At 36.3% G+C, this 72089-nt stretch overlaps 3 protein-coding genes, 1 long non-coding RNA gene and 2 pseudogenes across 10 annotated transcripts; 4 read left to right on the top strand and 2 right to left on the bottom strand.

Annotated features, from left to right (window-relative positions):
* The first annotated feature begins 11166 nt into the window (after window positions 1–11166).
* LOC133805502 (cytosolic sulfotransferase 15-like) lies at window positions 11167–12156 on the top strand. Its single transcript, XM_062243686.1, has one exon. The coding sequence runs from the start codon at window positions 11167–11169 to the stop codon at window positions 12154–12156; it is 990 nt and encodes a 329-aa protein (XP_062099670.1).
* Window positions 12157–13476: 1320 nt separating this feature from the next.
* Window positions 13477–17845, top strand: LOC133804577 (carboxypeptidase SOL1-like). 2 transcript variants are annotated; one of them, XM_062242726.1, is made up of 9 exons: window positions 13477–13594; window positions 13942–14046; window positions 15078–15124; window positions 15479–15604; window positions 15738–15840; window positions 16082–16144; window positions 16336–16419; window positions 16882–16945; window positions 17595–17845. In XM_062242726.1, exons 1-9 carry the CDS (start codon window positions 13517–13519, stop codon window positions 17801–17803), a joined length of 879 nt encoding a protein of 292 aa, XP_062098710.1. In that variant the 5' UTR covers window positions 13477–13516; the 3' UTR covers window positions 17804–17845. The 2 variants fall into 2 exon arrangements, with proteins under 2 accessions (XP_062098710.1, XP_062098712.1); XM_062242728.1 differs by lacking the exon at window positions 15479–15604.
* A 6006-nt stretch (window positions 17846–23851) lies between these two features.
* On the bottom strand, window positions 23852–31511 carry LOC133805503 (tryptophan aminotransferase-related protein 3-like; annotated as a pseudogene).
* A 5155-nt stretch (window positions 31512–36666) lies between these two features.
* LOC133804869 (uncharacterized) lies at window positions 36667–39372 on the top strand. Of its 6 annotated transcripts, XR_009878673.1 has the most exons (8): window positions 36667–36699; window positions 36979–37098; window positions 37238–37764; window positions 38287–38436; window positions 38574–38689; window positions 38776–38862; window positions 39002–39090; window positions 39205–39372. It is a non-coding gene; the product is annotated as an uncharacterized LOC133804869 (long non-coding RNA). The 6 variants fall into 6 exon arrangements; XR_009878672.1 differs by having other exon boundaries at window positions 36699–37098; XR_009878674.1 differs by lacking the exon at window positions 36667–36699 and having other exon boundaries at window positions 36708–37098; window positions 37562–37764.
* Window positions 39373–43637: 4265 nt separating this feature from the next.
* Window positions 43638–44099, top strand: LOC133805504 (uncharacterized mitochondrial protein AtMg00810-like). Its single transcript, XM_062243687.1, has one exon. The coding sequence runs from the start codon at window positions 43638–43640 to the stop codon at window positions 44097–44099; it is 462 nt and encodes a 153-aa protein (XP_062099671.1).
* An 8560-nt stretch (window positions 44100–52659) lies between these two features.
* Window positions 52660–56716, bottom strand: LOC133804476 (tryptophan aminotransferase-related protein 4-like; annotated as a pseudogene).
* Window positions 56717–72089: the final 15373 nt, after the last annotated feature.

Below are 72089 nucleotides of genomic sequence, written 5' to 3' on the forward strand. Positions count from 1 at the left end.
GCTCAGCTAAGAAATGTTGCATACCAATAGCGAGCTATCAGGTACTTTAACAAGAGAGTTCGGGATCGAAAGTTCGGTATGGGAGATTTGGTGCTAAGGCGCGTATTTTTGGCAACGCGAGATCCAGCAGCTGGCATGCTTGGGCCAAATTGGGAAGGACCCTATCAGATAGAGTCAAGTCATCCGACCCGGTGTTTACAACTTGACGAGATTGGATGGGAGTTTAATACCGCGAGCATGGAATGGTGAACATCTACGACCTTACTATCAATAGTATAGGAAGGATGTTGCCTGTAACCATGCCTATTTATCTGTACTGTTTTGTCTACTTTTGGATTTTATCAAATAAAGATTTATTTCGTTCAATATGTTATGTTTTTCTTTATTTTTGCAATCTCTCTTAATTTAATAACCTATGGTCACACTCATAGGATATTAAGGGGGCATCATTGGTATATATACCATCAGCTTGAAAAATAAAATAACATACACGAAATACATGCAAGTGTTTGGAGATAACCAAATGCGCCAGTTGGGATGGTTTGGATATAACCAAGCTATCAAAAACATACAAGTATTTGGACTAAACCAAATACGCGAACTGAGAAAGTTTGGACATAACCAAAATTTCAAAAGATAACAATGTTTGGATGTAACCAAATATGCAAACTAGATTAAAAATTTAAGTGTATGGATTACTAACCTAACACGACCTTAACAGGTTTGGAACAAACCAGCTAAAATGAATCGGCAATAGTTTCGAACATAAACCCCTTCGGATAAGCCGAGATCGAGGCTGGAGTATCTTACAAAACAATAGTTTCAATCTCATAACTTCAGAGAGATAACCGAGGATGAGAAAAAGTAACAAAAAAGTAAGATATAACTAAACCATTGGCATTACATACCATATAAGTACTTACGGGTGCATGGTTAAAGTAATATCTGACCTTGACAAATAACGAGATCGGAAGCGGATAATTTGAGCAAACTTTGCATGAATGCATTGAACCTCGAGCCTAAATCCAAATTATGTTTGTGCGAATAAACAAACATACGCGATTCTTTAATATAAAATGTGCAAAATATTTCGAATCAAGAAATGTAAAGCATATATATTAAAAGAAAAGAAAGAGAAATTGTATCAGCCCTACGGGCATAAATTAAAACAATTACGAAAATAAAGGGGCGCAGCCCCGAGGTGAGATTCAAGAAGGAGCAGTCTCCTTAGCCTTCTCAGCACCAGCAGCACTAGACTCTCCAAGACGAATAGCATGACTATCCTTGTGAGCAGCCTCTTGAGCAGCATCCTCCGCCTCAAGTCGAGCATTCCACTTGTCTACGAGCTTCGCCTCAAGAGGACCTAGGAAGCAGGTATCGAGGTCGTCATTGTTGGCCCATATTCGGTACATGGCCAGATCAACCGCTTGGTCCTTCTTCTCTTTGTACTCAGCTAGGAGGCGAGCCTTGTCACTCTAAATTATATCAAAAGTGGCGGCCTTGTCTTCTTCAAGCCTGGTATTAACCTCCGTGAGACGAGCGTTCTCCTTCTCAAGCACCGCGAGCCTAGCGTTTTCCTTCTCAAGCTCCGCGATCCTAGCATTCAGCTTCTCAAGCTCGGACGTCTTGGCCTTAAGCTCCTCGGCTCCCGCCTCAAACTTTTACTTTGTTGCCTTTAGTTCATCACTCAGTTTGAGCTGAAGATCCTTCGCCTCCTGAGCATAGGATTTGCTCGAATGGATCTCGTTATTCAACTTATAGTTGAGCTGAGCAAAGACAGCAAGAACCTGGCATATAAAGAAATCAACATTAGCATACGGACCGTCTATAAATATAGCTAGTAGCGAGAAAGAAAAGTTACCGCGGCGGTAAGCTCGACACTCTTCTCGTAGAGTGTGTTGCAGTCTCGAGCGTTGTTCAAAAATTGCCAGTGAGGAGCATCAAAACTGCTAAAGCTCTGGCCCACTCGGGACAAGATGTCCGAGCCCAGCGTAGCCCTATGGGACCCAGCAGCATTGTCAACTACATACTCCTCAACGTGAGTAGAAACCGACAACTTGTGGGTTAAGGAAGCAGAGGGTTTTTTAGGAGGTGGACTGAGCATCGAGTGGACCAGAATGGGAGGTTGGGGCTCGACCATAGTGGATGCCCCGACTTGTGGAGTCGAGGATGCCCCGACCTGTGGAGTCGACCCCCCAGCGAAGCTTGTAGCAGGCGGAGCTGGTGGAGGAGGTGTCTTTTCAGTCCTCTTAAGGACCTTGGCAGGCCGGTCAGTTTTTCGCGACCCCCTGCGGCGCTTGCTCCTTTTGGCTCCGCCACTCTGAAGAATATTGTCAAGATCGGAGTCCATCTCACCTACACAGTCACACCACAATATGAGTTATAAAAAAAAAAGAAAAAGTATATAAAGTAACTCGGCATCGCGCAAATATACAAAGTAATGAAAGGGCGAGTGGAGAGAAACCTAACTGGAACTCTCCTCCGAGCTTAAACTCGGAGACCATGAAATTCCCCCATCTTCAGAAGAGGCGGGGGGAGTACCTTCCCTATAGGTGGACGTCAACCTCGAAAGGTCCCTATAGTCATTGGTCCCATATTGGACGGCTATTCCGTCCCATACCTCGTTCAGGCTATACATAGTGTCATATTTCCCGAGCCAGCTATCGAACCTATGAACCCGTTCATCTACCCAAGTCCATATATAGAAATGGTCCCTATCGTCCTCGCACAATACTAACCTATCGGGTTTGTGTTTTAATAGGGTGGGGGACCACATTTTCGAGCTTAGGATGACTGTGCCTTGATTATCCGAGCCCAAGCTTGAGGCTTCATCGTTGGGCTCGTTCCCTGATTGCGGGCTCCGTCGGCGAACTGGAGGCGGGGGTCTCACCTCCTGTTGGCAAAGGCACGAGCTCCCAGCGGTCATATTTTTTGTTGGACCAATCAGAGGTGGACTGGCCATCTCCCAAGAGCTCGCAAGCTCGGAGCTTACCTTCATGCAAAAGGTATGAGAGGGACCTCCTGCCATAAGGGAGTTGGAGCAGAGTCTCTCTATGCTCCTTCATCACGTCAGTAGGAGTGGGACGATGATAGTTGGCTGGAAAATAAAATACATTTTAACTAAGTACGAGCCTACAGAAAAAAGTCCGAGCACAAAGATAAAGAAGGTTGGGGTACTTACGAATCCGTCTGAATGAATAGTATCGAGACGGAGTTAGGCCATCTATCCAGAAGAAGGCCTTCTTAAAGTCAGGAGGATGGTTGGGAAGATCCTCAAACATCTTTTTCTCCTTGGGGTAGCTCGAAAGATAGTAGAAGCCGTCTCCTCCCCCAGCTCGGGAGGGATTGCTTTTCAAACAGAAAAGATACAGGATCTCCTCTGGTGACGGTCCTTCCCACTTCAACTTGTGGTATAGCGACCTCAGGGCAGACAGAACCCTGTAAGAATTAGTGTTGAGCTAGAATGGAGCCAACCCAATGAAGTTTGTGAAATCCTTGAAGAAAGACTTCAAAGGCAGTATTGCTCCTGCCTACATATGCTCCTGGCTCCAAGCCACGTATCTCAGCTTATTGTCAGGATTTCCATCTCCCGGAGCGCGGTAGCTCGCTTGTGGGAGGTAGGGGCTCGACACCTTAGCGAGCCTGATAATATTATACCATGAAAGGCTAAGATATCGTTTATCTGACCTAGCGAGGTAACCAAGCTCCAGTAATGCTCGGCCTCGAAAATTTCCCTCCTCGACTGCGAGGTGGAGGGCTCCCCCATCAGTGAGAATCGAAGATCTCCCAGATTGTACGCGACTGTCACTTTTAGCCTGGGATCAAAGGGGATCGGTCTAGGCCCTGAGTCAGATTCCGGATAAAGAGCCTCTCGAAGGATTTTTCTCTTCTTCTCTATGAACTCGACGATTTGACGACGATAATGAGCCCGGGTTTCTTCTTGTTCGCGAGCTAGCTCGTGTTCACGAATCAGGCGCTGGTTCCGAGCAAACAACGACTCCGAGCTCGGAGTTTTTGGCGAATATGGGATGGCAAGCAGCGACCCCCACCGTCTTTCCAAATTTTGTGACATCTAGCAAGAAAGAAAAAATGGTGAGGGCCATGCAAGCAAGGAATTAAGAATACCGAGCATGGTGAAACAAGCTCGGAGTGCTTGGGTACGAGATGAGTTCGATCTTGGAGACCCGATTAAGTGTCAGGATGTGTATTTCACGAAAAAGGGAAGGAAGTGGATTTAATTTTTTAGAATCCCGAAATACCAGGGAAAAAGGTGGCGGTTATTTAAAAATGGTATTTTTAGGTATCGTGCATTCTTTAAAATCAAGATTTTGTACCTGATATCTTGGTGTACAAGATATGTCCTCCAAAATTTGAAAACCCAAAAAAGAAAAAAACCCATATTTGAGTCTTCCTAAATTTGAACTGGATTCAAAACCAGTAATGGGGAACCTAAACGAATAACTATCGATCAAACTATACTAGTACATCAAACTAAAGAATAAATCAGCACATTCCCAGAAATGCAGAAGCAACAAAGGCAGAAACTGGCGTAAAGAAAAAGAAGATATACATACAAGTTAAGATCAGACACTTACACACTGAAAATGGTGGTTGCAGAGAAACAGATGATTGAAGAGGCAGGTATGATCTCACGATCTCGAATAGGCTGGTGGTCCTTTGCTTCTTTGGCTGGGAAAACATGCAAAAGCAAAAACTTTATGGGCTGGTCTCTGGTTTTTTCTCTCCTCTTTTTTCTCTGATAAACGTAAAAGTAAGAGGAAGAGGATGACTGGAGCCCTATATATAGATAATCAAAAGTGGTAAAAAGGGATTAATCCGAGCCATTGGCCAAGATCCTTATCAAATCCAATGGCTAGGGATAAATGACAAGATGGTGCCGAAAAGGTGGCAGGTGAACGATCGTGGGCAGGTTTCCAAGGTACTCGAGTACTTTGAGTGAGCAATACCCAACTGACGCGTGTCCATAGTCGAGTGTGTGTAACGGTGCAGTTCCCAAAGAAAGTAGTTCAAAATTTTCCTTCTCATAGGATTTGAACAAATACTTTTGAGGGGGCAAAATGTTACACCCAGATTTCGAGCCTTGAGAATTATGATCTCGAAAGATGGATTCATCAGGTGTGAGCTCGCAATATCTAGAATACGTGTTCGCAACCTAGGCGCCAAATCTTCATAGTTGGTGGCAACCTCGAAGATGGGTGGCCTCGAAGTCCTTATAAGCTCAAAGACAGACATCGGAAGGCGTCCATTTTTGGGTGACCTCGGATCAAGAGGTCTGAGCTTGACATGAGTGTGAGCTCGAAACAAGGTGGTCTCAGTGATGTTTACTCACTCCGAGCTGGTCTTGGAGAAAATAATATAACTCGTAAGTTACTCAGGGACCTAGGCTGGCATGATGCTGATGATGCTAATTGCTGATCTCGAACAGCTTAATAGGTCACTTGAAGAGACACAGTCTACATTTATTGTTGTAACTTCCCTACAATAAAGGGATATTTATTAGTCAGTTATACGCCCCCTGGTCTTCAGGGGACGTTTCCTTGTATATAGGAGTTACAGGCTTTAAAGCCATTAAATTTATAAATATACAGGATAACTTCCCGGAAACGTGTGGGACAGTATTCTGAGACTTCCTCTATAAATAGAGAAGTTGTGCACCTTTGTAAAGGACCGAAATTTTGTGATCTGGTGAGAATCTCTGGAGAATTCATTCTTGAAAAATTTCCAGAGATTTCCTAAGTCTTAATAAAAAGGACTCGTGGACTAGGCAGTGTTAACTCCTGAACCACGTAAAAACTCTCTTTGTTTTACTGTGTTTTTTCTGGCCATAATTCTTTACTGTTTACGTGCTCTACATTTTAAGTTGATGAAAAACGGCGTCAACAATGCCAGATCCTGTTCTGGTAAGTCGACAGTAAAACCAGGAGCCAATACACCAACCTGCTTTAACAAAGCACTGAGCAGTACATCTTGACGACGTTGACGACTCTCAAGTTTAGTCATATACTTCTTTAGGTTCTGATTTTCCAGCATAATGTCCTAAGTTTGCTGCAAAATGGTGTGCACTTTAGGTGGCAATTGCCCAGACATTTGAGAATTTGACGAAGATGCTGCCCTCTTTGCGCCAATTGCCTTCAACCTAGGCAACCCCCCAAAACCCTTTCTTATAACGCGAGCGGGGTCCAAGGACATCTGTGACAATATCCATATCAGGCGGGAACTAACCGTCGACATTATCGCCGATATGAGAAGCAGCAGATGATACAGGGGTCGTACTCTGCGATGCTCGACGCTTGGTCATCTCAGTCTGCACAATAAAAAGAACGTATCTCGAATTCCAATATAACATTATTTGAAAACCTAACTTATAAATTTTTAATATAATAACATATAAAATATAACTTATTATCTATCTGCCAACATCCTATCATTGCATGTGGGGCACACCTAGTACCCTTTTGTGCTCCACCTAGACATCATAGCATAAGCTGGGTAGTCGTTAATGGTCCACAAGATTGTTGCACGCATATTGAACAAGGTACTATTGTATGCATCTCGTGTCTCGACACCATTCACCCATAACTCCTTCAACTCGTCAAGCAAAGGTCTCATATAGACATCGATATCTTTTCCAGGTGAAAAAGGACCTGGAATTAGAATAGACAACATTAATGATTGTGGTTTCATGCACTTCCACGGTGGCAAGTTGTATGGGACAAGTATCACAGGCCACATGTTATAAGAGTTGCTTGTGTTCCCAAAAGGATTGAAACCATCTGTAGCCAACCCAAGCCTAACATTTCGAGGTTCGGTTGCGAAAGATGGGTACAACTCATCAAGGTGCTTCCACGCCTTACTGTTAGCGGGGTGCCTCATCACACCATCTTCCTTTGGAATTTTAGAATAGTGCCATCTCATATCCTCTGAAGTATATCTCGAACTGTACAACCTTTTCAATCTCGGCGTCAACGGAAAGTACCGCATGACCTTATGAGCCACTTTCTTCCCGTTCCCCCGATTATCTTGCCAGCGACACTCACCACAAACCGGACATAATTCCAAATTCACATTCTCCTTCCAAAACAGTGCACAGTCATGCTTGATAGCATCGATGGACTCATATCCCAATCCAATACTCCGCAACTTTTCCTTCGCCTCATAGATAGACTTAGGTAAAATTGTTCCGTCAGGCATAGCGTCGACTAACAATTCCAGCAAACCATCAAAGTAATGATTGATGCACTTGTTAATAACTTTCATATGCATCAACTTCACCAAGAAGCTCAACATGGAATACTTTCGGCAACCCGGGTACAGTTCACTTGACATCTCCTTAAATAAATTGTCATACTTGTCGCGATGTTGAACATCATCTTGGGGAGGATCATTATAGTTTCCAGTGGGAACGTCATCTTCAGCGTAAACATCCTCCAGGATATCCGCTATCTCATCTCTATCCTGATCTCGTACCACATCTGGTGGCGGTGGCAATGCCTCTCCATGGTAATGCCACACTTTGTAGGACTGTATGATGCCATTGTTGAATAAATGCATCGAAATTGCATTTATAGGCTGGAACTTAACATTCCCACATTTCTTGCACGGGCAATGAACCAAACCCCGATCGTTCACCTGATTTTTAGCGATCTCGAAGAACTCCTTAACACCATTTCTATACACCAGAGACCAACGATTCCTCGCACTCATCCAGCTTCTGTCGTTTGCCATCTTTAAGCGAAATAATTAAGAAAATATTAATAATTGTCTTAAAATGAGGGAAATGATAGTCAAAATATTTCATGACTGTTTGTCTCCCTAATTATCACTAAGTGATAATAATATCTTATCTCTGGCAAAAATAATTATTTATATTTACCAAAGAAAATGTAGCTAATTATTAATTATTACAATTTTTTAAATCATTTACTTATTTATTACTTTTATTTTAAAATTAATTTAATTATACATTAATTTCATTTTGTAATTTTTTATTAAATTCTTCAATTTGAATTTGATTATTTACTTAATTAATAACAATTTTATTATATTTATATTTTATTAAATCATTTTTATTTTTAACTTTTTTCAATTAACAAAACATCTAATATTAATGTTAAAATTAATTGTTAATTATTATGATTGGTACTTTTATTTAAATTATAGTTAAAAATTAATTTTTTGATGTATTTTTTAATTATACTTAAACTTTTATTTAATTAATTATTAAACTTTCATTAATTTTATTAGCCCTAACAAAATTTGGGCAACATAACGACTATATTTCAAACTATTCCAAAAATTTTAAAACCTACAAATTAAACACATATATAACTAGAATATTCCTAGATCATGCAAAACATATATATGCATTAACAAATACATCAATTTATATATATACAAATATTTAACCACAAAAAAACATATACCAAAACTGATTTTTTTATTAATACAAAAAAATGATTAAATACATATTTACAAACATATCACATTTAATATAAAACAATTTAAAAATATAAACAAACATTATTAATCTGATTTTTTTTAAGTTCATACTTTAACTAAAATACATATATCACAAAATACAATATAATAAATATTAACAAGAAAAAATAAACAAATACATATAAAGCATTAAAATAAAAAAAATACATATTCAAATATGTTTTTTTAATTTTACAAAAAAAAATTAATAAATACAAAATATATATATTATAAAAGTAACTTAAAAATAGTTGTTATTAAGAGAAACAAATACATACAAAGAATTAAAATAAAAATTAATGTTAACGGCTATATTTTTTGTAATTAATGTTAATTTTCCTATGACTAACAAAATTTGGGCAGCACAACAGCTATATTTTAAACTATCCCAAAATTTTATAAAACTCGCAAACTACACACAAAAATATACATAATATTACTAGAGCAGTATACAGAATATTCTCAGAGCATGCACAACATAAACGTATATTTACTTAAAATTTCTAAAATATTTTAAAATTTGATTTTTAATTGCTAAAACATTTAACACGAATTATTTTTGCAAAAAACTAACACTAATTAAATCCAATTGAACCTACAATTTGATTTTTACTATTGTGGCAAAAAAAAACTTAATTTACATTTAACATGATAAAAGAAAGTATATATTCTAAAAAAAAAACTTACAACCATCTAATCTAATTTTTTATTTTATAAGAATCAAATGAAATATATGTATTTTACTTTAATTAAAATAAAAAATATTTTTTTATAAATAAAATATATATACATACACATTATATATCAACCACACATTATATATACATATATTTATAAAAAAAAAAAAACATAAACTAATAACATAGTCACCCCACACACAATAATATATATAGGCACATGTATATATATATATATATAAAAGTACATATATATACATAAATGGTAAACGAAAATAAAAAATAAAACCAGAAAAAAAAATTAAAATCGAAAAAAATATGTAAACAAAAATAAAAAATGAAAATAAATAAAAATAAGAAAACAAAACAGAGAAAAAATAAAAAACAAACATAAATATAAATATATATTTATATGCATGTCGACGTGGTGGTACAGTGTCCAACTGAGAGAAAGACATAATAGAGAGGAATGAGAGATTCAGAGAAATTGAGAGGGAAAATTTATGGGCAAAACAAACAAATAATAGAAAAAAAAAATAGCTTACCTTGAGAGGGAAATTGAGGGGGTGGTGTCGTTGAAGAAGGGAAGAAGAGTTGAAGAATGGAGAAAATTGATGAATTGAAAAAAATGGGGAAGAAGGGCTCGGGCGGCTGTGGTATATCGTTATGACGATGCAAGCACTCGCTGGCTATTAAAGGGAGTTCAAGTGGTTGAGCGTTTCAATCAAAATCAGATTGGTGAAGAGAAGTACAACAAAGTTGCGGCAAATCTCAAGAGGGATTCTTGTTTTGTTTAAGTCAATATTTTGTACTTGTGATTCTTTATTAATTGGTTTTATTCTCTGGGCGTGGCCTCAAGGAGTAGGTTATCCGAAAGGGTTTCTGAACCTTGTAAAAATTCGTTGTATTCTTTATTGTTTTTGCACTGTCTTTTACTGTATTCAATTTCTGTCGTGGTTTCTGTCTCGACAGAATTAAAATCTGTTTAAAAATTTAATTACCATTTCTTACTTTAATTAATTCACATTATTTAATTAATTTGATAATTACTAAAAACAGATTCTTTAGTGTTCTTGACTCATGAATAGTTTTCAGCGCGATTTTTTTGTGGCCATGTATATTGTAGTTGTTTAGAGCTTCCTGCAAATTTTTCAGAAAATTCCGAATAATTTAAAGTACCAAAAACTAGGTTCAAACATGTTGTTTTTCACGCGCATAAAAAAAATTAGTCACGCGTGCAACAACATGTTTGAACCTAGTTGTCGATGCTATAAACTATTCAGAATTTTCTAAAAATTGCGTCGAAGCTCTAAATAACTACAATATACACGGTCATAAAAAAAATCGCGCCAAAAACTATCAAAGGTCGAGAACACTGAGAACTCCACCGGTAGGACTTAAAGTAAAACCCTTGTAGGATAATTGTCCATATAAGAGAACACTATATATAGTTTGGTAGCTTTCTTTTCAGCTGCTAAAGTGTAGTAAAGTATAACATCTTTGGTATATAACTCGTACTGAATTTTTTTGTGTAAATAAGAATGAACATTCATACTCACCACTCAAATAATTGGAGGTAGTTCAAGTAAAACATGATGTTGTGAGACTTTCACTGATATTCAAGTAAAGAATGAGTTTTACCTTTTTTTGTTCAATTATTATTATTATTATTATTATTATACGCATTTTATACTAATTATATAGGAGCACGTTCCACGTGACACACTCCAATTATTGTGGCAGAAAATCTGGATATGATATTATGTATCACCGAAATCAGTAGCAGGTGGCACAGGTGCATCAAAAATAGTATTATTTATTATTGTTGTTGCTGTTGTCACATGAAAAGAAAATATACGATTGAATTGATTATATTTAATCGATACAATTTTTTTTTCTTTAGAGTTATATTTAAAGGATTGGAGGTGTACGTGTAGAGTCATTCACTATTCCTCTCTAGCATCTTCAAAACTTTTGTTGTGCCCTTATAATGGAAATATCGAATGTTACTAAGAAGAACAAGGATGAAGAAATGGAGAGAGATGAGACAGTTGATGAAACTTTGGCAAAGCTTGAAAAAGTTAAAGATCCAGTACGTGATATTTATCGCTGTTGTTATCAAGGATTTTGGACTCCAACATCTTCATTGAAAAGTATAATATCTTTTCAAACTCAATTTGAGGCACGAGATGATGATATTTTATTAGCTTCTTGTCCAAAATCAGGTACTACTTGGTTAAAATCTCTTGTATTTGCGATTGTGAGACGTAGTATTGATTTCGAACTATACTCGAATAATAGCAGCCTTTTTTCTACTACTAATGTACATGATCTTATACCTTTTGAGGTAAACAGAGAATTCACATCAATTATCGAAAACATGAAGCCAAGACTTTTGAGTACCCACATTCCTTACCCCTCGTTACCACCCTCCATCAAGTACTCTAATTGTAAAATTGTATACATTTGTAGGCATCCTTTGGATGTATTTATTTCTTATTGGCACTTTAATCATAAATTTGTGGGGGATAATGTGGAACCACATCATTTAGAAGAGTGCTTCAATATGTTTTGTGAAGGAATACATCCATTTGGACCATTTTGGGACCATATTTTGGGATTTTGGAAAGAAAGCTTAGAGAGTCCTCACAAAATATTGTTTTTGAAATATGAAGACCTTAAAAGAGACAATGCATTTTTTATCAAAAAGATCGCAGACTTTTTGGGATATCCATTTTCAACTGAGGAAGAAAATCAAGGAGTTCCACAACAAACAATGCAGTTATGTAGCTTTGAAAATTTGAAAAATTTGGATGTAAATAAGACTGGTAGACGTCAAATTGGGTTATCCAATAGTGCATTATTTAGGAAGGGTGAAGTTGGAGATTGGGTGAACTATTTAACACCCGAAATGGCAGAGCGTGGAAAGAAGCTCATCCAAGAAAAGCTTGGACAATCTAATTTAATGTTTGATTTCTAGCTCGCTATGATTTCAATTCTTTGTATTGTTTTTTCATTGTCTTATGGTTGCAATACTTATTAAGTAACATCAACTTGTTCTTGTGGGTGTATCTTATTTTATGAATAAATATTTGTGGTATAAGTAATTTTGTTTTTGTTAACTAATTGTTATGTATCAACTCAAATATTTTAACAACAATATAGTACCACTAATGGTGATAGGGAGGCCCAAGGTGGCCATGGACACCTTAGATTTTTTTTTTAGGGTATTTACATATTTGGTACTATGTGTTTTGTCGAAATACATATTTGTACCCTATGTTTTCAATAATATTAATCTGGTACCCTGTAGTTTGAAATCATACATATTTGATACCCTGGACTCAAATTTGAACAATAAAATTTTATCAATATGAACAAACTGTCATCAGTTATATGTAATTAAGTGTGCATGCCCTGAAGATCAACACATGTTTTTTAGGTAGCTCGGATACAGCTGGCTGGCCAAAGGTTATAATAGATGTTCCACGTGTTCGCCTTTCCTCTGTGAAGATAGTACGGTTCCCTAGGCAAATAGCACGAGTTGGTATATACAAAGCAATATCTACGACCTGGAACCACTTATGAAGTATAGCATCCGGGGCACGAGCTGATACTACGTTTAGCTCGGGGTACGCTAGAGATCTGACGTGTCCATGGATCTTTATAAATCAGAATACGCAATATAATCGTGCGTGAACAGACATCACATGTCCATTTATTCTCGAATTCTTGGACACGCAATATAAACGTGTGTGATCAGACATCACATGATGCTGTAACTATCAAGTTTCTTTGCATTTTTTTTACCTCCCCTTTTAGAGCAACTTGGCTTTAGCATAAATTAGATCATATTTTTTAGCAGTATAATTGATCAAAGAACTTTTTGTCTGTCTCAGTTTTTTGTTCTTGCATCACTCCGGAGTCACTTACCCAAATTAATTGATTAACTTTCTTTGCCGGATTAAATGTTTCACCAAAGTTTGCCCAGTGATAAAGTGAGGGGGAAAAAAGTTCCAGAATTTATATTTTCACTTGTCACTTAATTTTGAACTATTCTTTTTGTCTTGTGCTCTGCATATTTTATTGAACTTTGCTTCTTTTTTCTGTTCGGTTCACCTTCCTTTAGTGTATAAATTTTCAATAATATTTTGATAGAATTACTCAACCTAAGTCTTTTATACCCTTTTTTTATTTAGTTTATTTTACTTCTTTTTAATAGACACTTGTTATTTTGAATGATCTCAAGTATTAATATCACAGTATCCATCTTACTTGGTCCATTGTTTCTACAGGCTACTTTGATTGTAGAACGTACTCATCTTCATATACTCCCGTCAATGAATCCTGATGGATATTCCCTACGGCAGCGTGGCAATGCGAATAATGTTGATTTAAATCGAAACTTTCCAGATCAGGTATCCAAATCGAAACAATGCGAATAGTGTCATTGGTATCATTTTCCCATTATATGCCTATGTTTTTTAATCTAAAATGAACAATTGGGAAAGGGATAAGTCAATTGTTAATTTCTTATGTAAATAAATTATTTATTTCTTAAAATTGCTCTCCAAATTATTTACCTTTACAACCGTTTTCATTATGGATTATTTGACATGCCAAAATACTTTGTTCAAGGCTATTGATTTGTGATTGAGAAAGTAAATTCTAAAATTTATAACCCATCATCTCAATGTGCAAGATATTCAATCCAAATTTGTGTTTTTGATTTCTATTAATGAAAGACGTTGACATGATATGACAGTTTTTCTCTATGAATGAGGATGCATCTGCAAGAGAACCTGAAACAAGAGCAATAATGGAGTGGTCAAGCCAGATACATTTTACAGCTTCTGCCAGCTTGCACGGGGTAGCATTTTATATTTTGCCATCATCTTTGTAAAAGAAATAATTTTTGCTATCATGACCAGTTGTTAGTAGATGAAAAAGTTTAATAGTAGTTGTTAGTATAGGAATGAGAATCGAAATGGGATAGGAATAGGAATAGGATGAAATAAAATTTAATATGAGTAAAAAATATTTGATAAAAAATTAATAACAATAATTATTGTACATTACATTGAAATGGTATTTCTTTTTTTTTTCTTTTTTTTATGGAGGAATAGCTATTCAACCAAAAATGATGGAAAAACTAATTCATTGGAATGATATTTTAATATCTTAAAATAACCAAACAAAGGAATAAAAAGGAAATTGATTCTTTCCATTCCATTCCATTCCATTCCCCCAACTGATTGTCTATACCTCATTTTTATAAACATGCTCTAACTTATAAGAAACTAATATTGGTGTACACCCTTATTTTTTATGTTTGTTTATTTTTCTCCTCTCTGGAACAACACAGACATGTTTGTAGCCTATGCGATTGTCACCATGGTAGGGCTATAACATTGTCACTGTGATTGGAAAAATTAATTCAAAAAAATTCACCATGGAACAAGTTTCCACTGCATGTACCCAGGAGTCTTGATTCCTTGAAGACTTTGAAGAGTTTTTGAAAAGAAATGAAACTTTTATTAATGATCAAAAACTGAAATACAAAGGAGAAAAGAGTATTCTCATGGGAGAAAATAAAAAAGACAGTAACAATCGAAAGCATGAAAAAAAAGGCTAAACACCACCATTTTCTGATTAAGATTGATTAAATCAGAGTTCCATACTGTTTCTTTAAAACCAGAGGACATAGAAGTTTTTCTTTATCCTTCATCTGTGGTTAGGGTTACATGTGCTTTCACTAATTGGCTTATTCCTCCAAACTTACAGTCCAACATTAGAGATGCAAAGTTATTACGCACATTTTGTGGAATTTGTCTTTTCTAACATGAAGTGTGATTAAAATTACAGTGCATAGAAAAAGAATAATGCCTTACTTTTTCACAGGGTGCACTTGTTGCAAATTATCCATGGGATGGAAGTCAGGATAAAAGGTAACACTATGTCGACTTTTTCATTTTTTTTTGTAGCTTGTATATAAGAGCAAGCTCTCCATACTTACTGTGGGTCGGGTTTGGCTAATTAATTATTGTCTTCCGTTTCCTTGCACCAATTATCTCATGCTGCTCTGATTATGTTTCATGTTTTTACGACCATTTAATAAAGGGCTTTCTTTTCAATGTCTTTCTGATTTACAGACCAGAAAATTTTCGTGGGTTTGGAATTCTCTTACAAAATTTCAATATGGTTTTATCTCAAAACTTATTATTTCGTGTATCCTGAAGACTTTATTTTTTTTTATATATTCTCTTATGCTTGGCTTTGCCTTTAATGTGAATTACTTTCAGACAAATCTATTATGCGTGTCCTGATGATGAAACATTTCGGTTCTTGGCGAGTGTGTACAGTCGCTTTCACTATAACATGTCCTTGAGTAATGAATTTCCTGGTGGAATCACAAATGGTGCATTTTGGTAGGGTTGCCATTTTATTTTCTTTGGATAAGAAACCAAACCTCATTAATGAAGAAAAATTACACCCTCTTTATTATTTTTGGCATATATAATTTCTTTTTCAGGAATTGTTTCACAATAAACATTTGTCCAGGTATCCTATTTATGGAGGTATGCAAGACTGGAACTACATACATGGGGATTGTTTTGAATTGACTCTAGAGATTAGTGACAACAAATGGCCTCCTGCTCACGAGGTATAATATCTGCTTATATCATATTCTTTTATTGTGTAATCAATCTTGTTTTTGTTCTTCTCATTACTATTAGTCCCAAAATTGCAATATTGTGCGAGTACTTAGATTGGCCTCGGTAGCTCATGAGTAATCATTATATTGGCGGCATGTATACTTCTCTTTTCCTCTTTCTGCTTTATGCTCTTTAATTTTTATTGTTATTTTTAACACACTTGTCTCTTAATTGTGTGCCAACATGCAGCTTGCTACCCTTTGGAAATACAACAAAATGAGTATGCTCAATCTTGTTGTGAGCCTCGTACAGGTATTAGTAGTGCTATCAATTTGTCTTATTATATTGTACTCTTTGTTTCTCAAGCTAGTCTAAGATAATTTACATCATTTGAGAAATTTACTTTTAATATTTTTTTCTCAGGTTACTAGGTGTATTTTATATGCTTCTACTATGTAAAATCAATGTGTGAAATGTTGTTTTCATGTCTCAAATTCTTTTAGACAGGAGTGCATGGAAGGGTTTTTTCATCAGATAGTGGGAGGCCATTACCTGGTACTATTACCATTGAGGGAGTAAATCACACGGTATGTTTACAGTTATGAACACATGATTTATTCTGTGCTAAAAATCATCTGCTTTTGCTTGTACTCTATTGTTTTCCTTTTTAAGTGTGCTTTCTGTAAAATCATGGTGCTTAACTACTTATTATGGTTTGTGGTGTTGCTGATAATTACTGATTTGTGCGTGCATTATATTATCAGCCTTTTTAGGCTTAAACTATATAAAGTTGATCCAACTCTGATTTTATGCTTTAACACATTCTCTGGTGTTGGCTAACATTGGGTTTTACATTGCCAATAAGGACCTTGTTCAATGTTCTCAATGACTGTCACTGTAAATTCTAGTGATCAAATTGTTATACTACTTACAATATCTTTGACTTTTATTTTATCTGATTAAAGCTTCCTACATGCTTTTTGACATGACAAGCTGATGGAACTGATTTGTTGCTTCTTTCCATGACATGTACTTGTTATGTTTGACAGGTTAAAACAAATAGAGTATTTGCTGATTACCATCGATTGCTTACCCCTGGTGGGAGGTACAAAGGTACTTGTACTACTTAGAATATCTTAAAGTTCATCTCTATTAATTAAATTGATAATCTTTAGATGCATAAAATTCCTAAAGTATGAGGACTTCGAACTGAGAACGATGATATACTATGTGGAATAATGCTAAGAGGCACAAGTAGTGTTCATGTTCAGCACCACACTAATATAAATGGTCTTATGTGATAACTTAATGTTGTGAGGCCCACCTTGTATTGGTGTATGGTGCTGAACACCACCAGTTGTTCATAGTATTACTCTACTATTTGATGTATCAATGGGATTTGTGTTCATTGTTCATAATGTTAAACTGTTTTGCATACATTATTCTGTTGATAATATTTCTTTATGCTGCTAAAGTTGTTTTCAAGTAATAGTTGATGCTGCCACCATATATTCTTAAATAGTGAATCCAATATATATCTCTTATAGCTCAAATGGTTGGACGTGTGTTTGCTCCCTCAAAGTCTGCGATTTGAGTCCATTCTGTAAATCTAACATAGTAAATGTTAATAGTTTTCTACTCGGAACTATTGTGGGGTTAGCTATAACTCAAGTACTACTGAAAAAAATGTAATTACCACGTTTTTTTACCGTTGTTCTTCTAGACTATGTACTTGTGTGATTCGATTATAATAACGATGCAGTTATGGCCACTGTGCCTGGGTACAAATCAAAGACAACAAATATTTGGTTGGAAAAATCTGCCATGACAGTTGATTTTGTTCTGGATCCAGAAGTTACCCCCAACGGGAATCTTCTTCGTAGTGCATGTGAATGCAACTGTGGTAGGTTGAACAGGTATGAATTTGAGAGCTTTTTCGAGGTGCCCACTTTGAAGTGTACGCCCTTTTGATTCTAGTGTTAGGATTCCTTTGCTTGTTGTTTCAAAGGAGAATATAATGTTGGACGCCACAACACGTGAAAAGGTAACTACTTTATTGATACAAAAGTAATTACACCAAGACTTGATTACAATTCTTGACCACACACACTAAACACTCTAGCTTACACTCTTTGGAACACTTTTAGATGCACTTTGTGTACTCACTCTCTTTTACTCACTTTTGGGACACTCACTTTTCTACACCCTTGGACACACATTACATTTGTATTTATAGGCTACCAAGGAAACATCTACATCTTTCTAGAATTTTCTAACTTTATAATTTATTTAACTACTTTCTTTACTTTTCTAAATGTTTCTAGAACTTTCTATATTGTCTAATTAGTTCTAAGCTATTCAAGAACTTTCTAGAATGTTCTATGTTCTTCCTAGTATATTCTAGAACATTCTAGAATTCTAGAGCATTCTAGATACGGTAATGACTTTTAACACTCCCCCTCATTACCGAATCTCTAAGCTTCTTCTCTTTTGACGAGATTTAGTTGATTTCTGAATTTTGAAAACTTGATTGTGCTTAGTCCTTTGGTGAATATGTCAGCAACTTGATCATCTGTGTTGATTTGTTGCATCTCTATTTCTTCTTGAAGCACTTTTTCTTTCAGAAAATGATAATGCACTTCCACGTGCTTTGTCCTTGCATGAAATACTGGATTTTCTGCTAAGCGAATAGCAGACTGATTATCACAATAAAGCGGTATTGCATTGTCTGTAGATTGGTGTAGATCCTTTATCAGTTGCATTAACCACATACTTTCCTGAGCTGCCATTGCTGCTGCTCTATATTCTGCTTCAGTGGTTGACAAGGACACCGTTGGTTGCCTTTTGCTACACCAAGATATAGCTCCAGATCCAAGCTTGAATACATACCCAGTAGTTGATCGACGGGTATCATGATCTCCAGCATAATCAGCATCACAGTATCCAACTATCTTAACCTCTTCCCCTTTCTTATATAAGAGACCATAGTTAATGGTATCTTTGACATACCTCAACATTCGTCGCACTGCTTCCAAATGAGGTTTCTTTGGGTGTTGCATATACCGACTTGCTACACCAACTGCATACGAGATATCTGGTCGAGTCAATGTTAAATAAATTAGACTACCAACCAGCTGTCGGTACATTGCTCCGTCTTGCAAGTCCTGCCCTTCATGCGCGCATATCTTCGCATTAGTCTCCATAGGTGTTGAGATGGGCTTGCACTCGAGCATTCCAAACCTTTGCAACAATTCTTTAACATACTTTTTCTGACAGAGAAATAAACCTTCCTCAGTTCGGTCGACTTCTAATCCAAGAAAGTGTTTCAATTCTCCAAGCTCCTTCATTTGAAAGCGAACTGATAAGTTCTCTTTTGTTTGACGAATCTCTGCTTCATCATCACCATTAATGATGAGATCATCGACATATACTAGGACAACTGCGATCTTTGCATCCCTTACTTTGACGAATAAGCTTGAATCTGCATGCGCCATGGTATAACCGCTCTTTACTAAGAACTCAGCAATCTTGCCATACCATGCTCGTGGAGCTTGCTTCAATCCATAGAGCGCCTTTTTCAGTTTACAGACATACTCAGGATGAACTTTATCCTCAAATCCTCTTGGTTGGACCATGTATATTTCTCGATCTAGTTCTCCATGTAGAAAGGCGTTCTTCACATCCATCTGCCATAGTCTCCAGTCTTTACATGCTGCAAGCGCCAGCAGGACTCGTACTGTTGTAATCTTGGCAACTGGGCTGAACGTCTCATCATAATCTAGCCCATACTGTTGAGAGAATCCACGAGCTACTAACCGATCCTTGTATCTTTCAATTGAACCGTCAGGACGAGTTTTTACCTTATAGACCCATTTGCACGAAATGGGTTTTACTTCCTTTGGCTTTGGCACCAGCTCCCAAGTCTGATTCTTCTCTAAAGCAGATATCTCTTCTTTCATTGCTTCAAGCCACTTGGAGTTCTGGTATGCTTCTTCATATGACTCCGGCTCTCTGAACTTCTCTTCTTCAGCTACAGCAGCATTGGCGTATTTGGGATTTGGCTTCCGCGCTCTTGTTGATCTCCGAAGTTCTGGTTGGCCATTGTTTGCATCATCTTCTGTTCTTTGATGCACTCCTGTTTGCCATGGACTCTGTGTTGTGTCTTCGTTGTCTTCTTCACTTTGTTCTTCTTCATCTGTTTTTGGAGTTGAAGGTAACTCAACAATTTGCTCCCCCATCTTCTTCTGCAAATTGTCTTCTATTTCCTTAGAATCTGGTAACTCTTCCTTTTGTAGTGACCACCATGAAGAACCTTCATCGAACACCACATTTCTCGACGTATAGCATTTTCCTGTTGTTGGGTCGCAACATTTCCACCCTTTTTTTTTGGCTGTCGTATCCAATGAAGATACACCGTATTGCCTTCTTATCAAATTTGCTACGTAGATGACTTGGCACAAACACGTAGCACACACAGCCAAACACTCGAAAGTGACTTACTGTAGGTTTATAGCCCCACAGTTTCTCAAAGGGTGAGACGAACCCTAACTTTGCTTGAGGAAGTCTATTGATCACATGAGCTGCTGTTTTCATACCTTCTGCCCAAAATCTTCCTGGAACATTCTTCGCATGTAGCATGCTTCGACATGTCTCTACAAGGTGTCGATTCTTCCTCTCAGCTACTCCATTCTGTAGTGGTGTATTGGCACATGTGAATTGATGGCGTATGCGGCACTCTCGTAGGTACTGAGAAAATTCATCTGATGTGTATTGACCGCCATTGTCTGTTCGCAGACATTGAATTTTCTAGCCAACTTCTCCTTCGACTATTTCTTTGAATTCTTTAAATTTTGAAAAAGTTTCGGACTTTTCTTTTATAAAGAACACCCATACGTACCGTGAGAAGTCGTCAATGAATGTAACCATGTACCGCATGCCGCTGATCGATGGTTGCTTGACTCGCCCGAATACGTCAGAATGAACTAGCTCCAACGGTGCTTTGGCTTTGAAGTTTGAGTCTTCATACGGTAATTGATGTGCCTTACCGTATTGGCAGCCAGCACATATAGTCACTGTTCTAACTTCGAGTTGAGGAAGACCCTTCAGCATAGATTTCTTCATCATCACTTTGAGTTTATGATAGATGACATGTCCTAGCCTTGCATGCCACAAATCTGTTGTTTCGTTCTTTCGAGTCTTGTCTACATAAGCCGATTCTGCTGACATTACATAGACTGACTCTAAACGTTGTCCTCTCATCATCGGTGTTCCAGAGATTTCAAGATCTTGGTAGATCTTGACATCTTGAGGACCGAATACGACATGGTGGCCCGACGCCGTAAGTTGCGCTACTGATAATAAATTTTTCTTCATCCCAGGTACATGGTAGACATCCTGGAGTGAAACTTCTTTTGAGCTGAATCTCGGCATGATTGTTGTTTTACCGATGTGAGCAATCGGTAATCTTGAGTTGTTGGCTGTTACCACTACACGACCACCTTTATATTCTGTTATGTTCTGCAGCTTCTCTTCGTCTCCTGTCATATGATTTGAACAGCCAGAGTCGATTATCCAATCATTATTGTAGTCGATCTTTCCTGGAACAGTAGCTGCTAGAGCTAATTCTTCTTCCTCCACAGCGAAAGATGCTTCTGCCTCCCATTCTTCATCGCTTGTCTTTTCTGCATTTGACGTGGCTGCATTACCTTCTGCAGTTTTCTTCTTGAACCAGCAACTTTTAGCCATGTGGCCGTACTTTCCACAGTTGTAGCATTTCCCATCAAACTTATTGTTATTCTTTGACTGGCCACGCCGGTTGTCTTTCTTTTGAGCTCCCCCTGTTTGGGAGCTTCCATGATGACTATCCTTATCATCATTTTTCTTAAAATTTTTGCTAGCATTTGGTCGAGATCGACCTTTCTTATCACCACTAAAGAGTGCTTCTTCGTCACTCTTTAATGAGATTCCACATGTTTGCTTAGCTAACGCTTCTTGGTCAGCTAGCAAGTTTTCCAATTCAACAAGAGAAGGTTGGGTTGGCCAACCTTGTATTGCAGCAATAAAAGTTCTAAATTCTGGCCTTAATCCATGAATAATAATTCTTCTAATTCTAGCATCTGACATGCCAGCAGCAGAGTCTAATGCAGAGATTTCGCGACAAAGAGATTTTACCTTGGTGAAGTATTGGTTGATCGTCATGTCGCGCTGCCTGATTGAGAGAAGCTCATTCTCCAAAAGCTGCAATCTCGTATCATTCTTCTTGGTGAACAGTGATGCGAAAGTATCCCACGCTGCCTTCGGTGTCTTCGCTGGCCTGATGTGCTCCAACATTTCATCTTCAACTGTGGTCTGAATCGCAAACATGGCTTTGCCCGCTTTAATCTTCCATTTCTTCAAAGCGGTTGCATCTTCCGGTTGTGTGACTTCATTGCCACCAACGATCTCCCACAAGTCTTGGCCTTGGAGATATGCCTCCATGTGCATCGACCACGTGTTGTAATTTTGGTTGTTAAGTTTCTTAATTCCGCCGACCACTTGAAGGTCACCCATCGTGCAAACTCTGTAGTACTAAACCACACACGATCACTCTAAGAAACTCAACAAATGACTCTTTCGGTACGACCCTGATCCGGCTCTGATACCACTTGTTGGACGCCACAACACGTGGAAAGGTAACTACTTTATTGATACAAAAGTAATTACACCAAGACTTGATTACAATTCTTGACCACACACACTAAACACTCTAGCTTACACTCTTTGGAACACTTTTAGATGCACTTTGTGTACTCACTCTCTTTTACTCACTTTTGGGACACTCACTTTTCTACACCCTTGGACACACATTACATTTGTATTTATAGGCTACCAAGGAAACATCTACATCTTTCTAGAATTTTCTAACTTTATAATTTATTTAACTACTTTCTTTACTTTTCTAAATGTTTCTAGAACTTTCTATATTGTCTAATTAGTTCTAAGCTATTCAAGAACTTTCTAGAATGTTCTTGTTCTTCCTAGTATATTCTAGAACATTCTAGAATTCTAGAGCATTCTAGATACGGTAATGACTTTTAACATTAAATACAACCTTTCAAAACAGAGACAGTTAGGGCCAAAAAGGCCTGTTGCACTCTGAGGTTCTAATTTATACCAACATGAATTGTATATTTATTTGAAGAGGATAATTTATTTAAAAAAAATATTTTCTTGTCTCAAGACTAAGATATTTGGCTCCATTGTTGCTGAAATTCACCACCTGGTTGAGATAGCCTCAAGAATTGCCCTGCCTGTATATTTTATTTTGTATGCTGCGGACACCATCTCTCTGTATAAATATATATACCTCTATGTATAAGTATATATCAATCGAGGGAGCTTAATTTCTATTAATACTTTTGCTTTTATGGCCTGTTAATGACATTGATCTTACTTACCTTAACTATCACAGGAAATTCCTTGTGATTTAACAAGGAATTTTTGGCAAAATCACTTGTGTGTTCGAAGTTGATGGTTTTGCAAAATCATATTTTGATCATATGATTGCAAATGATGTGAGATAAATTCTTGAAAGATCCAAGAGTGCTTTGTTTGATAGTAAACACTATTGGTTAACTTTTGAAGAAAATGACTTAAAGCGAGGCCTGTCCTATAATTATGTATGATGAAATTCTTAAATCACTTTTGAACACCTTGCACACGTTTCAATTTAACACTGGCTATAAACTTGTACTTGGTTTAGGACTTTATAGTCAGTGGTTAGTACTTTGATTTTAACATGGTTTACAAATTTGTTCGAATTCTGAAAGCAATTAAAAGACTTGGATGATGAATAGAAGTTCAATTCTTTTCTTCTGACAAATTTTGAATTTTGAATTTTGAAATGTTAAAGTGGTTCATTAAGTATGAACCCTTTTATAAATGAAAATATCACAAGGTATGATCTTTTTTATTCTCTCCCATGATTGATATACTGTTTGTGAGACTCATTGTTGGCTTCTTTTAAGATAAATAGAAGAATCAAACAGATTTGGCACTGCCTTCTTCTGATATTAAAATCTTCAAGTGGTGGACTAGTTGATCAAAATCATCTTGGGTCCTTATGAGGCTAAGTCGTACGTACTGATCTTCAGCGCCGTAAGCGATACCTGTACGCGCTACCTGTACGACCAATTATATTTGCTGCTGTGAGAACTGCATAGCAGTCTTTTTCTTCTTTTCTCAGACACTTCAACCATGCATAAGCTGCCATGGAAAGTTCACTGTTAGTATCTATGCTTTGAAATTTTTAACATCTGTCTCAAATTCCATTATGTCTATACCACCATACAATGAAAAAAAAAGTTTTACCTGTAGGAGGAAGAAGGGTGAAAGTAGAGCACAACAACCCAAATTAGTATATAGAGTGCGTTTCTTAAACTAGTAGAACTCAAAAACCCCATAAAGACACTCTTAATTTTAGGGGTGAACATTTGACCTGAAAATTCAAAAACCCGCAACCTGAAAATCCGTTTTTTTTTTTGCAAAAGCCGTGGAATTAAGGTGAAATCCGATCCGAATCCAACATAGTTAGGTTCGGGTTTTGAAATTAAGGACACAGGTTCGGGTGTAATTTGAACTCGAACATAATTAAAAAAAAATTATTAATACCCAATTTGTAAAAAATTAACATTAACAAACTAACAACAAAGTTAAAAAAAATATGTGAAAAGTTAAAAAAAATTTATAAGTGTAAAAAAAAATAGTATTTTTGAATTTTTTTTAACAAAGCCCATTTTCGACCCAAAGCCTATTTTTTTTTTACCAATCCCACCCGAAACTCGACTAAACCCATTTAATTATGTGGCACTAGCCTATTTTTTGAAATAGGCTTATCCCCAAACTAAGTTTAATTTAACACACGTAGAAGGATGAGAAGGCATGGTAAGAATGAATGCTAGACTACAACCACTCGTTTTTCATTTTGATGAGGAAACAATGATGCATGTCAATGCTTGTAGTGCCATTTATTCCCTTAAGATATTTCATGTACATATGATGTAGGATTGAACTCAATTGAATGGAAGTCTTAAAATGACTGAAAGAGATTTCATGGCACGGTGAAAGTGTAACATCTTACCTGGTGAAGGTCTCTTAATTTTGTGGAAGAAATTACAGGATTGAGATTCTATTTTCTGAAGGGAAAAGCGTTTCGAGACTGATACGATCTCATTCAAAATTTTCCAACGATGGCTCAACGTTTTATATCCAAAGTCAAATAATGTCTCCCCTTCTTTTCCTTCTATAACCATCTTTATAAGCTTTATAGCTCTTAGCTGAGACTCGTGTGAAACTCCCATGGTATTCATAAATAAGTATCTATCCATTTTTGTGAACACACTCTTGTCCTTTACCATTGCCCATCTACACAACGCACAAGAATTTTGTTATAGTTTGAAATCAAAATAATTCTTAATCCTAACTCAAATTCGATACTCAACCAAATGGCCTACTTTTAAGTTCGTTACCCCATGTAAATGTATCTATAAACATAAATAGATAAAAAAAAAAAAAAAAAAAAAGAAGGTTGGTTTACCCAAATCTACTGCCTACATGGCCTGTGAGCTTCGAAAGTGAAAAGAGCATGATATCATCATCAGCCGGAGCTGAAATTGCCGTGAAATGTGGCCAATAATAGACTCAATCGTATACGGCTTTGGCATTTGGGTGTTGAAGACGTGCACGTTTGAGTTGCCCATCAGGATTGTTAGGTGAGGTGACTATTTCAATTAGATTGGTATTGTTATCATTAGAGTAGTTGTTCATCCTGTTCATCCACAAAGATGCATCATCTTCAAACTTGTAATCCACCTCTTGGAAAAACTCTGTTTGTTGTTTGTAAAGCTGCCAAAATTAATTCAAACCAAAACTAAAGTTTTTTGTATTTAAAATATTTATGACACTTCCCAAACATGAGGGATACTATCACACTACAAAAAACAGGGCCTATACCGAGAACAAATGTCCTCGGTATAAGCCCAAATGTCCTCAGTATAGCCTCTACCGAGACAATGTCGTCGGTATAAAGTTATCGGTACAGCCGCGTCGGTAAAACAAAACTTATACCGACGACATTAAAAATGTTCTCGGTATAAGGTTTACCGAGGATAATGTCCTCGGTAGAAAGTGACAAATGTCCTCGGTACAACAAACCCCAATTTGTCATCGTACTGGTATATACCGACATCTTGGTGGTATATACTGAGGACACCCCAATTTTTTTTTATATTTGTTATTCCCTTATTTTTTATTTTGAATTAAATATAAAAAAATAGAATAAAATTAAAACACTTATGTTAAAGATATAAATAAAAACATAAGAGTATATTCACTGAATCAAAATAAAGACTTGTCTTAAACATGATAATGTAATAGTCAATTGTAATAAAATTCATACATAAGTCCTACTGAGTCGGTGCTCCAACATCGGGATCATCGGGTGGTGGTGGGGCAGATTGAGATCCCGGGGTGATACAATGAGTCCGGACATGCTCCTCTAACTGTCGAAGACGCTCTCTCATCTCAGACAACTCTTCATCTCTAGTTTGTGAAGGACGAAAATCAAATGGAGTTCGGTCCCTTATGTTAAAGATACGTCCATATCTTTTCTAGTGGCCCCGTCGTTTTCCGAAGACATTTTGTACCAAAGATATGTCTTCATCTTCAGGCGCACTCGAAACTGGTGAGGAACTCTCAGTATCAGTTGCCTGTGTCTGCTGTGTGTCGCGGTATGCACGCAATTCCTCCTGTGATACAATGTATAATGTAATTAAAATTTTGAAACAATTAAAAATTTGAAAAATGTTTAAAAAAAACTTAACATACCCAAGTATTTTTTGCTTTCTCTGTCACCCACCATGTGCCTGATTTATGGTGAGTATCCATCCAGCTATCCGGGATGGACTCAAGTTGCCTAGTCTCTAAATTGCGCTGTCACGTACATATATTTTTATAAAATTAATAATTAAACGTAAATAAGAAAAATAAACTAAAAAATAATTAATTAACTAACCTTTTTATAGCGTAAGGCTGGGATTGACTGAGAACCTCCATAGCTAAGCTCTTTCAGTTTCCTTCTATTTTCCTTGTTGACCACAGAACGTTTCTGCAAAAAGTTATCGTTAGTAATATATTTAATTAAGATAGTTAAGTTTAGCAAGAAATTAATACCGTAATTTCTGGGCGTCGAAAAAAATCAATTGCTTTTTGCCACTGCGTATCCGTGCAACCACCATAACGATTTTGTGGCCCATTAATCGTTAAATGCTCTTTAATATCGTACTTCCAGTCAGAATACTTTTTAGCACACGAAGTATCAATGCCTCTCAAGATCCCAGGCATATGCTCTTCTCCATATCTAGCACGCCCAATATCAAACAAATCATCCTAAAACTAACAAATATTAAATTTAATTTTTTTTAATTTTAATTTTAATTTTAATAATGGTTTTCTAATAATATATTTGTTAATTTTATTTAATCAGAACTAACACATATTATTTTTTTACATATTAATTTAGTATTTATTAAATTACATATTTTACTTATGCTTTATTGAATAGTTTGTTTAATTTAAACAAAATTTCTAAGATTTGTTTAAAATTTATTTATTTACTTTAGGATTTAATTATTACTTAAATTATTTAATTAATGTTTATTTTTATTAGAATTTAGTTGCATAATGTTAATGTTAATTTTTTTAATCTTAATTTTAAAATATATTATTTTACTTATCGATTCACTATTTATTAAATTAGAAATTTTATTGAGTACTTCTACTAATATTCACAATATCTCTAAATTTTACAATTCTAAAAAAATATTAAATATGTTTACTAATATGTTTAATACACATAAAATTCACCAAAACAACATAGAATTTATTTAAAAAAAATACTAATTAATCATATAACAATTTTCCAATTCCTAATATCATTTTTACTAATACTTATTTTGAAAACCTAAAAATAAATACATTCTATCTAATATAATAATTTCATATTTTTATTAAAATTAATATTATATTATTTATATAAAAAAACATAAATTATTCAAAAATTAAAAAAATACAGAAAAATTTAAAAAAAACTTACCAATGCCTTCAATATCTTGCTAGCAATCTCTTTAGTCCAACAAAAACCGAATACCCAACCTTCAAACAAAAATTACAAAATATCATTATACAATTTCATAAATATATATATATATAAAATGAATAAATCGTTATAATTACTTTAAGATTTATTACTTATTTAAATAAAATTTCAGGATTAATGTTTATTTTTATTAAAATTTGGTTGCATAATGTTATTGTTAATTTGATTTAATCATGATTAAAAATATATTATACAACTTATCAATTCACTATTTCTTAAATTATAAATTTTATTGAGTATTTTTAATTCTAAAAAAAATTGGGCAGCATAACGGCTGTATTTTCATATATCCCAAAATTTAAAAACCTGCAAATAACACATAAAAAAATATCTAGTCGCAGAACATACACAAAGCAATACAAATACATTGTAAATGACTATATAATTTATAATTATTACTCTAAATTTTATTAATTATTCAATTTTCTATTTAAAATATCATAATTCTACTAAAAATTAACAACAAAAACAAAGCATCAATATTCATCAACACTGAGAATAAAAAAATTAACAACAACAACAAAATTCAAATTAAATAAACAAAATTCACTCTAATAATCAAAATTTTTTAACCAAATCTAATAATCTAAAACTAAAATTATTTAACCCAATCTAAAAAACAAACAATCAAATATTAAATTTTCATATAAACATATATTTATAACTAAAAGTCAAATTATATACCTAAAAAATAAATTATTAAATTAATAAATTTTCATACTAATAAATTAATTATTTATCATATGATTAAACTAACTAAATCTTAAAACTATATATGTATTTTACTAAAATACTACACAATATATTATTTCCTCTAAATTGGATATCACTAAATTTTTAATTAATTTTCATCACAAATTATTATTTTTACCTATTTTAATTACATAATCAGAAATTATATATATAATATAACAAATAACAATATATTAACAATATTAAACAAATTATAAATAAAACCCTAAATATATTTATGCAAAAAATATAAATAAAACCAAAAAATTACAAAGAAAATGTGAAATACCTCTAAAACCGCTGGTATACAATGCAAAACCTGAAAATAATACCACAAAAATCTCATTATAAAAACCCAAAACTGAAAAAAAAATTATAAATTTATACAAAAAAAAAAACTGAAATATTTGTAAATAACTACCTCAATAGACCTTATATCCACTTAAATCGTCTTTGGAAGGTAAACTTTGACAAAAACCAAAGTTTGTGGGGGCTGAAATCCAGGAAAATAGAAATGGGGGGCAGAGAAAACGGTTTTCAGAATTTTCCGTTTCAGAGAGAATGAACTCTCTGTTTGGGGAAGATGAAGTTTATAAAGACCCTATACCGAGAACATGTTCTCGGTATAGGGTCCTCGGTACACAAACTAAAATGAAATAACCGCGTAAAAAATGCGGGAGTCTAAATTATCTATACCGAGTACACGTTCTCGGTAAAGACATCGGTAAAGACCCTATACCGAGAATATCTTCTCGGTATAAGGTACTCGGTACACAAACTAAAATGAAAAAAACCGCGTAAAGAAGGTGGGTGTCTAAAAGATCTATACCGAGAACTTGTACTCGGTAACATGTTCTCGGTATAGAACGTTTTTTTTGTAGTGTCACTAGAGACGAGTTTGCTTAAAAAATGCTTACTAAATCTTTAAAAAAAATTATTATTGAACATCTTTTGGGCTAGTGCCACATAATTAAATGCAACTACTATTTTCCATTTGTTCAAGAATCTATTTCAGAATATCTTCATCAAACTAGTCAGGGCCGGGGCCAATGAAAAATGTGGTACTATTACAAAATATTACATATAAGATGGTATGTTTAAAAATTTGGGGTCTTTTTATATAGAAAAAAATTACTATTTAAAAAAATGGGCCCATCTTAATAGGGTGTCCTAGGCATAAGCCTGACTCATGTTTAATATATTTTAAAAAATTGTATAACTATTATTTTAAAATGTTACCTGATCCACTACCATGAATAAATATTGACTGTTGCCTATTTATAAAGGGAAATTTGATTAATCATACTTACATTAGCTTAATAATTAAAATTTGAACCAAAGTTAACCACCATATGATATCAATGCTCATCTTTCATTTAATACCAAAAATACCCCTCTCTATTCTCCCTCTTCCTCTCTACCTCTCTTCACCATACCTCTCTTCACCATACATTCTCTCTCACTCTCTCTTCACCATACGTTTTACACACAAGATTTTTATACTAAAATCTTGCAAGAAAGATACACATTCGGACATTGTGGATTGTTTGAGGAGAAACACCAAGCTTTGTGTTATTTTTGCTCATAGTGAAGAGATTAAATGGGTAAGTGATTTTCTTTGATTCTTGTTGTTGTTGGTTGCTTTTATGATTCATAATGTTGTTTATATGTTGGATCTGTAGTTTGTTGGTATTTTTTGCTGTTTTTTTGGGTGAAAATCGTGTTATGTGAAAATCTGCGTTTTCTTGGGTTCCCTGAGTTTTTTTCTAAATGCCCGATAGTGTCTGATAGAGACTCGATACAGGCACGATAGTTGTTGAGTTTCAAGGTTAGGGATGAAGGTCCGATGGCAACCCGATGGTTGCCCGATAGTTTGGTTACTCGATGGTTATAAAGGTACGATGGCTACCCGATGGTTGCCCCGATTATTATTTTAAATCTATACACCCTTTTAAGTACGATAATGGATCGATAGTAGTCCGATATATGCCCGATTGTTATTATTAAGTTACTGCGGACGTAATAGTACGATGGTACTCGATGTTACCCGATACTTGCCCGATATTAGTGTTTTAAGTGATCAAAAAACATAAAATAAAACTTTGCCCGATACCGCCCGATATGGCCTGATACTGGTACGATGCCAAAACATTTGAACTAAATTTCGACAGATTTTGAAAGAGAATTTGAAAAGATAAAAGCAATGGATGTTCGAGTTGCACTATATCTTGAGGGCATTGGATTTGAAAGATGGGTTCGTGCGTACTTTCCAGGGGACCGTTACAATGTAATGACAAGTAATTGGGCTGAAAGTTTCAACAGCAAAACTAAGGACGCAAGAGCCTTCCCGATCACTGCTTTTGTTGAATTCATCAGGTTTACTATTCAAACATGGTTTGCTACTCGAAAGGAAAACGCTGAAAAGTGTAGCACGACTCTATCACCAGTTATGGAGGGGGACTTGTCATGTCAATTTGAGAAATCTCGGTTCTTAAGCGTCGACAGAGCTGGACCTTATACATTTAATGTCCACCCCGGAGGAACAGTTCAGAGCGGTGGTATAGTTGATTTGGAGGCACGACAATGCAGTTGTGGCCTATTCCAAATCATGAAGATTCCTTGTCCACATGCATGTGCTGCTGCTCAAGAACGAAATATTAGCATGTACGCATTGTGCTCTCAATATTACACAAGAGAGAGTTGGAAGAGCACATATGAGGGGACAATTATGCCAGTTGGTGATGAGGATGATTGGGAATTGCCTGAAGACATTAAGAACATCCAAGTTGGAGTACCGATTGAGAAGAAACCTGTAGGCCGACCGAAGAAGCAAAAGGTCGGACGAATTAGGAAAAATCGATATCCTTCTAATGGAGACAAGATTGTGATACAACGATGTTGTAGCAAGTGTGGTGGTAAAGGGCACAACAAAGCGTCTTGCAAGTACTGAGGTTAACTTTTTTTGTTTGTATTCTAGTTGACCTATTATGTTTTATTTCTGCTTGAACTAGTAATATTTGTTATGTGCTGGATTTTGCAGGTTTTTTTCTGTTTTTTTCTCCATTATGAAACTCTTAAATATGTAATAATCCAGTGTTGGTTCGATAGTGCACGATGCCGGTACGACAATGCACGATATTGTTTGTTGTAGGATTATTTAAATGTATCTTACAATATGGTACGACGTTGCTCGATGTAGTACGATAGTTAATGTACGACATTAGGGTACAATAATGTACGATATTGGTCCGATAATGGTACGATGGTATGGTTTCAGTACAGTTCGTGAAATTTGTGAGGCATGTGAGGGTACGATAGAGTACGATAGTGATCGACGATAGTACGATGCAAAGATTAAGCACATTAAAATGTAGTAATTACAAAAAGAGCAATCAAAAAAATTATACAATTCAAAAAAATTAAGACCGTTCAACATAAGTTTTGGTAGAATAAGTCTACACACCACATTTGCCTAAAAAGTTTCATATTATTGTCAGTTACATTATCAAATGGTAGTTGTAGAAGCTTATGTTCAATATGCTCAATTACGTAACATCCGCAATCGCCACTGCATTAGAAAATAAACAATAATTTAATAAAGTTTTGTAATTAAGAAATAATAATTAATATGTGATATTTAATAAAGTTCACCTGGATTTTGTTTGCGGTACGAATTCACGTGGAATGAGTTTCCAATCGAAGGGTCTGACCTGACTCTCTGATAAAATTAAAGTAAAAGCTCACCTTTTTGGCAAACAACTTAATAAGTTGCTCTTTGTGTATCTCTACTTTCTCCTTGCTCTGCCAGTTGATCATTCTTGGTATGCCTTGGCCCAATCTCACAGCATGATCCTGACCCAACTCAATGATGGACTCAAAAGCCCAATACTGCAATGCTGCAGCATACCCATAAATAGAGTACTTGGCCTCCTTCTGAGTCTTTCCTTTCTCAATCTTCTTCTGTAAATGCTTCTTCATTTCAACAAAGTCTTTTTGACAAGTTTGTAACAACTTCTGGTATGATATCTTCCCCCACGGGTACTGGAAAAAGAAGTCAACGTCGTCTACCATCTTCAGCATGTCAGTCCAAACCATCAACTTCTCCTCACGACCTTTCAAAACACCCTAAACTAATAAGCACAAACCCATCTTGTACACATCATCAACTATTTGACAACTCTCAAAAGTTCTGCGCAGTTTCCCTATGCTCACTGGGGAATGACCATTGAAGTACTCAAGAATCAACCGATCCGAAGTGGTCTTCGCTTTAATCTCAGCTTCAGACGGTCCGGCCTCAAAATTTAAATCAGTAACTAAAGCGAACTCCAATTGGCTAAATCTACATCTTTTTTTCCCAATATAAAACTGGACTTCGTCAGTCTTCTCCCCTCTGAATTTGTGCAACAACAACTGATGGACTAAGGCACCAGAAAAATTTAATGATTCCGCCATGAAGAACTGTTTGAAAGGGGATTCCTTCACCCTATCCAATAAACCACACTGTATAAATTTTGCTTTAATCTTTGGAAAGTACCAACTGCCGCGCCAAGTGATACGTCCCGTAAAATGTTCCTCTACTGGAACTATCAGTTGTGGAGGTCTTAAGTTCTGCATAAAACAAATAAATACCCAATTAAATAGAATAACAAAAAAAAACATCAAATTTTATATTATGCAATATACTATCGAGCAACTATCGGAATCTATCGCACCATATCGGACACCAATGGAAAACTGGAACTATAACATTATCGTGCACAATCGTACCTCACATCGTACACCATCGTATTATAACATACACAACAATTTGTTCCCACTATCGGGCACACATCGTACCCAACATCGTACCCTATCGTACCTCCATCTTCAACCTCAAGTTATCAGAAAACACAACCTATCGTACCACCGTCGAACCACTATCGTACCCCTATCGTACACTCATCTTCAACCTGAAGTTATGAGAAACACAAATACTATCGTACCCATATCGACCCACTATCGTACCCTATCGTATCTCTAAAAAAACCCAGAAATTTTTTTCAAAATTTTACAGTTTATCAGATTTCACACAGTCAGATTTAACACAGTCAAATTCAACAATACATACTATAACATTTTTCAATGGAGAAGAGATTAAAAAAAACACATACCCTAGACATTTTTGCGCAATGGGGTGTCGGTTTTTCTTCTCCGGTGAGGGGTTGGAGCTTGGTTTTTCTTCGTCTCCGGTGGGGGTTGGGGCTTGGTTTTTCTTCGTCTCCAGTGGGGGTTGGGGCTTGGTTTTTCTACGTCTCCGGTGGGGGTTTTTCCGACCGTCGGGTGAGGGAGAGAGCAGCGTCGGGTGATGGTGGGTGAGGGAGAGAGAAGCGTCGGGTGTGAGTACTTATGTTGCTCGATGGTTTTGTGGGAGTGAAGAGTTGGGATTTGGGAGGGAACGGGAAATGGGCAGGGGAAAAGCCGAAACGTACGGTTTTTATTAAGTTTTTTTATCACTATTGTGTACCATCGGGTAAAATCGTGTACCATCGCACTATCGAGCAAGCATCGGGCACTTATCGGGTACCATCGTGTACAATCGTATTAATAGGTCTGCATTAACTTAATAACAACTATCGGGCATGCATCGGACTAGTATCGATCCATTATCGTACTTAAAGGGTTTGTAGAATGAAATAAATATCGGGCAACCATCGGGTAGCCATCGAACCTTAATGACCATCGGGTAACCAAAACATATCGGGCAAGCATCGGGTGGCCATCGGACCTCATCACTAACCTTGAAACTCAACAACTATCGTCCCTGCATCGGGCCTATATCGGACACTATCGGGCATTTAGAAAAAAATTCAAGGAACCCAAAAAAACGCAGATTTTCACAAACCACGATTTTCACCCAAAAAACAGCAAAAAATACCAACAAACTACAGATCCAACATCTAAACAGCAATCTAAATCATAAAAACAACCAACAACAACAAGAATCAAAGAAAATCACTTACCCATGTGTATCTTTCTTGCAAGATTTTAGAGAGGAAAGGTATGAGATTTTGTTATGAGAGGGGTATTTTTGGTATTAAATGAAAGATGAGCATTTGTATCATATGGTGGTTAACTTTGGTTCAAATTTTAATTATTAAGCTAATGTAAGCATGATTTATCAAATTTCCCTTTATAAACCCTGATGGGTAATATGGTGAGTAAAGGGATCCCCTCCATATTGGGTCAAGGGTTCCAATCCCATCATGCCCCTGATGTTGTGTTATTGTATGTATCTCTCTTCTTATCAAAGCTAGCTATGCCTCACTACACATACATACATATATATATATATTATGTATATGACAATTCTTTCTTACCGGTGGGGCTATCAGTGTTCTTAATTCGTGGATAATTTTTTGTGTGATTTTTTTATGAACGTGTATATTGTAGTTATTTAGAGCATTTTACAAATTTTCAGAAAATTTCGAATAGTTTACAGTACCGAAAACTAGGTTCAAACATCTTGCTTTCCACGCGTATAAAAAAAATTAGTCACGTGTGCAACAACATGTTTGAACTTAGTTTTCGTTACTGTAAACTATTCGGAATTTTCTGAAAATTTGTAAGATATTCTAAATAACTACAATATACACGATAAAAAAAAATAGTGCTGAAAACTATTCACAGGTCGAGAATATTAAGAGCCCCACTTGTAAAGCTTAAAGTGAAGCCCCTACAAGAGAATTCCCCAATCTATTGTTACATATATTCTTGCTAAAGAGTAAACGACGAGAAAATATGCTGTACAGACCATCGGTTTTAATATTATACTCACACACACAAATATTTATATATATATTTTTATATATAATTTATACAACGGAGCAAGAATCAAGTGTTAGAATATTGACGTGCTATGACAGGCCATTCATCATATAAAAAGAAGGTTAGGTTTGTTAATGGTGTTGCTTTTCTGGGAATAGATTATTATTTTCTTATTATAATATAAATATTACATGTAAATGTATAATATAAAGATTACAAAAGAACCAAAACAAAAATAAAAGGAGTAATGTATAACATGTGATCAGTGAGGTCTCCAAAGTCTTTACTTGTGTAACCTAATATAAAAATTATTGAAACGTGGCACACATTCTAGATTTTTTGTCCAAAAAAATTCTTCAGAAAAATAAAACAATTGCAATCTAGAAAGTGTATTCTACAAACTACAAGTTAAATATAAAGAGATTAGCACTTCTAGAATGTAATTGTAAAGTAAGTATAATCTAGAAATAAAATTTATTAAAAAAGGGGCTAAGTTGGTTTACCCAGCGACTCAACCAAGTATATACATGTATGTTAGTATGTTCAAAAATGCAACCAAGTATATATATGTAACAAGCATAGATGAAAGATTATTATCCTTTTCCCAAACTGTACTAGGCTCTCCCATTTTTCTATCTATATATACACAAACCAAGTTAACTCTTCTTCAGACTTGTCCTATCCATTACATCAACAATATGAATCCATCACCCCTATATCTTAGACTAGCACACTACAACATTTTAGAGTTTATATCACATTAAAAAAATTACACTTTTTGAAAAGTGTTATTATTGAAAAATTGGGTCAATATCTTAAAAATAATACCATTGGCTTTTGAATATTGGGCTGACAAATATAATAAGGCTAATTATAAAGCCTGTTCATACAAAAAAAAAAAACTCTTCTCTCTCTCTGAACGAAGTATCCTAGATCTTCTCCACTTGCTCTCCTCACCGACGATGACTTCGCCGCCAATCTAATCGCCGGAAATTGGTGATGATAACCTTATTATCAAGCTCACGATTCGTTTATACTAGTTCCAATCCCAAGTTCCCAATTCTTTTTGCCAAAACCTAAACCCATTTCCCTGTAAGCTTCGATCGATCGCTGAAAAATCTCCCAGTTCGATCGTTTTGTAAGTTTTTTGATTAGCAATGTGGTTTTTCAACTCTTCTTCTGTTTGGTTTTTGGAAAGTTTATTATATACAAAGGACTGCCTTGGTTTATTAATTACGATTTATAGAAATTGGGGATTGATTTTGCTATGAGTAAATTTATGGATTTTATTCAATTTTGCCTGCATTTTCTGGGGAAACTATCGAATTGGTTTCAGTGATCACAGTGATGATCTGTGGATGGAGCTGTGTTAGTGTTGGTTTTGACTATGGTTTTGGTGGGATTGTTATCTATCTAGATCGCAGGAAGAAATAGCCAGGGAGGCAATAAAGCATGTATTAAGCGAAAGCGACTTTGGATTGAAGAAGGCGCTCATGCTCTGGCCTATATCGCTCTATCGAAGCCTCTAGTTTCTCAGGTTTTCTCTCTAACTTTGAAACCTGTTTGTTCTTGGCGTAACACGCATTTAGATACCAATACTGGATCATTAAGTCGCACACTCTACTGTTGCCTTGGTTTTGTTCTTGATCTGACTATGACTCATGATAATAAATCAGTCATTGCAGCTAGCAGCTCAAACAATTGGTATGTCTGGGATGGTAAACAGGCCTAGGCATTGGTAGACTGAGATAGAACTAAAGGAAAAGGAAACATGTCTTTGGGCAAGGGTATTGGGTCCTTCTTTAAAGTTTCAAGTGATTGATATTAATTTGCTTATATAATTTGGTAGTTTTGAAGAAGCCCATAGACTCCTAATCAACATGATTGATTCTGAAATTTTAGCTGATGTATGTACATATAGTATTGTAATTGATTCTCTTTGCAAAGTGGAGAAACTGAAAGAGTTATATGAACTGATGTTATCAAACGGGGTTTACCAGATTCACTTTGATCAAAGGCTATATGAAGGTTGATAAAACACAAGTGTTAGTAGTGAGTTCTCATCATATAGTTTATGTTCCGTAACTAGCATTGTACAAATTAGGGAATAAGTGGCTGCATTACCCAGATTGATTGTGTTGTGTGTACCAAGACATGAGAACCAAGTACAGCAAAGGATAGCATATATACTTCAATCAGAAAGGTACTTCAGTAAGTTGTAATTAACTTAAATCATCCAATTATCTTTGCTTTGCTTTGCAGCATCAATAAGCTTTTAATTCCTAGTAGTTTGAAATTCTTTGCAATGCTTTAATTATTCAAGAGCACAAACCTCTGTTTTGCACCTTCTTTCACCGATTCTTGATATACTAGTATTTTACTTTCTGTCTCTCTGTTTTCTCTCTCTCTCTCTCTCTCTATATATATATATAAATATATATTCATACATATATAAACTCATATTTGGTTGATCGAATTAATGGCACTAAGTTTCATGTGGCCATGACAAAGATAAATCATTTTTATCTTATTTCTTTTTCTTTGATTATTCTAGGAGTCTGGAACCATAAAAGTATTCAGTTGTGAGAACTAAGCCTGCAAACCTTATTTGATCCTACATTACTTGAAATTATTAAATTCCTATTTTGAAAATTTATTTCTGCGAACAGTTTCTGATTAAAATTTCCATATCTTATGACCATGACTATTTTTTTCCCATTAACAGGTCCTATTTTTGATGTATCATTACTTTGCTGCAACTGAGATATATAATGTGATCCGTGTCTTTATTGCTGCATATGTTTGGATGATTGGATTTGGCAACTTTTCCTACTATTACATCAGAAAAGATTTTAGTCTTGCACGTTTTACTCAGGTGAATTTTTTTTTTTATTTCATTTCCATTTAATGTGTCATATGTATTTTCTAACAATAGATTTTTTATCGCCAAAAATAAAAAAATAGACTAAAACTAAAGTAATCTCATATCTTTCCTTATTCTGCACCATGCAGGGTATACCGATCCTGCAAAGCCAGATCTCTCTCGGCTGCATGAGTGGCATTTCAGATCTGGACTTGATCGTTATATATGGATCATTGGAATGATATATGCATATTGTCATCCAAATGTAAATCATTGAATGTTCATGCTCGCCTGTCTAATAATTATTTTTCCTTTTGGTTTCTTTAGCTGAACAATATTGTTTTATCTTAGGTTGAGAAGTGGATGGAAAAATTGGAGGAAACAGAAACCAAGAAGAGAGTTTCAATCAAAGGGATTGTAGTTGCTGTTTCCGTATTTGTGAGTAGCATTTATGTGACAACAATTTTAGTATCATGAGCTTATATAATGCCAGTGATGATTTTTATGGCTCTTTTATATATATATATATATATATATATATATATTCTTCTCACTTCATTCATGATCCTTTGTGTAGGTTGGTTATTTATGGTTCGAGTACATTTACAAGCTCGACAAGGTTTCATATAACAAGCTCCATCCCTACACCTCATGGATCCCTATAACGTGCGTGTTATACATGAGTAATAATATGGATAATATTATGATGACATAAATCATTTGCATAGATTCACAGGACACTTCTTTCTGTCTTTAATTTCTCTTCTTTTTTTTTACCAGGGTTTATATAAGTTTGCGGAACTTCACCCAGCAGTTCCGAAATTTCTCCATATAAATTGTCTAACCCTTAAAAAGGCTCAAACATCAGGATCATTTATTCTTCTAATTTTTTTAACGTTATACTTTTGACAATTTATATGTAGATGGCTTGGAAAGGTTACTCTTGAAACCTACATTTTGTTCCACATCTGGTTGAGGTTTGTGCTCTTGATCCTTTTGTTTTGTTTGCAATGCTTTTAATGTAAATTCTCACACTAACACAAGTTTGTACTATACAAATGCTAGTAATTTACTTATGTAAATTTAGGATTTATTGAAAAATAGCTGTTATGCTACTGAACCTTACATTTAAAAAAAAAAAAAGTTATATCCTAAACTTTTTTTACTTGAGACATGTTAATTAGACTTGTTGTGACCTGGTTTATTGGTTTTAAGTTTGTGTTCTAAATTTGGTCAGGTACTTCCTACTATATAAAGTTTCTTCGGAGTATACCACATGATCCAGTGATGACAGATTCGAGTTCGACTACAAAATTTTAGAAGTGTTTTTTTTTATTTTTTATTTTGTGGTGTACTACTTTTATATATTAGCTTAACTTTTTAGTTAATATTTTAGAAATGTTTTGTATTGCACTTAATTACTAATTACTAATGTAATGATATTAATATTTTGTGAATATTTGTTTTTGTAATATATTTGATCAAAATATATACATAATAAAATTTATTAAAATATTATATAAATAAAATATAATAATTTGTTTTAAAATATATGACAATAATAAATGCTATTACATTTATAATATAACAAAAAGAAATTGTTATAAATTCATCATTTATAACATATTATAGTGCTTAGTTTAGATAATTACAACTATAACCAAACGTTATCATTAATAAGCACGAAATGTTATAAAAAATCTATAATAACATTTTTTATAACTCTTAAATAATGTTATGAAATAGGCATAATTAGTTGCTCTTGACATCATATTTATAAGCTTGATAAATAGATATTATATGTATATTATAACAAAGAAAAAATGTTATATAATAGTTAATTATAACACAATTGATAACACTTGAAAATTATTATAAAAATGTTTGGACTTTTAATAACACGGCCTATGTTAACATTTGATAAAGTGTTATAAACTGTTTTTTATAGCATTTTTTCATAGTTATTCTAAATGTTTTTTCTTGTAGTGGCATCATCATATAATTTAGCAACTACTACTACTACTACCTATTCTCATCTATTTCCCAAACCAAACTAATACAAGATATAATTATTTTCTCTATTCCAAATACATAAACCATGAGTAGTATTCAGAGCCCCGTTTGATCTCAACACTAGACGTAATCTTTTCAACTCATCATGAGTACCGAATCCAGTCACACTTCTCTTTCTCTTCCAATTTTCCATGGAGAAAACTATGATTTTTGGTTTATCAAAATGAAGACCTATTTTCGTTCACAAAATCTATGGAAAATTGTTGAAGATGAATTTAGTGTTCCCGAAGACACGTCTTCGCTCTCGGAAAATCAAAAGAAGGCTATGAAAGAGAAACAACAAAAGGATTCTCAAGCATTATTCTGCTTGTAGCAAGCTATGACAGGCGACATTTTTCCATGGATTATGGGCGCATCAACAACAAAAGAAGCATGAGACACGTTGCAGAATTGTCAAGGTATGCATAGTTAAATTACAGAAGCTTAGAAGAGATTTTGAGATACTTAAAATGAAAGATAATGAGACTGCAAAAGATTACTATTATAGAATAAATCAAATAGTAAATAAAATGGGAGCCTATGGGAAATAATTTATGACAAGAAAATAGTAGAAAAATACTAATTTCTTGTACAGAAAAATATGATGCAATAATATCCGTGATAGAAGAAACAAAATATTTAGAAACTTTGTCACCAACTTAAATAATGGGCTCTCTTGAAGCATATGAAAGTATGCGAGAAAGTCATAGTGAAAATTCGACTGAAAATGCCTTTCAGTCTAAAATTAATTCGCGGTCTCAAAAATCTAAAGTTGATGGGAGAAAATCATTAGAAAATTTTAAAAGCAAGAGTTATATCAAGAAAAACAAAAAGAAAATAACGACAAGTATTCTCCATGTGGCATTTGTAAAAGAAAAAGTCACTTGGAGAAAAACTGTTGGTTTAAAAGAAAACCTCAGTGCCAAAATTGTAAAAAATTTGGCCACACTGAAAAAAATTGTCGTTTAAGAAAATCCCATCATGCTAATTTTTCAGAGGAGAAAAATGATGAGAATAATCTCTTCTATGTCTATCAAGTTGCATTAGAAGAAAATGAAGATACTTGGTATCTAGACAGTGGTTGCAGTAACCTAATGACAAAAAATGAAAGCATCTTTTGCAGTCTTCATAAATCCAAGACTAAAGTCAAAATTGGTAATGGTGACTTTATGAAAGCTGTTGAAAAAGGCACCATTGCCATTGACACTAAAATAGGCAAGAAATACATCAATGATGTACTCTTGGTACCCAACATAGATCAGAACCTACTCAGTGTAGGACAAATGATTGAAAAATGGTACTCTTTGCATTTTGAAGGAGATTTTTGCACAATCTATGACAACCAAGACAAATCCTTTGAAATTGCAAAAATAAAAATGAAAGAAAACAGATGCTTTCATTTACAATGGAGATACACAAACAATATCGCAATGCAAGCGCAAGGAGACGAATCGTGGCTATGGCATAGAAGGTTCATGCATTTCAATTTCCACGGGCTAAAGATCCTCCAGTAGAAGAATATGATGCGAGACCTCCCAGCAATCAAGGAGCTCAACACTGTCTGCGAAGGGTGCATGCTCAGAAAGCAACATCGACAACATTTTCCATCCGGCAAAGCTTGGAGAGCCAAAGAGCTACTGGAGTTAATCCACACAGACGTATGCAGGCATATGCGTACCCTGTCAAATGATTAAAACAGGTTCTTCATTCTCTTTATCGAAGACTTTACTAGAATGACATGGGTTTATTTTTTGCAACAAAAATCGCAGGTTTTCGATATTTTCAAGAAATTCAAAACTCGTGTCGAAAAGAAAAGTGGTCGCAACATCAAGACAATAAGAAGTGACAGAGGCAAAGAATACACTTCTAATGAGTTCAACAAGTTTTGCGAAGATGAAGGCATGGAGCATCAACTCACAATTGGATACGCACCAGAACAAAATAATGTGTTTGAGAGAAAAAATAGAATTGTTATGGAGACAGCAAGAGCTATGCTCATGGAGAAAGGTCTTCCAAAACGATTTTGGGCAGAGGCAGTAAACACTGTAGTCTACTTGCTCAATAGATGTACAACCAAAGCTGTGCAAGATAAGACACCGATTGAAGTTTGGAGTGGACGAAAGCCATCAACAAAGCTTCCCAAAGTATTCGGCTGCATATGCTACACACATATTGCAAAAGAGAAAAAATGCAAGCTAGATGAAAAGACTGAGAAATGAATTTTTTGAGGCTATGGCACTCAATCAAAAGGTTATCGAGTCTATAGCTTAGGAACGAAGAAACTCATAATCAGCCGGGACGTAAGATTCGACGAAGATGCTGCATGCAATTGGGAGACATAAGAAGTAGAAAGGAAGACTATCAACATTCCTCTACTGCCAAGACAAGGAATTAATGAAGACCATGATCAAATTGGGTCTTTAACTCAACCAACTACACAAGAACCAGTACAAGACACAAAATCTCCTCCAGAATCACCACCAAGGCGAATGAGACCCTTAGCAGATATTCACGAGACTTGCAACTTAATGCTTATGGAGCCAAAAAACTTTGAAGCTGCTCAAAAGCAAGAAGTATGGAGAAAATCTATGGATGAAGAGATAAATATGATTGAGAAGAATGAGACCAAGGAGCTTGTAGATCGTCCACAAGACAAAGACACTATAGGAGTCAAGTGGGTTTACAAGATAAAGCTCAACTCAAATGGCTCAATTAAAAAACATTAAGCAAGGTTAGTTGCCAAAGGATACTCACAACACCATGGAGTTGACTATAATGAAACATTTGCTCCAGTTGCACGCCTCGACATTATTAGAGCTTTGATTGCTCTAGCAGCACAGAAGAAATGAAAGATTTTCTAGCTAGACATGAAGTCACCATTTCTCAATGGCTATATCGAAGAAGAAATCTATGTGGATCAACCTCAAGGGTTCGTGGTGCAAGGACAAGAAGATAAAGTTCTCAAATAAAAAAATGCTTTATATGGGCTAAAGCAAGCTCCAAGAGCCTGATACTATAGGATCGACAACTACTTCACCGAACAATGATTCAAGAGGAGCGAAAGTGAGCCAACACTCTACATCAAGACTCAAGGAACGAATGCCACACTTATTGTCTCTTCATATGTTGATGATCTCATCTACACAAGAAGTAATGAGAAGATGGTCAAGAAGTTTAAAGAAGACATGATGAAAAGTTTCGAGATGACTGATTTGGGCTTAATGCACTACTTTCTCGGGATTGAAATAACTCAAAAAGGAGATGGGATCTTCATTTCACAAAATAAGTATACAGAGACACTATTGAAGAAGTTAAAAATGGAGGGATGTAAGACAATATTAACTCCACTAGACAACAACAAAGCACTCAAGAAAGAGGACGACTCACCGAAAGTAGATGAATTGCAGTTTCAAAGTTTAATTGGTAGCTTACTCTATCTGACAGCTACAAGATCAGACATGTATGCAGTCAGTCTCCTATCAAGATTCATGCATGATCCAAGTCAAGTTCACTACAGAGCAGCCAAGAGAGTTCTTAGATATTTGCAAGGAACAAATAACTATGGAATATGGTATGGAGTCACCCATGACTCAAAACTAATTGGCTACACAGACAGTGATTAGGAAGGATCACTAGATGATATGAAAAACATGACAGGATATGCCTTCACAATTGGATTAAGGATATTTTCTTGGGCATCAAAGAAACAAGCGACAATCCCGCAATCATTAGCAGAAGCAGAGTATATTGTTGTAGCAATGACTACAAGCCAAGCTATATGGCTGAAAAAAAATACTTAAAGACATGGGAGACTCACAAGACGAAGCTACAAAGATCTACTGTGATAACAAATTAGCTATTGCAATGGCCAACAATTCCATATTTCATAGCAGAACGAAACATGTAAGCATTAATTATCATTTCATTAGAGTAGCTGAAACAAACAAAGAAATAGAACTCAAGCAATGCAGGATTGAAGACATGATTGGAGTCACCGAAATGTGTACCAAGGAGGAGTATTGAAATGTGCTACACATTTCTAGATTTTTTATCCAAGAAAATTCTAGAGAAAAATAAAACAATTGCAATCTGACAGTGTATTCTAGAAACTACAAGTTAAATCTAAAGAGGTTAGCACGTCTAGAATGTAATTGTAAAGTAAGTATAATCTAGAAAAAACTAGAAATAAAATATATTAAAAAAAAAGGGCTAAGTTGGTTTACCCATCGACTCAACCAAGTATATATATGTAACATCCCAAATTTCCTAATGTGGCTTAGTGCCTAGATTAGGGGGCCGGGAGGTGATAATTGTGTTATTATGTGAATTATATTATAATATAATTATGCTTGCATGTTCAAAATATTAAATATGTGTGTGTGGGCCCGATTCTTATAAGAAGGGTATTTTAGTAATTTGACCCGTTCAGGGTATAAATGCAAATATGTGTTTGTGTGACTGAGACCACATTATTATGTGGATATATTTGGGTTACTCAACGCGAGGCGATCCTGATGAGCAAGTTAGCAGAAAAGTCACAACGGGGTTTTATACCCGGCCCGGGGTGAGCTTGGGGGTATTTTAGTAATTTAGTACATTACCGGGAATTAGTGGATAATGGGAAATTATTTGGTAATCATGTGAGAATATTTGAAGTAACGGGAATTATAGGATGTAAGTTGTGAATAGCGGGGTATGAGTCAAAGGACAAAATTTCCCTTGTGAGCACATGATGAGTAGGTTAAGGGCAAGGGGCAAGTTTGGTGGGTTGGGAATCTCTGAGATAGTTAAGGAAACTAAAGGAAAGAAGTCTCAGCAACTTACTCTTTCTCTCTCCCTCGTTTTCTCTGTTTTCATGAAGCTTGTGGATTTTTGGGGAAAAATTGGTGATCAAGCCTAGGAATTAAGGTCTCAAGCTTGGGGAACTAGAGGATTAGCTCAAGAGGATAAACATAGCAGAGGTAAGGTCTTTAATTCAAAATTCAATCATGAAGTTTCTGTGGTTTTGATTGAAGTTTAAAGTTTTGCATGTTTGATAGTTGTGAGGATGAGCTTTGGGATTATTGATGGGTTTTAATCTAGTATTCAGTTGGGTTTTGTTGCTGGAAAGGGTTATGTTAATTATGGGAATTGAGTTGGAAGATTGGGATAGAATTGGGTGGTTTTTAGTTGGGTTCGGCTAAGGGAAAAACCAAGAAATTATGGGTTTTAAAGGCTGGGTCGCAGCCTTGTTCTTGGTATGCCGCGACCCTATGGAGTAAGAAGGAGCCAAGAGGGTTCGGAGGCAGAGGCAGGCCGCGACGCCTCAGGGGAGCACTGCGGCGCATGTTGGTTTTCCAGGGAGGTCGAGCCTCTGACTTAGAGGTGGGCCGCAACATGGGTCCTTAGGGTCGCGACCCTTAAGGGGAATTTTGGCCTTAAGGAGGTTTTTAGGTCGGGAACTTAACCTTTTGGGCTCGGGGTCGATTCTACTTCCTTGTTGAGTGGAATTCGATGACCAGGAGGCTAGGATTTGGTCTGGAAGCTTTTATTCTCCCGATGTTGGTGGAATTCCTTATTATGGTTGTGACTAGGTCTTCGCTAAGGGTTCAAATTAGGGATCGTACTCAAGTGACGTCGCTAGTAACTTGCATTCGGATCAAAGGTAAGAGAACTGCACCCAGTATGTGAGTGTGTGATTAGGGCTAAGTTCAATGGTCAAATATAAATATGATTAAGGCTTTGGCAGTGTTAATGAACATGATTATAGTTATGTTTGTGAATATCTGATTAAGTACACTAGAACGCGCATAATTATGATTATGCCTATGACTGTTGTTTGAATGTATTATAATGCATTGTAATTGTTGATATGTATGTTATATGAGATGTGTGATTGTCAAGGACTTAAAGAACTCAGTTTATAAGCTGAGATTGGCATTGTGCACGTGGACTGCAGGCCACCATGGCTGGGCCACTATGGGAGTGCAACATGCACTTGACTGGCTCGGATGCCAACAAACTGAAAGGAAGTGCGACACGCACTTGCGTGACCCCATGGTTTCCGATTTGTATAATGAATACACCAGATCCAGTTATTACTGTCTGACAGATATATTACTCAGTGAACTGTATAATATGTTTTCTTGTTGAGTCTTTTGGCTCACAGGTGCTTTGTGGTGCATGTAAAGGTAAGGAGAAGCTCAACTAGCCATGATTCGGAGGGAGATAGCGGTGACGTGTACATATGCAGACCGCTCGACCACCACGGCCGAGATGCTCAGGGGAACTAGGGTTAAACTCAACTTTTGCCGCCTAGGTCGGCTTATTATGTAACTTGAGTGTTGTAACTGGTTTTTAAAATGATGTTTTTGGGATCCCGTGTAAGGAACATGCTTTTAATTTAATGAAAATGCTTATGAGTTGACCAAAAGTTTTAATACCTAAACCATTAGTGGCTTAATCACATGTTTAGTCCAAATGACATATTTAGCAAGTCCAGCATTGATTTTAAACACACTTGGTGACGAACCCTATATGTTCAAAAATGTATCAAGAGTCAACAAGCATAAATGAAAGATTATCCTTTCCAAAACCGTACTAGGCTCTCCCATTTTCTATCTATATATAAACACAAACTTGTCCAATCCATTATCAATCCATCACCTATATCTTACACTACCACTAATACAAAATATTCTCATCTACCTATTCTCATCTCCCATTTACACTACCTATTCTCATCTATTTCCCAAACCAAACTAATACAAAATATAATTATTTTCTCTATTCCAAATACATAAACCATCAAAAATACAAAACAACCAAGCAAAATTCTTATTCATGAGCTTGAATAGTATGTGCTCGATCTAAAATCTTTGATATTTTTTTGTGGTGTTTTAGGATTAGTTTTGGGTTTTTTTTTTTTTTTTTTTTGATAAATTGGTTGTTTTTGAGTTCCACTCAAGGTATGTATTCTACTATTCTTTATTTTCTATATATTATTTCAATTTTATTATATGAACTCAAACTTGGTTTGGAACTTGATTATTGTTACCGGTTTGGTAACCAACTCTAATATTGGCTGATATAAACAGCAAACATGGTTTAAATTTAATTTATTTACAAATTCTAGAAACAATTAAAAGAGTTTGATGATAACTACTATTACAGGATAAATTTTGCAGGGGTATTTTAGTCCTATGAGATGTCCCCTGGTTTGTTGGAGAATGTTGCAATCCCAAGGCAATCATTACAGCTGTCAAATCAATTCCGTTAAGCACTGAATCCAAAAGATTCCATCTCTGTAATAATTAGTTATATACGTGTAAGGCTAAGATTGCTCCTTGTATTCCTCTCTGTAATCTGTGCTTGGTCTATAAATGGAAAACATAGAATCAGCCTCAATTTGAGCTGATCAATTTATTTCACAAACCCTTAAGAAATTTCACTTGGTATCAGAGCGTATTTGCCAACGCAATGTCGACTCTTCAGGACCAATCTTCGACAGCTCAAGAAGCAACAAATCAGGGTGATCAGACTCCAACTGGACAGACCACTGTACCAGTCATAGCAATGGTGCAAACACCATCTTCTTCCTCTCCTCCTCCTATTTCGAATCCTTTTAGTAATACCTTGAGTCAACCATTTTCCTTGAAGATTGACCGAAACAACTTCCCTCTATGGAAAACCATGGTGAATACCATTATCCGTGGCCACAGATTAGATGGTTTCATAAATGGGTCTCGGCCTGCACCACCTGAGTTTATTGCAGCAGGCACACCAGTTGAAGGAGTTGCTGGATCTGGAATGGATGTGAATCCTGAGTATGAAACTTGGATGGTTTATGACCAACTCCTCATGGGTTGGCTATACGAGTCAATGACAGAAGTTATTGCCTCAGAAGTCATGGGGTGTCAATCAGCTTTTGCCCTGTGGAATGCACTGGAAGAACTATATGGAGCTCATTCGAGAGCCAACATGGACGATTTGAGAACCAAAATCCAAACCACTCGCAAGGGATCTCAATCCATGTCTGACTACTTGAAGATGAAGAGGATGTGGGCAGATTCTTTGGCCTTAGCAGGTGAGCCATACCCCGAGAGACATTTGATTTCTAATGTGCTATCTGGTTTGGATGCAGAGTATTTGTCTATTGTTGTGCTAACCGAGTCTCAAACTCATACCACCTGTCAACAACTTCAAAACCCTCTGCTCAGTTTTGATGGAAGGATTGAGAGGCTCAATGTTATCTCAGCCAACGGCAAACTGGTAGGGAATGCTTCTGCTAATATGGCACAGAAACCATCAGGATCCAACAACTCTCATAACACAGGAGGACAAAGTAGGTTCCATCCAAATCACAATGGTGGAAGAGGAAACCAGCAGGCTTCAGGACAGTTTAGAGGGGGAAGTTACAGAGGCAAAGGTCGAGGAGGAAGAGGAAATGGTTCAAAACCAACTTGCCAAGTGTATGGCAAGTATGGTCACTCCGCAGCTATCGTTATAACAGATATGATGAAAACTATATGGGAAATCAACCTAACACTACTGGAACTCAAGACAAACAGTTCTCAGCACTCATTGCCACACCTGAAATGCTCAATGATGATAGTTGGTAAGCAGACAGTGGGGCTAGCAACCATCTGACCTCAGATCCAGGCAAGATACAAACTAAATCTGAGTATGAGGGTAAGGAACAAATCACCATTGGTGATGGTAGCAAACTTTCTATTTCACATATTGGATCTAGTTCAATTCAGACTGATTCTTTCAATCCTTTGGTGCTGAAAAATATGTTGCATGTTCCTAGTATTTCAAAAAATTTAATCAGTGTTTTACAGCTAATAGCAGATAATAATGTTTCTATGGAATTCTTTTCTGATTTTTGTTGTGTGAAGGACCAAAGCACAGGGAAGGTGGTTTTGCACGGGACACTTAAAGATGGCCTTTATCAGCTTCACACCTCACCATAGACACCTCAGTCCTCCTCACCTTTCTCTGTTGTAGCTGTCAATACTTCATCAGTTAATCATGTTTCTTCTAATTCCCTAAAAGACATTTGGCATAGGCGTTTAGGACATCCTTCCATTAATGTATTAAATCAAATCCTAAAAATGTCAAATGTAAAACCCTCTATTAATGAAGTTCAAAGTTTTTGTGATGCTTGTCAGTTTGGAAAATCTCACGCACTACCATTTCAAATTCACACTCTAGAGCCACTGGTCTTTTAGACTTAGTGCACACTGATCTATGGGGATCAGCTCCCATTGCATCTCATACAAACTTCAAATACTACATTCACTTTCTTGATGATCACAGTAGGTACACCTGGATGTATCTACTAAAAAAAAAATCAGATGCTCTGGCTGCATTTGTTCAGTTCAAGGCCATGGTTGAAACTCAGTTTGGTAGGAAAATTAAGAAACTAAGGACTGATTGGGGTAGAGAGTATCAGGCCTTTTTTGGTTTAGTTGCACAAAGTGGTATACTTTTGATCATTCCTGTCCCAATACCTCAGCTCAAAATGGGAGAGCTGAGCGTAAGCATCGCCACATTGTTGAAATGGGGCTCACTCTCCTTGCACAGGCAGCAATGCCACAAAAGTATTGGTCTGATGCATTTCAGACCGCTGTCTATTTAATAAATAGACTGCCAACCTCAGTACTCAACCACAAATCACCATATGAAATCATTCACTCAAAGACCCCTGACTACAAGTTTCTTAAAGTGTTTGGCTCTGCATGTTTTCCCTGTCTAAGAACTTACCAAACACACAAGTTTCAATACCATTCCATTAAGTGCGTAAATCTTGGTTATAGTGATGTGCATAAGGGTTATAAGTGCTCAGTTCACATGGGAGAATTTATATATCTAGGCATGTGGTTTTTAATGAAAAAGAATTCCCTTTTCAACTTGGTTTTCTCAACAATTATCAACCAGAGAAATCTGTTACTGTTATCATGCCTAGTTCCTGGATTCATCTACCTTTCAATACTCAAACAGCTCCGTCCAGTACAGAACCACCATCCCAAGCTCCTTCCTCACAAGATCAAGTACCTTCACATACTGATAATGACTCACCAATCTCTGCTCTACCTCATGATATTTTTGGTCTATTTCCCTTTTATTCTCATGACGATGCTGCTGTAAGTCCTGTGTTTGTACAGAATTCACCTCATATTTCAGCACCCTCATCATCTCAAGAGCCATCAACCTCTGCTGAACCTCCAATTCCAGCACCAGTACTGCCTCATCATCCCATGATTACTCGTGGAAAGGCAGGTATTTTTAAACCACGGGTTCTGCTATCCAAGGCCACTGCTTCTCAGCCTCTCAGGGAGCCTACCTCTGTCCAGGAGGCACTCCTCCATGAGGGGTGGAATACTGCAATGGACACTGAAATGGTTGCTCTTCGCAGAAACAAGACATGGTATTTGGTGCCTCCTTCTCCTGACTATAATGTGGTAGGCAATAAATGGGTGTATAAAATAAAGTATAATGCCGATGGATCTGTTCAGCGCCTCAAAGCTCGTTTAGTGGCCAAGGGGTTTCACCAAAGGCCAGGGGTTGACTTTGGGGAGACTTTTAGTCCAGTCATAAAAGCCTTAATAGTTCGGGTTGTTCTAACTATAGCCGTGGCTCATAATTGGGATATAAGGCAGCTTGACATTAACAATGCGTTTCTCAACGGTACTCTGGATGAGGATGTGTACATGACACAACCACAAGGGTTTGAAGATCCTACCAAGCCACACTATGTCTGTAAGTTGGAAAAATCAATCTATGGCTTGAAACAAGCCCCGAGGGCCTAGTATGAGTAGCTCAAAGTCACCTTACTGCAATGGAAATTTGAAAATTCAAAGGCTGATTCCTCATTTTTTATGCTAAAACACCCTGACTATGTGATTATGGCCTTAATATATGTAGATGATATTGTCATCACAGGTAGCAACTCAAAGGAGCTTGAATGTTTCATTACTCGATTGAACAAAACTTTCTCTCTCAAGGATCTAGGAAGCCTACACTACTTCCTAGGAATTGAAGCATTTAGAGATGAAACAGGGCTTTACTTGACACAAGGGAAATACATTTCTGAATTGCTTCAGAGAGTGAACATGCCAAACTTGAAGCCAAGTCCAACTCCCATGACAGCCAGCAAACCACTGTCTATCCATGATGGTGAACCTATGACAGACCCCTCTCACTATAGAAGTGTCATAGGTGCACTTCAATATCTCAGTCACACAAGACCAGACATTTCATTTGCAGTGAACAAGCTTAGTCAATTCCTCAAGTGTCCCACTAATTTCCATTGGAATGCAACAAAGCGTGTTTTGAGATATCTCAAAGGAACTATGAGTCATGGCATTCACATAGCTCCAAGTGATAGACTGTCACTCATTGGTTTTTCTGATGCGGACTGGGCTTGTTGTCCAGATGATCGAAGGTCTATTGCTGGCTACTGTGTGTTTCTAGGAGACTCACTCATATCATGGTCTTCCAAGAAGCAAACTGTGGTAGCTCGATCAAGTACCGAGTCTGAGTATAGGGCCCTTGCACAACTTGCTGCAGAACTTACATGGCTTCAAGAACTACTTTAGGAGATGAAGTTCAAGCTACCAGCTGCACCTATAATTTGGTGTGATAACGTGAGTGTAAGCGCACTGGCTGCTAATCCAGTTTACCATGCTAGAACCAAGCACATCGAATTAGACATTCATTTTGTGAGAGACAAAGTGCTTAAAAAACAACTACAAATTCGTTATGTCCCATCTCATGATCAGATTGCGGATTGCTTGACAAAGGGACTCTCTCATTCACAGTTCAAGTTCCTGGTGGACAAGTTGAATCACCCTCTCGCTTGAGGGGTGGTGTTACAGGATAAATTTTGCAGGGGTATTTTAGTCCTATGAGATGTCCCCTGGTTTGTTGGAGAATGTTGCAATTTGCAGGGGTATTTTAGTCCTATGAGATGTCCCCTGGTTTGTTGGAGAATGTTGGAGAATGTTGCAATCCTATGAGATGTCCCCTGGTTTGTTGGAGAATGTTGCAATCCCAAGGCAATCATTACAGCTGTCAAATCAATTCCGTTAAGCACGGAATCCAAAAGATTCCATCTCTGTTATAATTAGTTATATACGTGTAAAGCTGAAATTGCTCCTTGTATTCCTCTATGTAATCTGTGCTTGGTCTATAAATGGAAAACATAGAATCAGCCTCAATTTGAGCTGATCAATTTATTTCACAAACCCTTAAGAAATTTAACTACTACAACTGTGTACAAGTTCAACTGAGACCGAGATTCTTGGTCCTTTTGACAAATTTTGAATATTGAAATACCAACAGTTCATAAACTATGAACCTTAATTTTAATAAATAAGAAAAGATCACAAGGTATGATCTTTCTTGATTTGTATATATAGTAAAGATAAACAGAAGAGTCACATAGATTTGGCACTGTCTTCTTCTGAGATTAAAATCTTTACTCGGTTGAGTAGATTATCAAAGTCATCCTGTGTCCGTACGAGGCTAAGTCGTACATACTTGTCTTCATCGCCATAAGTGCTTCCTCTGCGGCCATTTATATTTGCTGCAGTGAGAACTGCAGAGCAGTCTTTTTCTTCTTCTTTTCTTAGGCACTTCAACCATGCATAAGCTGCCATGGACAGTCCACTGTTAGCATTTATGCAAGCAAAAAAGAAGTTTCACATGGTTGAAACTAGCTAGCTAGGAGTGTTTATTGTAAAATTAGTTTGAGTTATGATATCACTGTCCATTTTGGTGGCACTTATGTGGGAATATTTTTGGTTGGGTTTTGAAATTTGGCTCGAGAACTAGTCTATCTAAAATAGGCCAAATGGATCATGTGTCTATAAAGTGATTACATGTCATTTTTTTAACACAAAACCTGACAGAAAAAACCACCTAATTTGAGATGGACTCAAACCATATAAAAGTGATCTTAATTTAGGTTTATATTTAGTCCATGTAGAAGAAATAGTATGAATGAGTGCTAAACTACAAACCATGCTACAGTTTTATCCATTTTGATTAGGAATTAATATAATTACAGCTTTTCAAAGCTTATGACAAATGCACATAAATGATTCATGTTAATGATATAGAATCATTTATTAGTTTGTGGATTTTATGAATGGTTAAGATCGTACCCTATTATCAATACCCTATCAAAGACATAAATATATATATATATATATATATATAAATATTAAAGATGTATGATTCAACTTTCATGGATGGAAGTCCTAAAATAACCAAAAGAGATTTCATGGCATATATAGTGAAAATGTCTTGTGTCTTACCTGGTGAAGGTGCTCTAATTTTGTGGAAGAAATTACAGTATTGAGATTCTAATTTTTGAAGGGAAAAGCGTTTAGAGACAGATATGATCTCGTTCAATTTTTCCCAACGATTTCTCATTGTTTTATATCCAAAATCAAATATTGTCTCCCCTTCTTTCCCTTCAATAATTACTTCCATAAGATGTAGAGCTCGTAACTGAGACTCATGTGAACCTCCCAAGGTGTTCACACGCAAGTGTTTACTCATTCTTGTGAACAGTCTCATCCTTCACCACTGCCCATCTACACCATGCACAACAATCTCACTATTATAGAATGAATTCATCGATATATAAATATAAATATGAGATAATGAAGAAGGTTGGTTTGGTTTACCCAAATCTACTGCCTGCATGGCCAGTCAACTTGGAAAGTGAAAAGAGCATAATATCATCATCAACTGGAGTAGAAATTGCAGTGAAATGTGGCCAATAATAGACTCGATCGTAAATAGCTTTGGCCATTGGGTGTTGAAGACGAGCACGATTGAGTTGCCCATCAGGATTGTTTGGTGAGGTTACTATTTCAATTAGATTGATAGTATTATTATTATCATTAGAGTAGTTGTTAATCTTGTTCATCCACAAAGTTGAATCATCTTCGAATTTGTAATTGACCTCTTGAAAATACTCTGTTTGCAATTTGTAAAGCTGCCAAAAGTCCAAACCAAAATTAAAGCTTTTTGTACTCATAATATAATCATATATTTCTGCATACATCTCAAAATATTTATGGATATTTATTTTACTTAATCCAACGGTTTTGGGTCAAATAAAATTCGTCATATCACGAGGCAATAAATATATTTATATAGAAAAATATACTAACCGGGTAATAGGGGATTATAGGTACAACTATAGAAGGAGAATTAGAAGAATTATTATGAGGTGAAAGGGCATGAACAGCAGCACTGATAAGCTGTGCTGAGCCAGTTCCAAAAATAATGTATTTTCCCTCAGTCACTGCATTTCCAACAATGGCATGCATTTGGCGAATTCGAGCTTCAAGTTGTTTGGACATGAAACCTGATTGGTTGAAGGTGTAACTCATTCTGTGCCAACCAGCCACCAACATTGCACTGCTGCCTGCATTTTTCATCCAAAATGGCTCCAAGAATAATGGATCTCCGCTGCAATTATATACATATTATGATAATTAGAGTAGTGTTACATGAGGTGTCCAACACCACATGAGATGTCACTCTATGATTGGTTAGCGATACCTCATAATACTTATTAAATTCAAATAAGTGAGACCCGATATTAGATTACACTAATAGCAGTATGTCAATTCCTTGTGAATTAGTCATGAGTGGTGCAATTTAGCAATTCTATTATGATTATGCCATAATAACACTCCTAAAATAAAGAAATTATTGTACCTACCAATTTGACTTTTGTTTAATTTATTATGTATTTTGGTTATTATATAACCACTGTAATTTTATGATATATATATATATATGGGTGTATTTGAATAGTTACTACCCATGAATGATTATTTTAATATTAATTATTTGATTAAGATCAATGATCCATATTTATAGTTATTAATTAATATTTTGAAAAATAAATTTTGATTTTTTTAAATTTTTGGAAGCTTTACCTAATAAAAAATATGTATTTAATATGAAAATATAATATTGTAAACTTTTTATTTTTCAAATGCATATTAATTTATAAATATAAATAGTGTCTTTCATTAGTTGGAAACAACATTAATTATTACAAAAAAAACTAAATTCAAAATTAATGAATAAAAAAAAATATTTATCAATTGCCACATCGTTATAATTCCATATATATATATATATATATATATATATATATAAAGTTATAACTGTGAGGTCAAAAAAACTATTAAGGCTTTAATGGGCAAGATGGTATTTTACCAAAGGAATAGAAACTCTATTAATGTCACTCCCACTAACTTAAATTTATTAATTATTTCAAATATAAGATAGATATAAATCTTTTCATTATATTGAGTAAGAAAACTCGATTAACACGCTACTCTCTAGAAAAGTAGTTTTTTTTTTTTTTTTTTGGGTATACGTTCATTTTGATTATTAATGAGTTTTTCTAAGTAATTTTAAATATTTATTTGTTCTTATTTTGTGATTAAAAGAATAAACAAAATTGCAATTGAGTTTTTTACTATATAAAAATAAAATTCTTCGTTTTTATAGTTAGATTTAAAAAAAAAAAATTCTTCATTTAGTAAAATAAAAACACAAAGGGAAAGGAGTTTTTATAATTATTACTTGGTGAAAAATAAAATAAATTTTATGATTTGAGGGAAAAAAAAGGGATTTGACAAACAACAACATGTGTCAAAAAAAGATTAAAGTCAAACTCAAATAATTTTATTATATAGATTACAAAATACCCCAACTTAAAAAAAATATCCAGGAGTGAAATCCTACCAAAAAAGGGAAACAAATGAAAACTACAATATATTGTATGTATTTGTATATTTATAGAGAGAGAGAGAGAGAGAGAGAGACCTTTGGGCATTTGCAGGACAAGAAGGAAGGAAGTTTTCACAGTGAGAGCCCCAATAGCAAGAATTGCACTCACAAACAGGTCCTTCTTCTTCATCAACTACCAAGCTGCTATCGATGTAAGCTCTTCCATGGCCGGAGCATGAGATGGCTGCCACTCTCTCAGCTTCCCTTGCAGCCCTTCTACTCCAACTCAGCTCATCACTACCACTACTTTCACTATTAAAAACTACTCTCACTCTCTTAAACATAAACAAAACATTTAGAGTTAAAGAACATACCAATAAAAACAATATTGATATGTTCTTTGTAGCCTTATTATTATTTTCCATATGATCTCTTATCAAAAGCTCTTTCTCTCTATTGTTGCTATTATTATTATTATGGCCCAACATATGGGGAAAAAAAAGAATTTGCTTTTGATAAAGTAAATGACAGGAATCTGTGTGTGAGACACACCACATATATAAATATTTGGTTTATTGGCAACTATGACAGCCATTCATTTTGTGGAACTTAGTTAAGAACAAATTAAATAAACAAATTATTGACGTTGTATATACTGTATATATTGACGTATATATATATATATTATATTGATAATAGGAAAACTATATTTACATTCCAAATATATATAGATAAGAGATAAGTTATTTTATTTATATAGTCCTAATATTTTTTTTTTAATTTTCTTTAAAAAAAATTCCGTATTAATTTTAGTTTCCTTTCCTACATCTTTATATTTCTCTTAAAGATAATATATATCCTATTACTAAGGCACTATAAATTGGTCAAACCATTCAAAATATTTCTAAATGTATTTTTTATTTTATTATATTTTATTTTGTCTTTTAGTGACATTTTTGTTTCCATGCCAATCTCTCTTTGTTCCTGGAAATTGGCAACATTATACACATGAATAATAATAATAATATATTATCAATACTATTTATAATAAAACAATATAAATATCTAATAATAGTCTTTTTTAAAATAATATGATTTTATATGAAATAAAGATAAATAAATAAAAGTACTCATTCTTTACATTAGAAGCCAGCACCATTTTTGAGAAGCATAATTCCATTTTCTTCTTGAATTTCAACTTTATCTATATATATATACTTTAATTTCTAAATGAATTTTTTTTTTACAGGTTGAAGACTTGAAGTTAATTTTTTTTTACTTGGACATAAAATTCTTTAATTATTCCATAGTTAGTTTTTTTTTCTGTAATATCAACTATCAAGAGTTACATAATTATGTATATAAATACATATGTGAGTTAAAAAAATTAAATAAAATTAATGCATATGTGATAAAAACATAATTATCTATCAGGGGCATATAATTTTAATTAGAATAAATATGATTGTTTCCCTCTGAATTATTATTATTTTTAATTCATGTCACTTGAATTTTTTGCGTTATTAAAAATTTCTCCTGACCTATTTCCGCTATTGATTTGTGGGACATCTGTTCATTTCTATCCTACGTGGCTAACAGATGACTGATGTGGATATTTGGGCGATAATGTGGCAATGTCACGTGTCTAAAATAATGTCATGTGTATAAAATAAAATAATTAATTAATTTGAAATTAACAAAATCTATTTTCTTATTAAAAATTAATAAATTAAAAAATAAAATAAGGTTTTTTTTAACGATTTAAGTTATTTTTTAAAACTAAAAAATAATTAAAAAAATTAAATCATTTTAAATAATTAAGATAAATAGCAGATTTTAATCAAAAAAGTTTAAAACAATTCTTAAAATAAATCAAAATTGAAATAAAATCTTCCTAAAAAGAGTAAATGTGTATAGTGTTTTAAAAAAAATCTAAATACAATATAATTGTTTAACCTTAACGTTACATCTCTTATTTTCTTCCTGCTACTGTAGATCGACTAGAGGTGGATGTCGAGGGGCTGAGATGGATGAGTATTCTTGTTTATATCGCTACGACTATACTAAAGAGATCCATGGGCAAGAACTCTTCAACAACCTATGAAGGAAGCGACTTGCTATGTCAATCTGGGTTGAAATGCGAGGATGATGACTCTAATCTAGGTTGGGAAGATGGCTTGGTAGATTTGGTCGATGGTTGGAGCTCCTTAACAAACAACTACCGGGAGGATCTGAGGAATGCTTCCACAAAGATGACGATGAAGATTGCGATCTAAGTTGTTGAAAATTCTAGGTTATTATTTTTTGTATTTGGGGTTTTTTTTGTTTATACATTTTCGGATCTAGTTTTTGCATCTGCGTATTTTGTTTATGCATTTCATGTCAGTTCCTGCTCAACATGGAAAAGTTTCATGATTCTACATCGTTAGTCAACGCTTTTGACCAACACAAATAAGTGGCACAACATTTATAGCAACAATAGTGATTATAAAAAATACAATATTCTTACATAAGAAATGATTACTTTCACTACAAGAAATATGGGCTTTAGGGGCGACATCAGTCGTCCTTAAGGGCATCTCCAATGAAATTCTATCTTTATCTTCAAAACTACTTTTCCTTCATTTTGAACAAAAAATTCATCTCCAACCAAGCTTCAACTTCATCTTTATAATGAAGGAAAACACTATTTGTCTTCAATAATGAAGACACTTCTATTCATTTAAAGTCAAAATTAGCCTTGATAATTTATTTAAATACAAATATATCCTCATATATAATATTATAAGTTTTAATTACTTATTTTTGTTATTTTAATTATATTTCATTTATAAAATTTAAATTTATGTTATACTAATAATTAAAATAAAAAAGTATACAACACAAAAATTAATAATAAAAATAAAAAGCCTATAACATTATCAAATTTAAAATTACAAAATTTATATTACTAAATTAAATCAACAACAATTAAAAAAAACCAACAAAAAACAATAAAAAAAACAACAATTGTTACTAAAATTAATTGATGATTAAAAAAAATAAAAGTAGAATATTGATGATCAAAATTTAATTATTTATTGATGATTAAAAAGAATAAAAGTGGATTTTTGTTTTTTAAAGTAATATTTGAAGTAGTGATTAATAATACCAAAAGTCGTCATTGATTATCATTAGAGGGCGACATGTCACCGCTAATATTTCGACGCTAATGCTGAACAAGTTCTTCTTCTTCATCTTCTTCTTCTTATTCTGTTTGTTTCGTTTCGATCTTCAATTGTAGTTCATTCACTCTATCTAATCGAATTCAACCTAAATCTCAAAAAATGAAAGTAATGTCTAGTGATGATGATACTAAAGTATATATTAGGGGAGTACACGGTGTGGTTTGGGCGGTTTGAAAACTTTTTAATACACCACGCTACAAGTGCAGTGTAGTAGCTAGAACACACCGTGCGGTGTGATTTGGTTGCACCAAACTGACCAAACCAGACCATTTTTTGCGGTGTGGTTTGGGTGGTTTTCCACGGTGTAAGTGTGTTAAAAAATTATGTGTGAGATAGAGATGGTGATAGGGAGGAGGCGCAAATGAGATGAGAGAGGAAGGAGTTGTCATGTATGAGGTGTTTGAGAATAAGGTTATACCCTAATTTAAGTGGGCTCCTAGTTTCAGATTGGGTTACTAAAAAATGGTATATATGTAAAGTTTAAATTTTTTTAACATATTTGTAAGTATGCAGTCCGGTGTGGTGCAAACCAAAATTTCACACCACCAAACCGCGCACTGCACCCACTGCGCAGTTTAGCTAAGATACAAATCATACTGAACCATTACACTTTTGACACTGCAGTTTGTGGTGTAGTGTGGTGCGGTGCGGTCAGTCGCCGCGGTTTGCTGGTGTAGATGCTCACCCCTAGTATATATTTTTGTTGATTTCTTGAAAGTTCTGAAAAGGGACACCCAATGGGAGACCTACATGACCACAAAGCTCATCACCGGAACATGTCTTCAACTGTTAAGGTGTTATGATAACAGATCAGAGAGTTACAGAGCCCAATTGCTCGATGATGTAATTTCTTGATCACTTCTCTTCACAATTTTTGTTTAAACTACATTGGTTGCTCATTGAATTAGATGGTTTGATTGGGGTAGGATGGATCAGCTTATGTCTGGGTGTTTGTTAGCATTTGCGCGACATTCATAAGGAAGGACCTGTAGAAGATGTACTGGCATTGATTGATGCAATGATTGAAGGTACTTACTTGCAACTTCTTTGTATTTATAGTTATATATATATGTGTTGTTAGAATTATTATTATTGACTAATATAATCACAAATATTATTCAATAATTACAACCATTAAGTAAAATGCCTATTAATTACCAATAACCATAATGGGATGGTTCACACTTACTGTACTGACCCAAATTTCCTAATAAAGCTTATGGCTTTGATTAGGAGGTCGAGAGGGACATAATTTATTTATTATGCAATTAAATGATTATATGTATGTTTATGTGTATTAAATATGCATGTGAACCTATTTCTGATTAATTGGGTGATTTTTATATTTTGGCAATTTCAGGTATATTTGGCATATATGTGGCATGTGTGGTGCTTCGTTATTATTTGGTTATGCTAGGGTTACTCAGCACGAGACGATCCTAGGAGGTAAGCTAGCGGGAAAGTCACAACGAGATTTATACTTGACTCGGAGTGAGTCAATGGGGTATTTAGCACATTAACGGGATATTGGGTAATGAGAATAAATATTTGATAGGAATAATGGAAATTGGATGGCATTAATTATAATTAGTGAGATAGAGGAGAAAGGACGGTTTTGCCCTTGGTGGTTGTTAAGGGTTTTAAATGACCTAGGGGCATTTTGGTCTTTTGACCTAAAGGATATATATATTAGTTAGAAAGTTGTAGAAAGCTAACCAAAACAGAGCATTGTTTTTCTTCTCCCGATCATCTTCTTCTCTTCTTTTCTCTTTAAATTTTTTAGCTCCATTTGAGGAATCAAGCTAGGAAGTTTAGCCTTGATGGTCTAGGGTTATGTTCTACCATTGAAGAGGGTGTAATTCTGAACTTGAGGTAAGTTTTTAACCATGGAAACTTTGGTTTATGTTCTGTTTTATTATTGAGATTTAGTTGGAATTTTGAAGTTGAAAGTTGAGAATTGATGGGAGTTTTTAGCAAAGTTTGGTTGGGTTATGATGCCTAGGACTTGTATGTTGGGTATTTGGGTTCATTTGGGAGTTTGAATGAAGTTTGGAATCATGTTTTGAAGCTTGAAATTGGAAAACTCAAAGGAGGAAGAACCAGGGCTGATTCAGACTGGTCCTAGCGCTACAGCGCCCAAGGGAGGGCGCTACAATGCTATCCAGGGCCAGTCAGCTCTGGTTGTAGCGCTGGGGCGCTAGGGGGCAGTGCTGTAACACTACCCTGTTTTTCCAGGGTCCTATTTTGGGCACTTTTGAGGGTTTTTGGCCCGGGGTTTCAATTCCTAAGGCTCGGGATCGAATCTACTAACCGTTTGAGTATGATTCGAGGTCCCGGGAGTGAGGTTTAGGTCAAGAACCTTTTATTGTTGATTCCATTAATTGGATTCCATATTTGGTTATGAATCGGTGACCGCTAAGGGATCAAAGGATTAATCGTTCTCAAGGGTCGTTCATTTTTTATTTCTCGCTCGAACTAGAGGTAAGAAAACTGCACCTAGTATGTGATGCATGTGATGCATGAGATACATGTGATTAGGGCATGACATGATTATTGAATATGAGATTGATCAGAGTTTGAGTCTCTGTAAATGTGCATGGTCATAATTATGCTAATGATTGTTGAGTAAGCATGCTGAATGCCCTACATCTAGATATTTAACATATGATATATGCCTGGTTGCATTGCTTACTTGTGAATGGAACTGACTTATGAGTCAGTAATCGACATTGGTGTTTGGTTACCGAGATTTTCGGAAACTATATTAATGAATATTATTATAGGGGTAATGGTAAGAAAAGCGGAAGATTAACAGGGGATTTTTACGTGGTTGGGGCGTAAATGAGCCTTAGTCCATGAGTCAATAGTATTAGATCTTGGAAAGCCTTTTACAATGGAGTATCTCTCTGTATTTCGACAGAGTAACTGTATCCTAGTTGAAGAGAGATCCTTTTTCCAGTATTCTATTGCCTGTATTTATAGGCTCATGGGAACACTGGGTCTGGGCCGGGTATGACCCGGGCCCATCAGAGATATGGATACTCTTGGGCTCTCTAGTGGAAGCCTAATATAAAAGATAAAACATACATGAATTCCAGACCAGTTAAGGCCCAATAAGTTGGCCCAAGAGCTATATTTCGCCCGACAAAACGGTGCTTTTGGTCTGGAAACTTCGAGTTACGAGGCAGATTCAGGATACAAGACCAGTCAGAGTACTTGGCAACGCAGATCTGAAACAACGGCGTGCAATTCCGAGGTGACCTTTTCCGCAGGTGAAAAGTAGGGACAACGCCCACGCAGAGTGGGGCGGCTTCAGGGTCCTGGACGCTTGGTCCCACCAACCGGGGACGATGTGATCCGGGTTCGTTTACCTTTGTCCCTCTTCATTTACCACAGGCCCAGACCATTACCAGGGTCCGGGACCAGGACGTGTATGTCGTGGGGGTTCGAACTGTCTGTACGTCTCCCGGATGACTGTCCCGGACCTCCTTGTGGGCCCAGAATTGTACCCAGGCCCGTGCCCCCTTGGACATTCTCGTACCAAGAGGCCTTGGGCCGGGCCCACATTTTGAACAACCTCTGACCATGGGCCTGGACGAATGATCCGGGTCCACGCAGGAAATGGGGATAACATTTACCCCCCAAGCCTTCGCCTAGGCCCGCCAGGAGGAGGCTTGCATTGCCCCCAATATGCTCGCACAGTTGCTTCCCCAGTTCCTGCTTGGGATCGTGGGTCCGTGATAGCAAGCAGTGGTACTAGCCGTATGCTGGGCCCGGACTGTTTACCCCTGTCCGGGGACGTTTACCTTTGTCCCGCTTCGTGGCAAGGGTACACGTGTCACCTTGCGATTGCTGCACAAGTCTTGAAAGGTCGCCTAGCCCTCTCAAGGGTCGCTAGGCCTAGGCTAGTGTGTCAGCACAAGTCATGAACATTAATGCTTGAATGAATCATCATGAGCATTAATGCTTGATCGACCTTAAATTCGATGAAAATTAAAAACGCTTGTCTAGTCTAAAGGCTAGTTACTTAGAGCCAAGGCCAAAAGGCCCAGGTGATTGCAACGTCACATGGCCAAGGGTGCGGAGCCCAAGTTTGTGACTCACTCATCAGTCACTCATCTGATTAGGGCTACACGCCCCAGCATGATTATTAGAATCTCAAAGTGTTAAACACTTATCTGATTAGGGCTACACGCCCCAACATGATTATCACAATCTCAAAATGTTAATCACTCATTTGATTAAGATTGACTTGATAGTCATCCATACAAGAGGGCATGATCTACCATCATTATCAGGACTTATTTGCATGCATGAATAGAGCTATTATTGCTAGGCATGCTTATTATGATTTAGTAACATGTTATTACTTGTTCATGAGCATATTAAGTTTTCTTGCTAAGCTTCGGCTCACAGATGCTATGTGGTGCAGGTAAAGGAAAAAGAAAGCTAGACCATCCTTGAGTTGGAGAGCTTAGGTGACGATGTGTACATATGAGGCTGCTCGACCGCCACGACCGAGGGTTTAAAGAGGAACTAGGGTTAAACCCTATTTTGCTGCTTAGGTCGGCTGGTTGTAAATATTTTCTTGTAATTAACCTTTAAATTATATTTTTGGGATCTCAATGTATATTGTAAACGTTTTAGTGAAACATTGTATCTTAACCAAATTTTTTTAACCCTAAACCGCTAATCATACTTAGTTACACGATTATGGCCAAATGACTCGATTATGAAGTTTAGCACAGTTTAAAATGCACAGCGTAACGGTCCCTGGAGATTAGGGCATTACACTTACTAATTGCATTAGAGGCACATGGTGGCACCCTAATGACTATATGTTGGCCCATTAAACTATAGTCCACCACCACTATCATAATGAACCCAATTAACCCACTAATACCCCTTAGGGTAAGAGGGTATAATAAATGAGAGGGCATGTAGTTGCATTAGTGTGTATGGTGGTATTGTTGTAAGGGTATCTATCCATAAGCTCCCTCTTGCATTTCTACTTGATCTTGTGTGTGACTTTGGCAGATTTCTAAGTGTGGAAATGGCTTAAGATAGGATGGGCAATATGGGAGGTATGTTCTCTTCATTGCTTAATTAATGCCCTAAATAAAATATGTTCTTTGATCTATTGTGAGCATTAATTGATTGTGTAGAATTTGTTTTGAGCATTAATGAGGCTCATATTGTGTTTACAAACTAACAATTGATATCAAGAGCTGGTTCATTTGATTTTAGGGCTTAATATTTTGACATAAACCCATTTTTCCAAATTTGATTTTTGCACAAAATTTTCTAAATAATGCTATGTTAATGTGGGAAATCGGGTTTGATTATGTGTGCTGGGTTTTCACATTGTTTTAGACAAAACTTTCGTGTGTATTGCTATGAAACCGAGCTTTTCTTGGAGCTCAAAAATGGAGGAGGCCCATTTTGGGTTTCATGTTGTTTTGACATTTTTTATTGGAGATGCTAGGGTGGTCGACGGCGGTGAGAGGATGAAAACCCAAGTGACGGTAGCCAAAACGGTGGTCGGAGCTGCTGGTTTCAGTCAGGTTGGACCTGCGGACTGAACTGGGTCGAACGCGACCCCCGTGCTTGGAAATAGCTCAAGGACAACGGAAAAATTACAAGTTTTTTTTTGCCTCTATTATGCAAAACGACACGTCGTTTCCAAGGGTATATAGGATGTCGTGTTTAAGCAACACATGTCGTACGAACACAGATATTAAAAAAAAATCTAGACTTGTTTTTTGGGCGCGTGGGAGGTCCATTTCAGACCAATTTTTCACCATTTCACTCCATTTTTAATATCATATTATTTTCATATGCTTATGCGCAATATTAATCCATGAATTTTATTTCATAATTGTATTTGTATTCAATCTTTTGTGGCATAAATCTAATTATATATTGACAACAATTATTGATTATTTTCTTATTTGTTGTAAGAATAAGCATGTAAATTGTTTAGTGATGAGGAACATTTAAATAATTATTTATTTAAATTTTTTGTTTTTCCTCCAAAGTTACATTAAGGTCCATATGAGTAATTAAAAGGATGCTTAATATGGTGAAGAAAGTCTATTGAATTTTATGTACCACAATTTGTTTATCCTCTAGATAGTAAATTCAAGTATTTGGTTGTAATGCTTAATGGATTTTCCTTACTTGTGAACGAGTTCTATCTTTTGTTTATTTAAGAACTCTAGCATATATAATGATCATTTGTTATTTTTTGCGATCATTTATGAGAAAAGAGCACAAATGACATGATTTTGTTATAACATGCATTTAATAGTTATTGCTCTTGTTTCTCATTCAGCGCTAAGCTATCCTAGAACCTCCGTCGTCTTGACACTGAATGCAACCAACCACAAGCAGTGAGTTGAGTCTATCACGTTGAACTTGACTTTCATGAAAGTGGACTTCGGCTTGAGAATTGATGCACCATCTAAGCCTACTAATGATGCTACTGAGAAGGATAAGAAATTCTATGAGGATTGGGAACACTACAATCATTGTTGCTTTATTCTCATGCGATATCACATGGATGAATCCATTCGTGACAGTATTCCTAAGTCCGAGAATGCGAAGGACTTTCTTGTTGCCATTAAGGAAAAGTACCAGAAATTCTCAAAGAATGAGAAGAATGAACACTTGGACATGCTCCATCACACCATTTATGGTGGTTCAAGTGACATCAAGGCTCATATTGATAAGCTCATGGGCTATTATCACAAACTTAATGCCATGGGTATGGACCTTGGTGAGGATTACATGGTATGGTTGGTGATGGAGACCATTCCATCTCAGTTTGATGGGATCAGATCAAGCTACAATGCTCAGAAAGAACAATGAAATGTTAGGGAGATGTTTGCTATTCTTGCCAAGGAAGAGGAGGACATGAGAAAAGGTAGGGCAAGAAGCATCTCTATGGTGACAAATCCTAACAATCCAAACAATCCTCACAAGAGAAAGTTCACTTCCAATAACTCTGGTAACCAAAAACCTCCCAAGAAAAATGCACTTAGTCCTAAAAGGAATGGACAGTCAGGCTCATCCTCTAATGGTCATAAGAATGAGTTTTTCAAAGGGAAGTGCAACTTTTGCCAGAATTTTAGGCACACGAAAGTTGATTGTCGAAAGCTCAAAGCTCACCTAGAGAAGAAAGGTAACTATCTTGTGATGGTTTGTTTAGAATCCAATATTATTGATGTGCCCTCAAATTCTTGGTGGTTAGATACTGGAGCCACAATTCATGTTACAAATTCCTTGCAGGTAGTGACAAGTTGAAGAAGACCGAGTAGTTTGGAGCAGCATGTGTACATGGGAGACGATAAAAAAAATCCAAGTTGAATTTTTGGGGACAGTTAGATTACAATTGAATACAAGACATTTTTTGGAGTTACAGGACGTTGCTTACATATCCTTTAATAGGAGGAATTTGATTTCTGTATCTATTTTGGATAGACTAGGTTATAGTCTTCTTTTTGGAATTGGAAAACTTACTTTGTATCATGACTATCTTTTGGTTGGAAATGGAACTTTATGTGGAAATTTATATAAACTTGATTTGCATGATGTTGCTTTTGTTTCTTCTACTTCTTTTCTTAATACTGTTGTTGGTTCTAAACGTGCAATATTAGATTTGAAATCTTCTATGTTGTGGCATAAATGTTTAGGCCATATCTCTAGAGACAGAATGGAAAGTGTTGACGCGGTTCTTCAGCAACAGATAATTATACGAATAAGGAGAGGGATTAGTGTTAAATAATGAACCGTAATAGATAAATGATCTCAAAGGAAAATTGTAACACGAATACTTTTTTTAGGTGGTTCAAAGGTTAAAATGCTTCTGGTCCACCAGTCGATATTATTGATATCTCTCTTATATTCTTTACAGGGTGTTTCTTTACAAATTAGAAGCCAACCCCTTACAACTCCCAGAGTCTCCATATTTATAGGGAGAGGGCACCTGGGTGTTGGCAAAGGGAGTCATCCCATGACCATCTTACCCATCATGTCACTTTTGAGACATTCATGATTAATTCCTAAAACCTGACACCGAAGTGTGGTCTAATCAATGGGTAAGGGGGATAATGGGCCGCATGGCCCAGACTAGTCGTGGGACGTCTGAACACGCACATTTACGCTACGTGTCTGAGAATTAAGGAATAGGGCAGACACGTGATGTCTGATATATGCACGTCTACATTGCGTGGTTGACTTTATAAAAGGTCAGAAGTGCCAACTCAAGCTCGTGCCCCGAGCTTGATGTAGTCACAGCCCATGGTGTCCACTCTGCTGACCCAATGCCTTGACAATCGCAATAAACCTTTGGTTACCTCGAGTTGAAAGAGGTAGGACCTTGTAACATCAACTCCGGGTAGGTGTCTTCCACGTGGCTGATATTATCATGCCATTTCTCAGCTCGCCCATAACCCGTGGATATTTAGGGCATACATTTGCCCCCCAAGCCCCTGCTCGTGGCACGACGTCACCTGGGGCCACAGTGGGGGCTTTTAGGCTTCTTTATGGACTCCTCATATCCCGCCCATCACGCTGGTATCAGATACGTGGAGCATCGTGGTTGGTGACGGTCCATCTTCCGAGAACTGCATTAAATGGCCTAGCCTATCTTCGGCTGTCGTTTCGTCTCTTGAGTAGGGATCCTCGTATCCCATATCAAGACAATCGAACGACCCTTATCTTTTGGTTTTTTACGTATATATAAGGCTGGCCACCTTACGCATGGGCCACCTTTTCATTTGAAAATTTTCTCATCTTCTTCTTTCTTCTCAATCTCAAAAACCTTTTCTTTCTTCCGGTCACTATTCCCAGCGTCCCAGAGGTTCAGACACGAGGGCTCTTTTGTGACTCCGTTACCAGCGATTTCAACAGGATTTCAACCCAGACGCCCCTTTCGGTCTTTACACAGCAAGAAATTTCTGTAAGTCCTCCGTTTGTTGCATGTTTTAAATGTTTTCCCTTACTGTTGCTTGGGTAAACTTTTCTCTTTTAGCCGCATGCAGTAGGTTGCTGGTCTTTTGCTCTTCTTTGCTGGTATTTTATGCGTAGGTATTTATCCTAGGGGTATCGACGTAGGAAAAACTGTTTAGGAGCATGACTCATAGGATATAGATTCTGGGGTGATTTTCTGGGTAAGAAATTTTTTACACTTGTTTGGAACAACAATGTAACGCTCTGGCTACCCCAGAACAATTACGGTGAACCGGAAATTTGACTCGCTACTCGAGTCCTTTGGTTAAAAACGTGATCTAGGTGTCATTAACAGGTTAAGGTGTAAAACCAGTAAAAAGGAAATGGTACTTTTCATTACGTAAATAAACTGCTCATGAGCCTTTTAAAATGTTTACAAGATGCTCATAATACAAAAGAGTTGCTACAGTTCCAAATATACAATCCCTGCCGGCCTAAGCGGCAAAAATAGGATAAACCCCTAGTCCCTCTGAGAACTCCTTGACCATGGCGATCAAGCGGCCCTGTATGTACACCACATCGCCCAAGCTCTCCACTCAGGGTTGGCCAAGCTTTTCCTTCCCTTTACCTGCACCACGTAGCACCCATGAGCCAAGGCCCAGCAAGAAAATACAATAAGACATGATATAATATCAACAACGATCACAATAACCATTCAGGACTATCAGTCCAACAAGTAGGTGACAATAACCAAAAGTCACAATAATGAGCAGCGCTCCCTCTAGCCATGTGACGATAGGGTCACCAGGGCTTAACTGATAAGTGATTCTTTCATAAGTTCGCTCAGGACAGGTGCATGGTGAATGGTCACCAACATAACCTTCCTCACGACTCCAGAGTCGAAACTATGGGCAACATCCCTTAGCCACGTGACAAACGGTCACCGGGGTCATATACCTTGGCTATAGTCATCTGGTCGTAGACCAGGCAAGCGCTTATAAGTTCTTCGACCCTAGGGTCGGTCTAGCATTAATAACATAGAGCCATTCAATGCATGATTCTAGACTTTAGAGTCGGTCCCTGACTAGTCAGTGTCTTAAACAGATAATCAGTGTTCATCAGCATTTAATATGCAATCCATGTCCACATATATCAACCAATATGCTTCAATATCAAACCATGCATGTCATATACCTATACAGGGTGCAACTGTATTCTTACACTGTTTTCTTACCTCTGGTTCGAGTGAAAATTATAATATGAATGACCCCTGAGAACGATCAACCTTTAAATTCCTCGACGGTCACCTGGTCATAACCAAAATATAGGATTCATCAATAAAAATGATAACTGAGGGTTCCCAAACCAAATCCCAGCCCCCGAGACATCAAATACTACCCAACCAAGTACTAGGTCCAACCCCGAGGCCTATGGTTTGAATCCCCAAGCTAAAAACCACATTTTAGCAAAATTGGCCTTAAGGGTCGCGGCCCCCCTCTGTTGCACCGCGGCGCGCCCTCAAACAGAGAGGGCCCCTATCTGCCAGACACCAAGGGCCGCGGCGCACCCCTGCTGCGCCACGGCGCCCAGCCCAGATCAGCAACATGGTCACGCATGAACCGAATTTTTCCCCTGTGTGATTCCCTCTCAAAACAGCCCTTCAAACCTTCATAAAACCTCTTCCTAACACACAATTAAACCTCCTAACAACACCCTTAGCTCATTCACATCAAACCCCAATCAAACTAACATTAAAACCCCCTTTGATTCTCATTTCCCACATCAAAAATCATGAATTGAAAACTTAAAGTAAAACAGAGCACCAGCTGAAACCAAAGGCTAAAACTCACCTTGAAACCGGTTTTGGACCTCCCTTACAAGCTAAACCAAGTCTCCAATCCAGCCTTTAAGTTTCCCTAGCTTGAACTACCACCAAGAACTCAAAACCCTCAAAGGAGAAGTGAAGAAGATGATGTACGGGAAAGGAAGAAGCAAACCCCTGTTTTTGTTCTGTTTATCCACCACCTTCTACAGTCACTTAAGTCTCATATATCAACCCCTAAAATGACCAAATTGCCCTTGTGTCATCCTAAGCCTTTCAAACTACTCTAGGGGTAAAATTGGTACTTTTAGCTTAACCCGTTAATCATAATTAACGCTTCCCAATTCCCGCTAATCTCAATATCCTCAAACACCAATAATTCATATTCCGTTACCCTAAAATCCCCGGTAACGCTATAACCACTAATATCACCCCGAGGCTCACCCCGAGCCCCGAGCTCAAACCTGTTATGACTAGACCGATAAATCCCGCTCAATGATCGTCTCATGTCGGAGTACTCGAACCAATCCACATTATAATGTGGTCACACAATATATCATTAACACACAAACAAATATTCAATTGTACCCTCAACGGGCCAAATTACCAAAATACCCCTGTAAACAAATGTGGACTCACATGCATGCATTTAACATCATATTATAATATAATTCTCATAAACATGCATAAACACATTTAATGGCATAATTAAACAGTTATGGCCCTCCCGGCCTACTAATCCAGCCATTAACCATAATAGGGAATCCGGGGCATTACAAACAAGCTTCTAGGGTGCAAAAACCGGGTAGCTTAGGGGACACGCGTCACAGGCGGTTTTGCCTACTGTTGCCTACTGAAACTTTCCTTCCAAGGAAAATTTTTACTCTGACCCTCCTGACACACGGATTCCGAGTAATCGGGGGCCCGTTGGGAGCACAGGCGCGAGATTACCTCAGCCCGTGTAAAGGAAACCCTTCGCTAGATTCTTTCTTATGCTTAGGTCGCCTTTTCTAAACTTTTCCTCTTTGTTCGCTAGGCGACCAGATGACACCCAAGAAGAGCGCACTCAAGAAGAGTGCTGGTGGCTCGTCCTCCCAACAAGCTAGTAAAGGGAAAGAGGTGGCCCCAGACTCCCCGATCCCCACCTTTGGTCCCATTGTGGAGAAGGAGGTCGAGGTGGGGCCCGACACCTTTTTCGAGGCCGAGAGGATCGCCTCGAAGATCACCACACAAGGGAAAGTCAACAAAATTATGTTTTCCCATAACATCGAGATAGGGAAAGGCGCCCTGGACGCCCGACCTCCCCTTGAAGGCGAGCGAAGCTGCGCGCCGCTCGACGAGGAGTACGCCGCCTAGAGCGATGAGCATCTCAAGGCTGGGGCCTTCCTCCCACTAGACCAGTACTTTGCGGATTTTTTAAATTACGTGAAGCTGGCTCCCTTCCAGCTCCCCCCTAACTCCTACCGTCTGTTAGCAGGGTTAAAGTATTTATTCCTGAAGCAGGAATGGGAGGGCACCACGCCGGTGGACATCCTGTAATTCTTCTGCCTCAAGGCCAACCCGGAGCAACGGGGGCGAGGTGACGGGTTCTACTACCTGACCCATTTTCCAAATTCGGCTGCGGTCATCAAGCTGCCCAGCCACCCCAACGACTTTAAGGATCATTTCTTCATGTCGAAGGGGTTTCGCAACTGCCAGCCCCACTACTTCAACCGTCCTCGTAAGTTCCTTTTAACTTCAGCTCATAAGTTGACTGCTGATTAGCCTCTTTTTATTCGTTCCTGACTTAGAAACTATCATGCAGCTATTTTCGCGAGGATGGCCAAATCAGTGACCCTTGGGGGTCAATATGAAACCTT

This window comes from Humulus lupulus, chromosome X (genome assembly GCF_963169125.1).
Source record: "Humulus lupulus chromosome X, drHumLupu1.1, whole genome shotgun sequence".
Lineage (NCBI taxonomy): Eukaryota > Viridiplantae > Streptophyta > Magnoliopsida > Rosales > Cannabaceae > Humulus > Humulus lupulus.

Excerpts from the sequence above, each read along its gene's own strand:
- LOC133805502 (XM_062243686.1), top strand. The coding sequence starts at position 11,167 with ATGGAAATATCGAATGTTACTAAGAAGAACAAGGATGAAGAAATGGAG.
- LOC133805504 (XM_062243687.1), top strand. The coding sequence starts at position 43,638 with ATGGTCAAGAAGTTTAAAGAAGACATGATGAAAAGTTTCGAGATGACT.
- LOC133804577 (XM_062242726.1), top strand. The coding sequence starts at position 13,517 with ATGAATCCTGATGGATATTCCCTACGGCAGCGTGGCAATGCGAATAAT. Across the intron at positions 13,595-13,941 it reads ATCGAAACTTTCCAGATCAG|TTTTTCTCTATGAATGAGGA; the intron begins GTATCCAAATCG and ends ATGATATGACAG. Across the intron at positions 14,047-15,077 it reads CTTCTGCCAGCTTGCACGGG|GGTGCACTTGTTGCAAATTA; the intron begins GTAGCATTTTAT and ends ACTTTTTCACAG.